At 46.8% G+C, this 72,089-nt stretch overlaps 2 protein-coding genes across 2 annotated transcripts in view; both read right to left on the bottom strand.

The window, feature by feature from the left end:
- Window positions 1-2,663, bottom strand: part of LOC109733884 (organic cation/carnitine transporter 4) — a 6,271-nt gene extending 3,608 nt beyond the window's left edge. Inside the window, exon 1 of the mRNA XM_020293097.4 lies at window positions 2,172-2,663. Coding sequence (XP_020148686.1) covers window positions 2,172-2,553 — 382 coding nt within the window. The 5' untranslated portion in view covers window positions 2,554-2,663. The remainder of the gene's footprint in view (window positions 1-2,171) is intronic.
- A 36,565-nt stretch (window positions 2,664-39,228) lies between these two features.
- Window positions 39,229-41,205, bottom strand: LOC109733882 (anthocyanidin reductase ((2S)-flavan-3-ol-forming)). The gene is made up of 6 exons (XM_020293095.4): window positions 40,974-41,205; window positions 40,696-40,862; window positions 40,377-40,577; window positions 40,131-40,290; window positions 39,816-40,029; window positions 39,229-39,716 (listed from the first exon to the last, which is right to left on the bottom strand). The coding sequence occupies exons 1-6, from the start codon at window positions 41,104-41,106 to the stop codon at window positions 39,569-39,571; spliced, it is 1,023 nt and encodes a 340-aa protein (XP_020148684.1). The 5' UTR covers window positions 41,107-41,205; the 3' UTR covers window positions 39,229-39,568.
- Between the last annotated feature and the right edge of the window lie 30,884 nt (window positions 41,206-72,089).

Genomic DNA, 72,089 nt, shown 5'->3' with positions numbered 1-72,089 from the left:
AATTACCCAATCCTACCCAACCTCATGCCACGACAAACTAAAAGGCATCGAGCCGATTAAGGAACCTTAGGTGTGTTTGGTTGCAGTCACCAACCGGAATGTCACGGGTCGGACCCGTTCCTAGCCCCCGTTCTAGCGTTTGGTAGACGGATGGAATGGTAACCGACTGGTTCCCAGGGACCGAATATACCTCCCAGATGCGGAACGCGCTCGTACCTCCAAATCGAGCGGACCGCGTGGAACCGGTCGTTCCTCTTTGGACACGACCGGCGGCAGATAGCAACAAGCGGCGCTAGATTGAGGGCACCTAGCGACGGCGACGGATGGAGGCGAGGGCGAGCGGCGCCGTAGATTCGTACCAAAGATGTACGAGCAGCTCCTGTGCGGCCTCGTGCGCCGCGAGATGCCGCGCTGGATGCCGGCGAGCGGCGAGGTCGATTTGTAGTACGCGCAGCTGTGCGGCCTCGTGCACCGCGCGGACGTGCTCCGCATCGACATGGTCTTCGCGGCCAGGTTTCTCCGTCTTGTGTCGGCGCCCAGCGAGTTTCCCATCCAGTGCGCCGGCCATTGGGGCTCAGGGCTCCTACGCATGAGCTTGTACTGGCAGCCATCGAGCTCCCATCCAATTCAGTCTTTGTTTGTCTTGTTGAGATTAGCCTTTTGATGACTGAAATCAGCGGTATTTGGTTGACTGAAATCCAATTCAGTGTGTGCACCGTTCTTATTTGTTTCAGCATCATCCCGGCCATATGTGTGTGCCAATGCATTCAGTGGTTTTTGATTGACTGGAATCCTGTTCAATGTTCAATATATTGTACATAATCATAAGCAAACAAGTGGAGAGATGAACAAATCCATCCCATTCCATCTCTGAAACCAAGCACAAAAATGTAACCATTCCGTTCCTTAGAATTGTCTATACCAAACACAAGGACGTTCGACCCATTCTAGTGGAATGGAACCATGACATTTCATTCCACTTCGTTTCCGAACCGAACACACCCTTAGCGACTTGACAGTGATTAGCGTAAGAGATGATACGTATTCAGTTGATCTTCGCACGTGCATTTTTTGAGGAGAAATATATCAATTTCAGTGTTGTTGCATTGCCGCAACTTAAACTCTAATAATTGAGTGGACGGGCCGGGGGACGCATCCTTGAATGTAAAGATGTCCACTAGTCACTGTTGGTTAGGCTTGCACAGTAGTACCATCCAAAGGATCTACTAGACCACAGTTGCCAGTTGCCAGCCACATGCACCGGATCAGAACCCAGGATGCTTAGAGATCCCAAGCATCATATCTGATTCCCAAATCACAAAAGACAAAAGGGCTTGGAAAAATACTACCTAGTAGAGGAATGCGACACCAACATGCGAGGGCGAGACTAATCTACACGGAGATCACATCACCGAGACTGACAGCCTGCTTTCCATTAGGCGATGTGAGATAAATTAGTACTAGTACTGCTGTCGTGTTTTGCTAGGCAAGCTGGGTCGTGTTTTGCTTCATTACTGGCTGATCAGTACTGCTGTCAGACCGGCGCTATGCATGCATGAGACCGAGCTTGCACCATTAATGAAAAGTAAAAAGCGCACTAGAATACAAATTAAGGCTAGCCACGATACAGGTGTAGATGCAGTTCAGTAGAAAAAGATGCAGCAGGAGTCAAAAAAAGGCTGAAGTAAACTACAACTCTCCTACTCAACCAGTGACGCTGGCTGCGTGCGTCCAGATGCGCAGCTACTACACCTCAACGTCCAGATTGCACAGCTATTCGGCAGGCAGGCATGTATACGGCGCTTGGGATGTAGCGGCTGGCGATGAAGACGGATCTGGGGAGGGAGGAGTTCGATTTGGCACCGTCGACACGGCGAAATTGTACAGCTCCACGGTGGGACGCATGCCATGCCACGGCAAGCTGCGCCCTCGGAGGCGCGGTCTGGGGCTGGGCATGCCATCCGTGTGACAGACAGAGCACGAGGCTCTGCACTTGATGCGTAAGAGAAGATACTATCAACGGGACATCAGAGAGCGCACGCGAAGCCAACCCACGGGATTAGTTAGGCTGACGACGAAGCACTCACATGGTAGCAAATGTTAGGCTCACGAAAGAAAGGCAGAATTACGATACCGATCGGCGGAAGCAGAGAGAGCAGCGGCGTACGTACCGATCATGCACCCGGCGAAGAAGACGGCCTGGACGAGCCCGACCTTGTACCGCTCGCCGCAGACCAGGCCCCACTCGGCCACCGTCGACGACGCGCTCCCCTGCGCCCACTCCCACCCGGCCGCCGCGCCGGCGCACCGGTCGCCGCACCGCCCCTCCCCCGCGGGGCACCGCATGGCCGGCTCCCGGTCCGCGAAGATGATGACCATGGTGTGCAGCGCCTCCAGCGCCCACGCCGCCGACACCAGCACGAAGTGCCGCAGCTGCCACCGCCCGAACTCCCCCGCGTGCTCCGCCAGCGCGTCGTCGATGCTCAGGCGCCGGCTCGCCACCCCATCGCCGCCGCCGCCGCCTTGGGCGGCCAGCAGCGCCTCGGTGGACATGGCCGGTTGTCGCACGCACGCACGTACGTCGCGGAGCCCGCGTGGTGATTGTCTCGTCTGGGTGGGGTTCCCTTGGCGCTCGTGGCGCGGGGTGTGTGCGCGCGCGCGTGTACTGGGGCAGTGCCTTCAACCGCGCGCTATTTGTAGTTGTGGGCAGAGCGGCCGAGGCATGTGCGCAAGCGTCCGCAGGTATTCACGGCTGAGGAAGCCATTTACAGTTGCTCAACAGAAAGGAAGCCATTTACGGCGTTATTTTCACCACCCTGCTGGTGACAAGTTGTGAAAGCCGCATTACTTGATGATCTAGACGCCAGTACTCAGGATTATTGCTCTGCATTTGTTAAGTGACTCGTGACGATCAAATAGCAAATATAAAAGCATCTACACCGGACTTGGATCGATCCCTCACACGCTCGCGGACGCGCCCGCACACGTTTGCGGGCACTGACTCTTCAAGCCTTAAATTTTCCTTCTCACAACTGGACGCCTCAATTAGCATACATCAAATCCGTACAAATTCATGCAACTACGTAAACGATGCATTACATCGTCTGGCTAATATAACATGTCATCGGACTACCAAAATTTGGCATGTTTGGAGAAGATCATCCTCGGCTGCCCTTACCCTTCCCGGCACCCTTGCCGTCCTTGTCGCGGAAGTATCGGTCGAAGACACAGTAGGAATCGAGCCGGATCTGCTCATCGTCGGAGCTGTCATCACCGTCGCTATCCTCCTCCTCGTCCTTTGATGGCAGTCCGGCCATGACACGGACCACCCGATTCTACTCTCGGGTGAGGGCGCACGTATTCCTCCACTGTCGCTTCTTCATAATGCGGGCGCGGATAGCTTCCTCATCTACGGCCGCCGGCGCCGCCGCATCAGCCTCCTCTGTCGCCACCATGTCAGCTGCGAGTCGGGCCTCGGCGACCTTTATCCTCTCCTTTCCATGGCGGGCACACTAGTTCCGGTGGGACTCATACTCCGCCCGACCAGTGATGGGGAAGGAGAGATTTGAAGGCTGTCGTGATGATCCAGCCCCCGAGGATCCGAGCGCCCATTGAGCCGACGCTATGGAGTCGAGCCGGACAGATCCTGTCGTCGGTCGGACTCTGTCCTTCCGGGAGCGGCGGAGTGCAATGCGGATGGCATTGCCTCCTCCAACCCGCACTAGATGACACCCAAGTCGACGGATCCGGACTGGTCGGAGTCAGATCCGTTGTCCGCCATGGCCGAGAAGGCTGGAGATGAGCGCATGAGGCGGAGAGGAGTGGAGGGGAGTGGAATGAAGTGGTTAGGGTTTGGTCTAGCGAGTGGATGGGGAGGAATATATGTGGGTCGGGTGGGCCAGCGTGGGCCGGGTCCGGCGTGGCGGACGCGCCCGGGCGACCCATATCTGCCCCATATTTGGATATGAGGGGTGCCGGTCGGTCCGGGCATTGGAGGCCTGTTTGAGGCGACCGTCTGGGTCGAATTTTCGTGACCAGTCAGTTACCGGACCGTCCGCATGGGCGTTTGAGGCGGGTTTGGTGCTCTAAGATGCGCAACATGAGGAGCTCTTTTGAACAAGATACTGTAGATAAATAAGCTAGGCATGGAAATTCAAGACACCACATGGGTATTTTAATTAAATATATTTATGTATGTTAAAGCAGTCCCTCCATAGTTTCTAAAAAATATTCATTTTTGTTTCTAAAAAGTACCCCTCTGTTTCTTTATACTCCGTGTATGTATTAGGTTTGTCTGATGCCAAACCCTTCAAAGTTTGACCAAGTATGTAAAAAAACTATTAACATTCACAATACAACATTAATATCATTGGGCCCATCATGGAATATATTTTCCTACTATATTTAATATCATTGGGCCCATCATGGAATATATTTTCCTACTATATTTACTAGATATTGTAGATGATGGTATTTTCTAATATAAATTTAGTCAAATTTTTAAACACCGACTTCATTTGGTTAAATTTTGAAACATTGACATCAAATAAATTTATTATGCAAAGTAAAAAAGAAATGGAGAGAGTACTTTATAATATATTGAAAAGTAAAAGATCATAATGGCCTTGTTAAAAATTGACGGCCATGGTTAAAATAAATTTGCTATTTACGGTGTTTTTGTCACCACCTGCTGAGAGATTCGAATCTTCAAGTACAATTTTAACTCTGGTGGTCATGATTTGCTTCCGAAGTGGTGTTTGTGTGTGTGTGGGTGGGGGTGTACTTTGCATTTACTTTTTCTCCTCTTAAGGTGAAAGAACCATCACAAAGGTAGCCGAAAGTAAAGGCATCTAAACCATCCAAGGGACTCTCCCCAATTTCCTGTAGTTAATATATTGTCCGGAATCTCCAAATCTAGTGTGAAATGAAGCGAGTAGTGGAATATCTGAACTGTCCGCCACATAGGCGCGGACACCCCACACCCACCTGAAGGAGGTGGCCTAGCTGACTTGGAGGAGGGGAACTCCTCCCTTGAGGCGTTTTTTAAGAAACAACTTTGTATTCCATTACAAAGTTAGAATGGCTAAATCGCGAGCTACATACTTTACAACAAACTCAGGGAAATGGCCTAGCCAAGTTTCATACTCGCCAACTCCTAGTCTTACACCATGTGATGTAACTCCTCCCTTGGGGCATTGGCCAAGTTGGAGGAGTCCTCCTCCAACTCCCACACCCTCCTTAGCTTGTCAAACAAGCCATAGGGGGCAGCCACCAGGGCCGGGGTGTTTCACCTATCTGGTATTACCCGGTATTTCAAAACCATTTCGTGGACCCCGAAACGTTTTCGGTTTCTATCAACACAAATTCTTTTATTCCCGAAACTTTTTCGGTAATAAATTTTCCCATATTTCTAACTCCAATAGAGCTAAGCATGTTGTAATCCCTTAAGCGTGTGACCCTGCAGGTTCGGTGAAATATAGACATGAACGGAAACACCTTTCGTTTAATAATCAGTATCGAAACAGTGGCCATCCACATTGACCTCTATACTCACACGAATGATATTTGAGCGAGCAATGCTAGATGATGCAATTGGCGTAGAACCTGTGGAGTGTATGCCATTCATTTCTGCGGGAGTCCCGTTGCTACTCCTCTCATAGTAGTCATGGATTCTTCTTTTCGGCAATGGCTGAAGGCTGGCTTGTTCGGCAGAGTGGGGTTCCCGTTGCTTATGTATATGTGGTGGGTGTTTCTTGTGTCGTTCGGCATGTTGTCGACAAGAGTGGTTTGAGACCGTGTGCTTTGGTGTTCAACAATGGATTTGCCTCTTGATGTATCGGTTTTCGCCCGGTTTTCCTCCACTTAGCGGGGCAATTCTCTTCTGCTTAATGACTCCCCCGATCCAATCGTACACTAATCATGCACGCAAACGTGTACGATCAAGATCAGGGACTCACGGGAAGATATCACAACACAACTCTAAAACATAAATAAGTCATACAAGCATCATAATACAAGCCAGGGGCCTCGAGGGCTCGAATACAAGTGCTCGATCATAGACGAGTCAGCGGAAGCAACAATATCTGAGTACAGACATAAGTTAAACAAGTTTGCCTTAAGAAGGCTAGCACAAACTGGGATACAGATCGAAAGAGGCGCAGGCCTCCTGCCTGGGATCCTCCTAACTACTCCTGGTCGTCGTCAGCGGGCTGCACGTAGTAGTAGGCACCTTCGGTGTAGCAGGAGTCGTCATCGACGGTGGCGTCTGGCTCCTGGGCTCCAGCATCTGGTTGCGACAACCAGGTAGAAAGGAAAGGGGAAAAGAGGGAGAAAAGCAAGCGTGAGTACTCATCCAAAGTACTCACAAGCAAGGAGCTACACTACATATGCATGGGTATATGTGTAAAGGGCCATATCGGTGGACTGAACTGCAGAATGCCCGAATAAGAAGGGGATAGCTAATCCTGTCGAAGACTACGCTTCTGGCCACCTCCATCTTGCAGCATGTAGGAGAGAGTAGATGGTAAGTTCACCAAGTAGCATCGCATAGCATAATCCTACCCGGCGATCCCCTCCTCGTCGCCCTGTTAGAGAGCGATCACCGGGTTGTATCTGGCACTTGGAAGGGTGTGTTTTATTAAGTATCCGGTTCTAATTGTCATAAGGTCAAGGTACAACTCCGGGTCGTCCTTTTACCGAGGGACACGGCTATTCGAATAGATAAACTTCCTTGCAGGGGTGCACCACATAACCCAACACGCTCGATCCCATTTGGCCGGACACACTTTTCTGGGTCATGCCCGGCCACGGAAGATCAACACGTCGCAGCCCTACCTAGGCACAACAGAGAGGTCAGCACGCCGGTCTAAATCCTATGGCGCAGGGGTCTGGACCCATCGCCCTTTGCACACCTGCACGTTGCGTGGGCGGCCGGAAGCAGAACTAACCCCCTTAATACAAGAGCAGGCTTACGTTCCAATCCGGCGCGCGCCGCTCAGTCGCTGACGTCACGAAGGCTTCGGATGATACCACGACGTCGAGTGCCCATAACTGTTCCCGTGTAGTTGGTTAGTGCGTATAGACCAAATGGCCAGACTCGGATCAAATACCAAGATCTCGTTAAGCGTGTTAATTGATGTAACCGCGGACACCGACCAGGGCCAGGCCCACCTCTCACCTAGGCGGTCTCAACCTGCCCTGTCGCTCCGCCACAAAGATCCACCCAGAGGGCCATCGGGACAAAGGTCCTTTCAGCCCCCAATCCGTGAATCACTCGCGGGTACTCCTCGAGCCGACCCGACTTTAGTCACCACATGTATCATGTATAAAGTATATAGTATATACCCGTGATCACCTCCCGAAGTGATCACGGCCCAGTAGTATAGCACAGCAGACGGACAAGAAGGTAGGGCCACAGATGGAATACTAGCATGCTATACTAAGCATGTAGGATTCCAGGTAAAGGTAACAACAGTAGTAGCAAAGACAGGCTATGCATCAGAATAGGATTAATCGGAAAGCAGTAACATGCTACACTACTCTAATGCAAGCAGTATAGAGAAGAATAGGCGATATCTGGTGATCAAGGGGGAGGGCTTGCCTGATTGCTCTGGCAAGAAGCAGGGGTCGTCAACAGCGTAGTCGGTCGGGGCACCAGCAGCGGCGTCGGTCTTGTAGTCTACCGGAGAGAAGAGGGGGAAGAAACAATGAATACAATGCAAACAGATGCATAACGATGCATGACATGACAAAGCGTGATGCTAGGTGTGCCCAAACGCGGTAGTAGGTGATACCGGCGAAGGGGGGGACATCCGGGAAAGTATTCCCGGTGTTTCGCGTTTTTGGACAGATGAACCGGAGGGGGGAAGTTGCGAGTTCGATATGTTAGGGATGTGTGGCGGATGAACGGGCTGCGTATCCGGATTCGTCTCGTCGTTCTGAGCAACTTTCATGTAGAAAGTATTTTCATCCGAGTTACGGATTATTTTATATGATTTTCTAAAGATTTAATCATTTTATGATTTTAATTATTTATTTAAATCCAACATTATCCAGAACAGTGAATGGTGACGCAGGCATGACATCAAAGTGATGTCAGCAGGTCAACTGGTCGGTTGACCAGTCAAACCAGACAGGTGGGTCCAGTGGGACCTACATGTCATTGTCTGGGGCAATAACAGGGGGTTTAGACTAACTAAATGGGTTAATTAGTGGGTGGGGCCCAGTAGTCAGTGACTATTTAGTTAATTAAATTAATTAATGAAATAATTAGCATTTTATTTATTGACAAAAATGTTTTAAATGACGCGGGCCCGCATGTCAGTGGCAGTAGCTGCCACATTAGCGCAGTTGACTTCGGTCAACGTGGCCAGTTGGGGCCCCTAGGCCCACAGGCAGTGACCCAGGGGGTGGGCCCGTGTGTGCCAGCTCAGCGGAGCCGCCGGAGTAGCTCCGGCGAGCTCGCGCGCAGCGGCCGAACGCCGACGAGCGTCGGGGTTTGCCTACGGGGCACCAAATCGGGCGCGGGCAGGCTCTCTGGAATGGCCTCTTCGTGCCGCGTCCGATGGAGGGGAGCACGACGGCGGGGGTGGCCGGAATGGTCGCCGGCAACGAGCGCGGCGGACGACAGTTCGGGCGCGGACGGGGATCGCGCTACGGGACGTTCGAACGATGCGTGTTTGGGACCGAACAGACGAGCGCGTCGAGGCGCGTCGAACGGTGGAGGGGGCTTGGCCGGAAACAGCCAGAGACAGCGGTGGCGAGCGGCGGAGCAGACGCCGGAGTTCGGGCGTCAGTGGATCCAGCGCTAGGGGGCACGGGAAGGCGTGTGCGCGTGCGCGTTGGGTTCCTGGAAGCACCAGGAACACGATGCCGTGCTCACGCGAGCACGACGGAGAGCATGGCCACGGCGGCGAGGCGATCCGCGGCGACGTGCTCACGGCAACGGCGACGAGGCAGCTACGGTGCGCGAGGGAGCTAACGGAGATGGGCGGGAGATGGGGGAGCTCACCGTGCGGCACGCAAGATGGCCCTTGGGAGTTTAGTAGCAGCAGAGTCGACGGCACTCGTCGGAGACGCGCCGGGGATTCGAGGAAGAAGACGAGGCCGGGGCAGCGTTCGTGGGCGCCCGGCGTACTGCGGCTCGTCGGGGAGGCGTAGTCGAGGGAGGTGGAGCAAGCGGACACGTCGGAGAGGTGCGGAGGTCGCGGTGGCCGCGAGTTCTACGGCGGCGAGGCCATGGCGGCGCTCGGATGCGGTGGGATGGATCTGAGGGGAGAGGGAGAGGCGCAGGGACCGAGGGGAGAGCGGGGGCGAGTGGGAGATGGGATCGAGGAGGCGAGGGCGTGGCGATCTTATCCCCTCCTCGACGCCGGCGAGGGGGTCCGGCGGGGACACGCCCCTGTTCCAACCCTGGTCGAGGGAACAGGGAAGGGGAGAGAGCGACCGGGGGAACGGGCCGGGTCGGCCGGATGGGCCAGGTGGGCCGGCCTGGTCCAAGGGGGTCCTTTTCTCTCTTTTTTTGTCTTTTGCTTTTGTATTTTCTTTTATTTTATTTCTTTTCCTTTTCTTTTTTATTTAATTTAGGGCATTTACGTATTTTATAAAATTGTGTCTTCTACACCATAATTACCTATGCCATTTTTGGCACTGCCCGAACATTTTTGTTTCAACTTTTGAAAACTTTTGTTGTTTGACATATTTTGAATTTGACTTTTGAACGGGTTTTGAACTAACGAGAGTTTAGCAACAGTAAACAGAGATGACATGGCATCATTAGGAGAGTTTTACTGTAGCCTAATTATCCGGGCGTCACAATTCTCCTCCACTACAAGAAATCTCATCCCGAGATTTAGGAGGGGAGTAAGGGGGAAGGGATTGGGTTAAGAAAAATTTAACGGATCTTCTCGGTCTTGGTTGCTTTTCCCGAACAGGTCGATCCATTACATTGACGTCTTCATTAGTCTGCTTCCAGCCATCATGATGAAGTCGGCATCTTTTCTTCGGGAACTCCATCGTACTTACGGAAGAATAAATGGGGTATTCCGGAAGAACGGACCGCTACAATGTTTGCTTATCTAGTAGATAACATCAGGGAAGGTGGCGGAAAGTAACTCTCGAATTGAAACTTAAGACATTATCGAGAGCAAAGTGAGGAGGCATTATGGGAAATTTCGAGCGGGCAGGCAACCGTTCGATGCCTGAAACAGGGCCTGAAAGGGGTTTCAAAGCAATGGGAATAATTATTGTGTCCGATACCAGAATTGATGATCTCTCGGGAGGTGGCTCGTGAATTACATCCAAGGCCAAGCGCAAGGAACAACCTTGGGAACGGGGGGTACAGGAGAGTCAGGTTTCGATCCTGTGGAACTGTAGTTTATGGGCCCACCATGTGGGTTCAAAGTAGAAAGAGCGGTGACCTCTTGCACGGTTATGATAGCAAGGCACGTCAGAGAACAACCTGTCAGTTATGTCGGCAACAACGTCGGTACCAAGGGCGAGTGACGAAGAGAACCATTTTCCTGCTCGTTGAACGAGGCGGACCAATAGGCAGAGTTCTCGTCCATCGGTGGTTACCGGAATGTCATCAACAATAGTATCAGGGTCTTACTGACAAAGTTGTACACCGAGGTGTTTACATGAGCAGCAGAATATTACTACTTAGATCATATAGATCCCAAGAAAGGTTAAACCAAACAATGGAAAGGAAAATATGAATATTAGATTAAACAGAACAATGGAAAGGAAAATGTGTTTAAACACATATTTCAGGGGTATACCTTCTCAAGGACAAACAGGGCATGATATCCATGCCAGGATACAAAGTAGAAAACCATTTAGGTAAGGGGAGAGGAAGTTCATGACATTACCCGAACAACAGTGTTTGAATAATAAAGAAAATTTGGCTTGGTGCTTCAAATGTTCTTATCGTGATCAGAGTACCACAGACATGCTTCGAGATAGCATTGACATGGTCTTCAAGCAAAGGTCAAAATTCAGATGCATGAAGGATCCATCAGGAACAACTTGTAGAATAAGTCTTATAATTTCCTCATGGAAGAATGGCTAACCTTGCTAAAATGGAAACTATAACAATAGGTCCTCTGGCCAGGTGTGCTAGGCATGACATCACCTTATCGGGTTAAAGACCAATGTTGTAACTCTTGGAAATATATTCCAACCATCATATCAGACCGAGGTTCAGATTCGATATGCGTCAGGATACCTCAGACTCAGGATGCCTGAGAAGAAAAGGGTGCGACACAAATTGACGAGAAGACATCATAAGATTCTCGGGAAATGAACTATGGAAGCGAGTTCCGAAAACAAGAGTTCATCAGTAAACCATGGAGAGGATGAGGAGATGGCTGATGAACTCAGCGACAATTCGTTGAGAATTCCCAAAAAGATGGATTTCCACAATTATGTGATCAAGGAGTTAACATTTGTCAGATCAAGGACATAATGATGTATGTTCGAGGAAAACATCCTCAGTTAAACATTTGATGAAAGGTGCACTCGAAATATGGGTTGGGTTGCACAGCCAATGTCGGAATGACGATTTAGCAACCAACACACTAAATTGGAATTATTGTCCATTAACTCCGAAGCAATATGGTTGCTAGAGATAATAAATTCTCACAACAGAGTTCACTTATTGGTATTCCGGTTGGAACACAGGGACCAAGAAAGAATGGTGATGGTGAGAAGTATCACTATTCCAAGAATTCTTAAGAGGTGGGGCATTCCCATGACATTCTCGACATAACATATGGTAATACTCCAAGGTAGAACACAGCATAAGCTGGATGGCAAGGAACCCAAGGTGTAATAAAAAAACACGAACAAGTTTGTGTTGGAGGGAAGGCAAGGATGTTGTCGATGGTAACTCAAATTACCAAGGAACAAGGGTGGTACTTATCATCATGAATTCGATTGGTATCTTGGAAGGATTCAAAATGTTGATGATGACCACGACACATTTGTCGAGAGATTACCTGAAGATGTAATCGATCAGCGATGACATCAAGTCAAAGGAATGATGAAGCGAAAGGTTATTGGAACCTCGGGTACGGCACAAACTCGAAACCAAGCTTGTGGTTCAAGGCAAAATGATATGATGAGGAAGATCGACGTAAGCTTAGCTCATCATCGAAAATCGTGCTCCGGGAAGAAGGACTAGGTAGCACAGTTAAAATTTAGCACGATAAGGATATAGCTAATCAGGCTAGGAATGACTTGAAGGAGTATTAAACTCATAAGCAACAAAAATTACTTAGAGTTATCATATCGGAGCGCGGAATCGATTCACTTATCGATGTTCTCGGTTGACGACAACCCAGAACCCGTGGAGTCACTATGACAGGGAAGGTGCCACTTCATCAGAAATTCATAAGATATATCCTCGAGATACCATGGAGGTAATACAAAGAAGGCAGATCAAAATGGAGGTTCGGCAGGCGTATTGATCTTCAGAAGGCAAGTACTCTAACTTGTCCGGGAAATGGAATCAAGAACATATGGTCGGAACCACAATCATAAATGATCGAACCACGGATACCAGATGAACGTATAACAAGGGGGTAATTATTTTTACGAGCAGCTTCCATGATAAGTTCTACATCGTGTCAATGGGCATGAACACAAGGTTCAAGGTCGACTCCCACTTCTCCAATGCATAATCTTTCATTCACAGCTCTAATAAAACGATTTCAGTGTGAAAACCTACCGGGTGAATTACTAGAGGAGTATGACCCGTGAAAAGTTTTCGGGTTCACACAGATTAAGGAAGGCATAAGGTTCAACCCATCGGGGTATCTTAGAAACATATACCACAAGTTTCAAGAGTAAATATCACCAGCTCGAAAGCAGAGCATGGTTGACAAAGCAGAGGATACAATTTACCAAAGGCATTATGTATCCGAGAAAAGACTCACAAAGTTATTGAATATGAAGGACGTTGCTGGTGGTCCACAAGAGATCTGACGTGAGCATCGGTACTCAACCAGCAGAAGAAAGAAAGCAAGGAGATTGGATTATCAAAACAACTGACTAATTCAAAGCTCAAATGCAAAGGAATTATGAGCTCCAAAATCAAGGGATCAGAAGCAAACACTCTGATCAAGGATGGATAAGTTGAGTAGGCTTAAGGGTACAATCGATGGCAATTTCATTGGTCGAGAACCAACTTATGTTTAATATGACAACTGAGCCGGAAGGATGAATTCTAGGATCTGATTGAGGATTGCGAGCATTCGCAACATATTGAATAAAGGGACTCGAAATGATAATGACAAAGGATACTAATGAATATTGCTAGTCATATGGAACGCAACCATAATGCAAGCAGACAAGTATTTGCCGAGTAATAGCGGGCAGAGGATTATCAAAAGATCAGATAGTATTTCAATGTGTCTTGTAAATCATATAAACAACGGGGGAAGAGCGGATACTCGGTAAGTGCGAGGAATTATCCGTAGAGGGTATTCATGTGGCAAGAACCGCAAGGTAGTAGGCACAAGGTATTCTCGGATCAATAGAGAGAATTTCAGGGTATCTTGTAATGAAAAGATCAACTGGGAACAAAAGTAAGAACGACAGATGTATGAATTTATCCATAGGGATATTTCGGTGGTAGGGAATTGCAAAAGCAACGGACACAAAGTCTCGAGTGAACATCGGAGATTATCTTCGGAATCCTTCGGTGCAGCAGGCGATCATTTGTGCTAAGGGCTCTCCGGGAGGAAGTAGTTACGAGAACTTAGAGTTATAGTTAATAAATTCATTTAAACCCAAATAGAAGAGAGGTCAGAGTCCGAGAGTATAGGTCGAGGAATAAAAGATCCTAATACCACCCAATGGCGACGTGGGCCCGTAAGGCGCACAGCCATGTTAGTAAAAGTTTTGTAATGTCTAAACTCGACTTCGGCCAAGGAGTGTGGAAGGGGGATTCCTACATGCAGTCGGCTCTGATACCAACTTGTGACGCCCCCGATCCAATCGTACACTAACCATGCACGCAAACGTGTATGATCAAGATCAGGGACTCACGGGAAGATATCACAACACAACTCTAAAACATAAATAAGTCATACAAGCATCATAATACAAGCCAGGGGCCTCGAGGGCTCGAATACAAGTGCTCGATCATAGACGAGTCAGCGGAAGCAACAATATCTGAGTACAGACATAAGTGAAACAAGTTTGCCTTAAGAAGGCTAGCACAAACTGGGATACAGATCGAAAGAAGCGCATGCCTCCTGCCTGGGATCCTCCTAACTACTCCTGGTCGTCGTCAGCGGGCTGCACATAGTAGTAGGCACCTCCGGTGTAGCAGGAGTCATCATCGACGGTGGCGTCTAGCTCCTGGGCTCCAGCATCTGGTTGCGACAACCAGGTAGAAAGGAAAGGGGGAAAAGAGGGAGAAAAGCAACCGTGAGTACTCATCCAAAGTACTCGCAAGCAAGGAGCTACACTACATATGCATGGGTATATGTGTAAAGGGCCATATCGGTGGACTGAACTGTAGAATGCCAGAATTAGAAGGGGATAGCTAATCCTGTCGAAGACTACGCTTCTGGCCACCTCCATCTTGCAGCATGTAGGAGAGAGTAGATGTTAAGTTCACCAAGTAGCATCGCATAGCATAATCCTACCCGGCGATCCCCTCCTCGTCGCCCTGTTAGAGAGCGATCACCGGGTTGTATCTGGCACTTGGAAGGGTGTGTTTTATTAAGTATCCAGTTCTACTTGTCATAAGGTCAAGGTACAACTCCGGGTCGTCTTTTTACCGAGGGACACGACTATTCGAATAGATATACTTCCCTGCAGGGGCGCACCACATAACCCAACACACTCGATCCCATTTGGCCGGACACACTTTTCTGGGTCATGCCCGGCCGTGGAAGATCAACACGTCGCAGCCCTACCTAGGCACAACAGAGAGGTCAACACGCCGGTCTAAATCCTATGGCGCAGGGGTCTGGGCCCATCGCCCTTTGCACACCTGCATGTTGCGTGGGTGGCCGGAAGCAAAACTAGCCCCCCTTAATACAAGAGCAGGCTTACTTTCCAATCCGGCGCGCGCCGCTCAGTCGCTGACGTCACGAAGGCTTCGGCTGATACCACGACATCGAGTGCCCATAACTGTTCGCGCATAGTTGGTTAGTGCGTATAGACCAAATGGCCAGACTCAGATCAAATACCAAGATCTCGTTAAGCGTGTTAATTGATGTAACCGCGGACACCGACCAGGGCCAGGCCCACCTCTCACCTAGGCGGTCTCAACCTGCCCTGTCGCTCCGCCACAAAGATCCACCCAGAGGGCCGTCGGGACAAAGGTCCTTTCAGCCCCCAATCCGTGAATCACTCAAGGGTACTCCTCGAGCCGACCCGACTTTAGTCACCACATGTATCATGTATAAAGTATATAGTATATACCCGTGATAACCTCCCGAAGTGCTCACGGCCCAGTAGTATAGCTCAGCAGACGGACAAGAAGGTAGGGCCACAGAGGGAATGCTAGCATCCTATACTAAGCATGTAGGATTGCAGGTAAAGGTAACAACGGTAGTAGCAAAGACATCCTATACAAGTGCTCGATCATAGACGAGTCAGCGGAAGCAACAATATCTGAGTACAGACATAAGTTAAACAAGTTTGCCTTAAGAAGGCTAGCACAAACTGGGATACAGATCGAAAGAGGCGCAGGCCTCCTGCCTGGGATCCTCCTAACTACTCCTGGTCGTCGTCAGCGGGCTGCACGTAGTAGTAGGCACCTTCGGTGTAGCAGGAGTCGTCATCGACGGTGGCGTCTGGCTCCTGGGCTCCAGCATCTGGTTGCGACAACCAGGTAGAAAGGAAAGGGGGAAAAGAGGGAGAAAAGCAATCGTGAGTACTCATCCAAAGTACTCACAAGCAAGGAGCTACACTACATATGCATGGGTATATGTGTAAAGGGTCATATCGGTGGACTGAACTGCAGAATGCCAGAATAAGACGGGGATAGCTAATCCTGTCGAAGACTACGCTTCTGGCCACCTCCATCTTGCAGCATGTAGGAGAGAGTAGATGGTAAGTTCACCAAGTAGCATCGCATAGCATAATCCTACCCGGCGATCCCCTCCTCGTCGCCCTGTTAGAGAGCGATCACCGGGTTGTATCGGGCACTTGGAAGGGTGTGTTTTATTAAGTATCCGGTTCTAGTTGTCATAAGGTCAAGGTACAACTCCGGGTCGTCCTTTTACCGAGGGACACGGCTATTCGAATAGATAATCTTCCCTGCAGGGATGCACCACATAACCCAACACGCTCGATCCCATTTGGCCGGACACACTTTTCTGGGTCATGCCCGGCCACGGAAGATCAACACGTCGCAGCCCTACCTAGGCACAACAGAGAGGTCAGCACGCCGGTCTAAATCCTATGGCGCAGGGGTCTGGACCCATCGCCCTTTGCACACCTGCACGTTGCCGTGGCGGCCGGAAGCAGAACTAGCCCCCTTAATACAAGAGCAGGCTTACGTTCCAATCCGGCGCGCGCCGCTTAGTCGCTGACGTCACGAAGGCTTCGGATGATACCACGACGTCGAGTGCCCATAACTGTTCCCGTGTAGTTGGCTAGTGCGTATAGACCAAATGGCCAGACTCGGATCAAATACCAAGATCTCGTTAAGCGTGTTAATTGATGTAACCGCGGACACCGACCAGGGCCAGGCCCACCTCTCACCTAGGCGGTCTCAACCTGCCCTGTCGCTCCGCCACAAAGATCCACCCAGAGGGCCATCGGGACAAAGGTCCTTTCAGCCCCCAATCCGTGAATCACTCGCGGGTACTCCTCGAGCCGACCCGACTTTAGTCACCACATGTATCATGTATAAAGTATATAGTATATACCCGTGATCACCTCCCGAAGTGATCACGGCCCAGTAGTATAGCACAGCAGACGGACAAGAAGGTAGGGCCACAGATGGAATACTAGCATGCTATACTAAGCATGTAGGATTCCAGGTAAAGGTAACAACAATAGTAGCAAAGACAGGCTATGCATCAGAATAGGATTAATCGGAAAGCAGTAACATGCTACACTACTCTAATGCAAGCAGTATAGAGAAGAATAGGCGATATCTGGTGATCAAGGGGGGGGGGGCTTTCCTGATTGCTCTAGCAAGAAGGAGGGGTCGTCAACAGGGTAGTCCGTTGGGGCACCAACAGCGGCGTCGGTCTCGTGGTCTACCGAAGAGAAGAGGGGGAAGAAACAATGAATACAATGCAAACAGATGCATAGCGATGCATGACATGACAAAGCGTGATGCTAGGTGTGCCCAAACGCGGTAGTAGGTGATACCGGCGAAGGGGGGAAACATCCGGGAAAGTATTCCCGGTGTTTCGTGTTTTCGGACAGATGAACCGGAGGGGGAAAGTTGCGAGTTCGATAAGTTAGGGATGTGTGGCGGACGAACGGGCTGCGTATCCGGATTTGTCTCGTCGTTCTGAGCAACTTTCATGTAGAAAGTATTTTCATCCGAGTTACGGATTATTTTATATGATTTTCTAAATATTTAATCATTTTCTGATTTTAATTATTTATTTAAATCCAACATTATCCAGAACAGTGAATGATGACGCAGGCATGACATCAGAGTGATGTCAGCAGGTCAACTGGTCGGTTGACCAGTCAAACCAGACAGGTGGGTCCAGTGGGACCTACATGTCATTGTCTGGGGCAATAACAGGGGGTTTAGACTAACTAAATGGGTTAATTAGTGGGTGGGGCCCAGTAGTGAGTGACTATTTAGTTAATTAAATTAATTAGTGAAATAATTAGCATTTTATTTATTTACAAAAATGTTTTAAATGACGCGGGCCCGCATGTTAGTGGCAGCAGCTGCCGCATCATCACAGTTGACTTCGGTCAACGTGGCCAGTTGGGGCCCCTAGGCCCACAGACAGTGACCCAGGGGGTGGGCCCCTGTGTGCCAGCTCAGCGGAGCCGCCGGAGTAGCTCCGGCGAGCTCGCGCGCAGCGGCCGAACGCCGGCGAGCGTCGGGGTTCGCCTATGGGGCACCAAATCGGGCGCGGGCAGGCTCTCTGGAACGGGCTCTTCGCGCCGCGTCCGATGGAGGGGAGCACGACGGCGGGGGTGGCCGGAATGGTCGCCGGCAACGAGCGCGGCGGACGGCAGTTCGGGCGCGGACGGGGATCGCGCTACGGGGAGTTCAAACGAGGCGTGTTTGGGACCGAACTGACGAGCGCGTCGAGGCGCGTCGAACGGTGGAGGGGGCTTGGCCGGAAACAACCGGAGACAGCGGTGGCGAGCGGCGGAGCGGACGCCGGAGTTCGGGCGTCAGTGGATCCAGCGCTAGGGGGCACGGGAAGGCGTGTGCGCGTGCGCGTTGGGGTTCCTGGAAGCACCAGGAACACGATGTCGTGCTCACGCGAGCACGACGGAGAGCATGGCCACGGCGGCGAGGTGATCCACGGCGACGTGCTCACGACAACGGCGACGAGGCAGCTACGGTGCGCGAGGGAGCTAACGGAGATGGCCGGGAGATAGGGGAGCTCACCGTGCGGCACGCAAGATGGCCCTTGGGAGTTTAGTAGCAGCAGAGTCGACGGCGCTCGTCAGAGACGCGCCGGGGATCCGAGGAAGAAGGCGAGGCCGGGGCAGCGTTCGTGGGCGCCCGGCGTACCGCGGCTCGTCGGGGAGGCGTAGTCGAGGGAGGTGGAGTGACGGACACGTCGGAGAGGTGCGGAGGTCGCGGTGGCTGCGAGTTCTACGGCGGCGAGGCCATGGCGGCGCTCGGATGCGATGGGATGGATCTGAGGGGAGAGGGAGAGGCGCAGGGACCGAGGGGAGAGCGGGGGCGAGTGGGAGATGGGATCGAGGAGGCGAGGGCGTGGCGATCTTATCCCCTCCTCGACGCCGGCGAGGGGGTCCGGCGGGGACACGCCCCTGTTCCGACCCTGGTCGAGGGAATAGGGAAGGGGAGAGAGCGACCGGGGGAATGGGCCGGGTCGGCCGGATGGGCCAGGTGGGCCGGCCTGGCTGCGAGCTGGGCCGTCTAGTCCAGGGGGTCCTTTTCTCTTTCTTTTTTGTCTTCTGCTTTTGTATTTTCTTTTCTTTTATTTCTTTTGCTTTTCTGTTTTATTTAATTTAGGGCATTTACGTATTTTATAAAATTGTGTCTTCTACACCATATTACCTATGCCATTTTTGGCACTGCCCGAACATTTTTGTTTCAACTTTTGAAAACTTTTATTGTTTGACATATTTTGAATATGACTTTTGAACGGGTTTTGAACTAACGAGAGTTTAGCAACAGTAAACAGAGATGACATGGCATCATTAGGAGAGTTTTACTGTAGCCTAATTATCCGGGCGTCACACTTAATTAATGGATGAGGCAAATCTTTTGCCTCCATTTTGACAAAAATATGTTATTCCTTTTGCTTGACAATATTTTACAAAACCCAAGGTGAGATTTATCAGTATCCCCATGAGCCAAACTCATGCTCACTATATCGGTCTCCTCATTACCGGTTTGGTTCTCTTTTCTCGTTCTCTTGTCCGGCATCCCCATGATCAATTCACAATGTGTCTGGCCAGCCAATTGCGGATGTTGTCACACCGAGAGGGCCCTAAAAATATCTCTCCACCGTCAAAAGAGAAAATCCCAGTCTCAAGCTATCTAGTCCCTCGTCGTACGTTTTCGATGAAACTGTAAGTTGCCGTTATGATCACTTTGTTATGGATGACGTTGGAACAACCCCAAAGCGCACCGTCCGGTATGGAGTGACTCGATACTCTCATGCTCTAAGGAATCATACATACGTTAACTCCCGTGTTACGTACTATAGACTTCAGACGATTTAATCTCTAAGTATAACGAAGAACTTGGATCAATTCAACACGAGTGTTCTTTTAACATCATGCTCTCAAATTTTGCCGGCATTATGGTCTTGCCCGTGATCAATAAAACAAAATCATCAACCATCACTTTGAACTAGTCCTAAAGGCAAGACTAGGAATCTTGTTTTACTGTTTCATAACTCTACACGTGCTTATGAGTTTTTCTCTGAATCGCATAATCGAGATATCAGTTACAACATAGAATATACATATTAATTATAATCCTGGAAATAAACAATACTCAAATATTATTGCCTCTAGGGCATATTTCCAACATGTGTCTGCTCTGGACTGGCATGAATACGGTGTGGGTACTCTGGAGCGGCGTTGAGCGACATGAATGTGCGGCAACCGGTCCGAGCGAGAGAGAGCGCGGGCACAGGAGAGGTCCTTATTGGGGAACGCAGTAATTTCAAAAAAATTCCTACGCACACGCAAGATTCATCTAGGTGATGCATAGCAACGAGAGGGTAGAGTGTTGTCCACGTACCCTCGTAGACCGAAAGCGGAAGCGTTATGACAACGCGGTTGATGTAGTCGTACGTCTTCATGATCCGACCGATCCTAGTACCGAAAGTACAGCACCTCCGCGATCTGCACACGTTCAGCTCGGTGACGTCCCACGAACTCTATATCCAGCTGAGTGTCGAGGGAGAGCTTCGTCAGCACGACGGCGTGATGACGGTGATGATGAAGTTACCGATGCAGGGCTTCGCCTAAGCACTACAACGATATGACCGAAGTGGAAATCTATGGAGGGGGGCACCGCACACGACTAAGACAACTGTCAACTTGTGTGTCCTAGGGGTGCCCCCTCCCCCGTATATAAAGGAGCAAGGGGAGGGGGCCGGCGGCCTCATAGGGTGCGCCCCAAGGGGGGGAATCCTACTAGGACTCCAAGTCCTAGTAGGTTTCCACCAAAAGGGAGAGAGGGGGAAGGAAGGAGAGGGAGAGGGGCAAAGGAAAAGGGGGGCGCCGCCCCCCTTCCTTGTCCTATTCGGACTCAAGGGAAGGGGACGCACGGCCTGCCCTAGCCGCCCCTCTCTCTCTCTCCACTAAGGCCCATCGAGGCCCATTAGTTCCCCGGGGGTTTCCGATAACCCTCCGGCACTCCGGTTTTATCCGAAACCTCCCGGAACCCTTTCGGTGTCCAAACATAGCCGTCCAATATATCAATCTTTATGTCTCGACCATTTCGAGACTCCTCGTCATGTGCGTGATCACATCCGGGACCCCGAACTACATTCGATACATCAAAACACATAAACTCATAATGCCGATCGTCACCGAACGTTAAGTGTGCGGACCCTACGGGTTCGAGAATTATGTAGACATGACCGAGACTCGTCTCTGGTAAATAACCAATAGCGGAACCTGGATGCTCATATTGGTTCCTACATATTCTACGAAGATCTTTATCGGTCAAACCGCATAACAACATAGGTTGTTCCCTTTGTCATCGATATGTTACTTGCCCGAGATTCGATCGCGGTATCTCAATACCTAATTCAATCTCGTTACCGGCAAGTCTCTTTACTCGTTCCGTAATGCATCATTCCGCAACTAACTCATTAGTCACATAGCTTTTAAGGCTTATAGTGATGTGCATTACCGAGAGGGCCCAGAGATACCTCTCCGATACACGGAGTGACAAATCCTAATCTCGATCTATGCCAACCCAACAAACACCTTCGGAGACACCTGTAGAGCATCTTTATAATCACCTAGTTACGTTGTGACGTTTGATAGCACACTAAGTGTTCCTCCGGTATTCGGGAGTTGCATAATTTCATAGTCATAGGAACATGTATAAGTCATGAAGAAAGCAATAGCAACAAACTAAACGATCATCGTGCTAAGCTAACGGATGGGTCAAGTCAATCACATCATTCTCTAATGATGTGATCCCGTTAATCAAATGACAACTCATGTCTATGGCTAGGAAACTTAACCATCTTTGATTCAACGAGTTAGTCAAGTAGAGGCATACTAGTGACACTGTTTGTCTATGTATTCACACATGTACTAAGTTTCCGGTTAATACAATTCTAGCATGAATAATAAACATTTATCATGATATAAAGAAATATAAATAACAACTTCATTATTGCCTCTAGGGCATATTTCCTTTAGTCCTTGGGTGGGTCGAGTGTCTTACGTGTGCATGGCAGCGGCCTGGACGCCCACAAAGCCCGGCCCGTGGTTTGCCTCCGGATTGTGGGAAAATAGATGTCCGGACCGGTCAGCGGACCGATGAGATATCACGTTTGATGGCAAATTGTGTTCGAAACTTCAAATCTCTTCGTCAGGACGGTTTAGGGGTCCATGTTAGAGATCCCCTAAGACGGGGAATGGGAGAGGCGAGATTTTTTTTTGGGGTTGCCAAACTTTTATTGATAGATTCGAAGGGATACAATTTGGGTTGTGAGGTAGGGTAAGCCACAAGTGGCAAGCCTCGGCAAGCGAAAAGAGAGAATTTAGCTAGGTTGTGTACTTCCTAGTTTGAAGCTCGACCTTATAACATAACACCACAGCGGGCAATTTAGGTGTCCGTCATGCATTTTTACAGAAAATCCCCTCCCTTTTCTGGTAATTAACCCGTCATCCACCTTTAATTGAGAGAAAAGGAGCTGCTTTTTACTGCTTTACAGAAACCCCATCCCTTTTCTGGTAAATAACCCGCATTTCATCATTAAGTGACAGAAAATGAGTCATTTCGTTTTAGCAGGAAAAAACTGTCATTTATGTAACTAACCCACAGTCCATCTAGAACAAAGAGTACTTTTTTAAAATATCGAACTCCTTTAAACATGCTATATATGAAATTTGATTAAAAAATGTGTAGAATATAAATATAATGTTATTTTACATGTAAAATATTTATAAAAAAAGCTATTTAGGGTGCAATCTCAATCTCAATCGTTAACCAGAGATCCTGCTAAAACTGTGGCGCGAGGATTGTCTGCATCGAGAGATACAAAGTGGCTGGCAGTGGCAGTGGCAGATAGGGGAGATCGTCGATTACGAACAGAGTAGTATCAGTAAACTCGCCTGGCAAGCCGATCGATCCGCTGTGTGTGTCCAGCCGTCAGATCCACCGAGTGTGCTGCTACTACAGTGCTGGAGGCAAATCTGGCAGAGCCGTCGCCGAACCGCCCATGAGAGGTGACGCTGGTTGAACGACCAGGCTTGATACTCTGCTTGATCGACTCGACCGGACGCTTGCGCCGCTCGCTCGGAGCTTGGAAGGGAGCCCATGACATTGGCTAGCGCACGGCGCCATGGAGGGGATTTCAGATTTGTATCCGCGCGCAGGCGTCGCTTGGTCCGATGGCGCACGTGTCGCGATTGGTTACGGATAGGGCCATGTGGGAGTGTGCGATTGGACTCCACGGGCGGCTCGGCTGGCGTCTTGTAGTACGCCGGTCTGGTGCGCGCTTGGGTTCGTCACCGGCCGAATCCCATCCGATTCCCGCGCCGCCCGCCGGGGACGGAAGCGGTTGGCGGGGAAGAGGCGATTAGCTGCACGCCGCGTGGCTCTACTAGCTACGTAGATGGCAGGCAGCTCACACAAGCGTAGCCCTATGTGGTTGTGGGCGTGACTGCCGCCGTTCCACCGATCGGCCGGAAGGGCCGGCCGCACTAGCACGAACTCTCTTATTTTTCAATCTCCTTTTCACTCTCCATTATACTTCGGAGCTGTTCGGCAGTCCTCCAGCTCCCTGAAATCTGAAAATCTGTGGAGCTACCTTTTCCCCACTCCATCATTTTTAGCTACAGCTCCACCAACTCCTGAAGCGGACTTGGGAGCGGGAGAGTCTTCGTACAGGCCCCTCACCATCTCTTAAATTTGTAATTGCCATCTCTTGGAGGTATCCCCTCACCACGGAAACGCTCAGTGGAGCTCGACCCCCAGCTTCTCCAGTGTAATAGTGCCCTCGACCCCTCGCATCGTCTGCCCTGAGGCGACGCAAGGGGGGCCCTGAACCTTACCCGCTAGACTCCCCTCGTGCCATCCCTAGCCGCCGGCAAGGGCCGCGGTGGCGGCGGGCCCAACGCCGATCCAGAGCGGGCGGGCGTCTAGGTATCCCCTATGAGGCGGATGAGGCGTTTCATGCGGGCAGGCCGGGGGCGGCAGTCAGGACGGCGCCCCTGCTGAGCGGTGGCGGTGATCGAAGGTGGTGGCGGCCATGGCCAGCGGTGACCTGAGATTGGGTGGTGGCGGTGCTCCATTCAATGAAGGTGGCGGCTGCTTGCAAATGGGTGGCATCAATGGTTGCAGATTTGGCGTCCTGACCAGATCCGTCCTAGTATGGCCTTGGCCGGCCGGTGGCGCGAGGATGACCGGTGAGGGGCGGCTAGAGGCTCCCTGCCGGCGTGTCGACGACGGCCCTCGTCTCCACGGCGAGGCTCCGTTTGGCTCCACCTAGTTGCGAGAGGCCGACGGCGGATCCCGGCGACATGGCGCTGCGGAGGTTTGGCGACGGGCGCGTGTGGACAGATACATGCAGGATGGTGGAGTTGTCTGGCGTCATGATGGCGTCGACGGTAGGCCAGGCAAGGTCGATGCGTCAGTTTCTGCTCTGGAGATGGACCGGTGAAAGATGACGGTGGCAGCCTCTGTGTGTGACCCACAGTTCCAATATGTGGCTGGGCTGGGGAATCCGGCTTTAGATGTTAAGATTTGGTGCGATGTCTGTTTGGTATCAGGCTTGGATAGTCGGGACACCAACATCAAGAGGATAAGAGTAGCAACAAATGTTGCTTAGATGGTGGCTTTAGATTTATTGATGTATTACTTTTTTGGTCTTTGTGAAATTAATAAAATAGCTGCAGAGGCCGGGGTATATCCTCTTTTTTAAGAAAAACTTAGAGACACAATGCGCACAAGTGCGTAAATTTCAGGACGAAATACCTTGTCTATTAATGAAACGCCTCACCCCCCTCACCACGCATATATAGTTATATACCATGTTTATTTTTTTAGGGATATATACCATGTCTATTAATGAAATCGAAGACTGTTGGTTCATTTGTCATCTCTGTCACTGCTCTGTCGTTCTCTTTTAACAAGGTGTTGGGCCAACTAATGATGATTGGCAAGGTGTGGCCATTGCATGATGCGTTGGCCATGAGCCGGTGTGTGTGCGAGCAGCGTCAGTATAAAACGCTGGCTTCCTCTGAATCAGACAACAAAGTTCAGAACTACAGAACCACTTCTTCCCCTGCTTCCTTCCCCGCAAATTCTCCGCTGTTTACCCAGATAACTACTTCCAATGCTTGAGAGTTTGTGAAAAGTTCTGGTCTTGTTATAGTTGATGGGTTCTGAATTTATTGTAGAGGGGCTGAGCAGAGTTTCCAATTAGTGTACTTCTCACTACCAGTGCCAGTATCTCGGTGAATTGATCTCGTCAAGGCACTGGAACTGATTAATCTACCCATGCTAGTGATAATTCGCAGGAGCATCTACTGTATTGTCGTGCAGGCCTTAAAACTGCAAACGCAAGAACAGAACTGCATCCTCATGGTAAACTGATCGATATAACACAGTGAATTACAAGAAATTCATCAGTGCTTAGCTTAGCACAGTCTGACATGGATCAAAGTAATAACATCGATGGATCACAGTTAATGTGAGGGAAGAGACGCATGGCTAAACTTAAAAGCAAGACGGCAGATTGTTCATGACAGATGATACGGATTCAGTACCATCTGGTCGTAAGAAGTCTCGTCAGATCATCGTCGTCGTCAGAGAAGTCGATCGTGTTGAGCATATCCTCCCGTGCTCTGTCGCTGTCTGCTCGGACCCTGGCCCTCTTTGCGAGGAAGTCGTCATCGACCTCGACGTAGCCGTTCTTGGCGTACTCGCTGCGTACCCATGCCTGGAATTTGAGGTAGTCCTCTCCGATTTTATAGTAGGCACGCACGCCGGCATAATATGCCACCATCTCCTCGTCCAGCTCCTCCTCCGGCGAAGGAATCAGGTCAGGGTTTTGGAGCTTGAGGGCCTTGAAGTCGGAAGGGGCGTCATTGACATCATCGATCACACGGCTGAGGATCCGAGCGACATCCTCCTGCGGCAGCCGCGTCACATAGCCAGCGTCCTGCGCCGTGGAACAAGAACCAATCGCCGGCGGTTTCCTCTTGGTGCTGCGCAGCTTCTCGTCGTCTGCCGCCGCCGCCTTCCTTTTGGTGGCGCACGGCTTCAGCGCGAGCTTCTCCGCCGAAGCATGTCGGCATTGCTTCAGCGGGCGCTCCTCGCCGGCGGCCCTCTCGCCCGTAGATATGCTTCCGGTGATGCGGGAACCTTCCTGACGGGCCATTGGCCGGTCCGGCTGATCGGATCTCCCGCGCGTCGTCTCTCTGACCACGCCGCGAGATTTGGCGGATGATTGCGGAACCCTGGCTCTCGAATTAGCCAGCGCCGTCTGGAGATTATATACAGGCAGAGGCTTCGTTAGCGCGTCTAATTGTTATAGGAGTGTGAGTGGAGTTGAACTCGGAGACGAAAGAAATCCTTTTTGAGTTGCTTCGACCAAGTCCACCTCGGAGTCGGAGTTCCTCCATAGTCTTCCGATAAAAACCTGTTCATGTATTTTAAAAATATATTCATATACAGATAAAGATTGTTAACATATTTTATAATATTGAAAACAGTTTTGCTAAAGCACTAGATGTGCGATAAGTATTGCACATCTAAGTCTTATATCATTGAACTTACATCGAGATTCGTGTGCATATTTCCTTTTTCTTTTTTTCTTTTCCTCTTTATGCTTGATTCACCCACTTAGATGTGCAATAAGTAGGGCACATCTAGATGTGCCCTAGACATACCCTATTAAAAAATGTTCATAGATCTTAAAAGAAATGGCCATATAATGAAGAAATAGTTTGTATTTCTTGAAACAATTATCTGAGTATGTCGTGAAAAATATAAATATGTTGCAATAAAATGAGCACACATATAAAAATAAATGTTTCTAGAATATTTATATGTTCTTATGAAAATTCTTGTGCATAAACATAAATGTTCTCACATCTTGCATAGACGATCATGTTCTATTAAAAAACATCCATAAGTTAAAATAAGTGTCCATGTATCTCGTGAAAAAAATCTTGTGTTTTACTCAAGAGAATAGTGGAAAAAAAATGAAAACAAAAATAGAAAAGTAAAGACAGAAAACAACATAAAGGGGGCAAACAAACATAAAATAAAATGAACAAATAAGACAAAGAAAGAAAAAAATAACAAAAATGAAGGAAGAAAGAAAAAGATGGGAAAAGGGACAAAAGAAGAAGAAAACCGACACCATTGGACCAGCCCACATGAAAACCCGAGCAATTGCTCCCGCCAATGACTATACTAGATCGGCGTCGCGCCTTGGCACGAGGGTGCCGGTCCCAACGATGTGGCGAAGCAAGTAATGGTCAAAGTTAGTAGAAAGCCAGGGTTTACCAGGATATAACAGAATAAAGGAAAGAAGAAATATTCACATGTAATAGGAGCAAGACATCATAGATGGATACCAAAACTGTAGTACAACACATCTCCATAGCCAACAGAACGACAACACAACACATTTGAGGATGCAATGTTCATATACATGGTAAACTAAAGGATACAATTGTTCATACACGGTAGATATCAAGTACAAAAGGATGGATAGATGTGACAAAAGGGACGCATTCACAAAAGAAGAGGGAGATCACATGGTAGTTTACACAGTGCATCACAGGAGCTAGTGGCATCGAATGAAAGTCTAGTCCCATGGTTCATGAATCCAAACAAACATAGGGACTTGTATAATCTAAGAGTTCCTGGAATCACAGTAATTGGTTGTCAACAAACAAAAGTAACCACCAGTTTCGGAAACCCCACTATGTATTAGTAAACATATGGTTGTCACATAAAAGTGTCTTCATCCAAGGAAATCAAAAACAATATTTATGGTTGCTTGTTACGACCACGTCACTAATACAACACATACATCAAGTACTCCAACCCTAATGGGGAAATGACACACTATCTTCCCATGAAAGGTTATGTGTAGGTCAAAAAGAAAACAAAAGAATTCATGGTTTCTTCAATGACAAATTCATTTGAAGCAAGTAGAAAACTGGTAAAGCTTTGGAGCCTTGCACAAGGTTGAAACTTTAAAGCCTCACATTCCCAAACAATCTTAAGGAGGGCCAACATAATTGAAACCAAGAAGAACTAAACAATATATCAGCTAGAGAGCAATACCTGCACTGGCCAATGATGACACAGTGGCATGTTTGGGAATAATTATGAAAGGTTCATATTCATCTTCACACGGTGCGTGTTTCAACAATAATTCTGCCCCTGATAGAAACAATTTTAGCGAGTGAGCACTTCCTGTCAATGTATCTCCCTGAAATGAAATAAGTTAATAATCAGATTTCATCCTCCCTAGAATGGAGCAAATTAATAATTTGATTACATTCTTATAAGCAACATATTGCCTAAATACTCCATAGAGGTTACTGACAAGTAAACAACATAAGCCACATGCATCAACAGATAAATATCACATGTCTTTCAAGAAAAAATATCACATGCCAGCAAAATAAAGGTTTTGGTAAGTATTTTCCTTCATGTACTCACTCTACAGGACAAACAAATTGGTACCAGGAATCAAAAGGACCAACTTTTTTTTACTGAATAGTAAGGATTAGCTAAATTGATGAACCAATTATCACAGTAACTTCAACTCCATCATGGACACTATCTATTTTCAAAAAACAACAAGGATGGACTAAATAGATAAAGCAATTATCTTATACACAAACAGAAAGACTACATCTACATATCTAAACAGAAAGACTTCATAATTGGCTTCTATAATTGACCCACAAATATAAAAGCCTAACCCGAACCAAAATGGAGGTCACAATCTATTACCTTAACATAAGAAGTACCAACATAAAAAATATATAGGCAAAACCATTTGGAACCTCGATAACAAGAGTGGTGGTTACATAAGAAGTGGTTTCACCATTTGAGAGAGTGTGGCCATGAGTTTACTGCTTAGGTTTCACCAAAGCATTCAAAACTAACATGTTGATTAGACAACGTGAAGAGCTACAAATATTTACTGGTGCAAGTTTGAAGAAAATGATTCAATAAATAGGCGCTTGTAGTGAAACAACTGGGAAAATGTTTCAATAAATAGGCGCTTGTAGTGACTCATGATATAACCACTAAATCTTCTCTAGCCTTCAATTGAAGGTACTATTTTAGAATTAAAAAATTGCACACAAGAGCATGTAAGAGGCTCAAGTACCTCTATCAAGACCAAAAGCAACACATAAAAGGCGTATCAACAAAGAGTTCACAGGTTTCCCAGTTCATGGATACATTCCTGCAACATATAGCAACACAAATGATCCAGCAATAGGTGCCTCTGTCAAGCAAATGCTTCACATTATACCTAATCGTATTTAAGTGCCAGGAGGTTAGCAGGGAATTTCTAAATAACTGGATATGAAAGAGAAGTAAAACAAAGCAACACATATGGCCTTTTGAAGGGGGCAAGTAGATCAATGCTACCTCTGCATATAAAATTAGGCATGTTTATGGGAGACGCAGCGTGCCGGCTGGATCCCCTCTGCTATGGCAAAAGCGGCAACCTGCATGACAGGAGATGGAAGGAGCATCAGTGTGTGTGTGTGTGAGAGAGAGAGAGAGAGAGAGAGAGGCTAAGACGAATCGGCACCACGAAGGGGAGCCGCACTGGCAGAAGGAGGCTCACCTCATCACGATGCCCTCATCAGCCCCTATATGGCGGCGGCCTCCGGTGCGGTCTGCCGGCAGATAAGCAAAATCCAGCAACCAACAGAGCACCGACGACCTGCTTGAATATATGCAATCCTCAATTGACATGAGCTATATATAAGTGAGCAATTCAAAAATCCATTATAGCAAGTTTTAACCTCCTGGCTTGTTTAAGTAGTGAACCACTAATTAATTTTATTATCCTGGTTTGTGTAATTAGCTCCATTGTAGAAAGATTCATCCTGGGTTGTTTAATTAGGGAGCCACAAATTCATTCTAGCATCCAGGTTTGTTCAATTAGTGAGCCACTAATTATTCAATCAACCGAGCAGTAGATACACACAATCAGTGATATATATGCAACACTAATGCAACCATTACTTGCGTTGCTCTCATCACGACACACATCATCTGCTTGTCATGGCAACACACTTACACTGATGTACATGGCATCAGGTTTCAGCATCCATGATGCAAAAATAGCAAGTAAAGATACATGTATGCTACCTTACTTGATTTAAACAAAATATATGACTTCACTAATCTTATTTTCTCAGAAAACCAATGTTCTTTTTAGTTCCATGTAAAAAATAGTATTGTCATCAAAAAATAATCAATTGATCATTTGCTAAGAAGTGTCCATTTATCCCATACAACAAATTAAAGCAAAAAGAGAGAAACTAAAAATGGGCATAAAGGAACAATAAAAATAGACAGATCAGAGGAGGAGGGGAAGTTAGTACGTGAAGAGAGCAGGGGGGAGGAAAAAGAGAGGATAAGGGCTCACCGGAGGACAAGTAGGGCGGCGGTGAGGGGTGCCTGGCGGCACGGGAACAGGAGAAGCCTTCTCTTGCTGGACGCCGCGTGCCCCCGTGCGGCATGAACCTCGCCCGTGCCCCTCCTCGACCTTGTATCGACCTCCTCCGCTCTTCTCTGGTGGCAGCAGGACCAGCCCCGTGTAGCTGTGCTCCTCGGGTGACCGTGACCGCGACCGCTGCCCCTATGCTAACCGATGCTGTCAATGACAAGGAGAAACCTACAGAAATATATATGTTGCTTTAGAAAAATCGACAACACATGCATGAAAGACCAAAATCTGGAAACTGTGCAAGAACATGGATGTACAAATTAAGGGCACAATCTCACATTCCTCAAGCAATCAATTTACATGGTCTATAAAATTGCAGCGTCTTACTAAAATACAATCAGATAGAGCAGCTCAGATCGAGCGGCCGCTATATTATTTTAGGCTCCACTAATTGTGAGGATACATGTGTAGAGTCACACTATTGAAACAAGGAAAATAATAGATCATTGCGTACTAAACGAAATTACATTTTCCAATTTGAAGGTATGTTAGTGCTCTCAGCTACCTAAACTGGCTCCCCGCTCAAACCAACGCATCCACTTGTACAATCCATAATATATCAAATCACACACTAACTCACAATTAACCCAACAGAGAAAGCCAAGGAATGATGGAGAGGGGATTTTGGTAGTGCAGGAGAGGGTGATTTTATACCTACTATGTTGACCCGAGTGCCGAAGAACACTGCCACGGTGGCGTCGACCTGAGAGGATGTAGGCAGGGAGCACATGTCAGGAAGTAGGCAGGGAGCACAGGCAGCAGGAAGAGGAGATATCTCACTATCTCCTGTTATCACTGATTTCCATAGTCCAATCAGATCATTTCTCTCTCAGCAAAATAGACACGATATTCTGTTGTCTGAAGATATTCTCAAAAGGAAATAGCATTTTCATCTTTAAAAGGGTCAAAGATGAACCTATAATGTGAATGTGTATACGTATGTTCCAGAAGCGATCACCAATTTTAACTGATTTGTGAAGTTCACCTTTGTAAGAAACCAAACCATACTAAATGAAGCTACTGCCATTAGCACTGCCAGAAAAATGCTAATACTTCTATCAGCGATAGGAGGATACCTTGGAAAACAACAAAGCATTACATATAACTAAAGCACATATATGTGAAATATTTGTACTAAAGCCAAACCGTAGTTACTTTTTCAAATGATTGTTTGACTGCAGATATATGTTGATTTTATATACAAGCAGTATGGTATGCAGAAGTAGATATAAACAGCAATATCCCAGATGTAGACTATTTGAATTCTAATAATCAGGTATTATACCCCAGAATTAAATTTCCAAAAACTATACCAAATTTGGTTTGGATTTGTGCATAAATCTTGGTGCCCTTGCTCCATGGAGCACCAATTCAGTGTCCAATATATACTGTATCAGTAGTGTTCTCCCTTACTGTTTCAAAACAACAGATTTATGTTATACAGGAGACGTAGTTGTGAAATGATCAGCAGCGAGAGTATCCAAGAATCAAATGGAGCATCTGAATTACCTGGGTGCTCACTGAAATAAATTGTGCAGAGACCACAAAGAAATGTTTCAAGGCATTGCTCTTCATCGTAGCTGATCAAGCGCTGAAAAACATCCTCTACAGACAGAATCTCTCCAACAACCAGAGCATCCACAGGAGCCATCGTACAATCAGACTTGAGTATGATTATCCTGCCATCAAAACCAAGATGAGAGAGCGTAGAGCCCTGCACCCACTTAAAACTAACTTCCTGTCCAGACTGCTATGCCCAAATCGATTCAAGCATGTGACAAAGGGCAGTCACCTGTCTTGGCTAGTGGGTTTCAGAGAAGTTGTGTAGTTTCCAGACCAACAGGCAACCGACCATGTCTCCGGTTGTGCTAGGTGAATCCGGACCTTGGGCAGGTTATCAAATTTTAGAAAGAATTAAACTGGAGAACCCCACAAAATTATGTAGCTGGTAAGGTTGGAGGATGTATATTACCTGGTCGACTGAGAAGTGCCAAAGACCAGTCCATCACTACATTCGCCAAGGGACACAACACCTTAAAGGGCAAGCGAAGGCAACTAAATTTAGCAGTAAGGGGTCTACTTATCCACGGAGATTAGGAGGGGAAACAACAATCAATTTGGTCAAGAAGGCAAATTGAAACAGGGTCAAACAGCCTGTGAGTGTATCTTGGGGCTGGATAAGCACAAGTAAGGAAGAAAGCAAGTAACTTTGACTCCCGGATACAACACCCCTGCGCAGCCCAAGAGAATCAACATACATGAGCCAAGCACATACCAAGCAGAATAAGGGATTTTGTCAATTAATAATAATAGTTTTGTATTTTTCTACTAAGTAGAGCTCCAGGCTAAACTTTCCACTATTGATTGACCTAACAAACCATAACCACGCTAATTTGTAGGGTTTAGAACTCTAGGATAAAATACCATGCTTTTTCAGTAAAATACCATGTTTATTTCACCAATGAAACCATAGCCATGGAGTAAAACTAATCTATGGCTATTTTTTTACGGAGGGAGTACATGATAACATACACAACCATCATTTCTACGAAAAATAAGCATGGGTATACAAATGGAGAAGCTTACCATTTTTCCTTATCTTGCAAGAAATTATCTTCTTGGTACTTGAAGCATGAGACAATTTGTCTTTCTTGATCAATCTACAGAGATTATAAGATTTGCATTCCGTTAGAAATCAAAATCCCAACCTTCGCTAACTTAACCAGACACATAAAGTAGAGTGCAAAGAAAATAAAAAATAAACCCAAATGATACAAGCTAGGATGGCGCATTAAGGATGCGATATATGATTAATAAGAGGAAGGGTTGGTTATATATATTTTAAAGCGGAGAGAGGGGGGGAGATCCTTTATTGCAATTGTTCTTCTAATTCTTGGACTGTTTGAGTAAACATAGCTGATAAAATATTAGAATAAAATTAGCATTTATACTCAGATTCTATCATGTTATTCCTCAGACATCTTGTGGGCTGTTAAAAGGATCACATATATGAAGTAACAAAGGCCTTTGTTATTTGGTAATCTCTCATGTGGCCATTAATCAATCATATACATATTAGCCGCGACAAAAGAGCTATGCACATTATCTACCCTACTTCTCTACCTAGACCAGTTGGTGTTATGTGTGGCTGTAGATAATAAAGTACATCATCACACCTTTGATCCATAGGTTAAGGTAGCCTTCCACCTCAATCATCACATCAAATCTCTTTCTATGAGATGAGAGGAGAAAACCATCAAACATGGGATAATAAAAATGGATTCACCATGAAAGAGTAAGGAGAGACTTGGTACCTCTGGTTCATTGCAGATCAAGATGAGGCAAGGATGCGTTGGGGATGGAGATGGAACTGCTGCTGTTCAGCAACCATCCACAAGAAGAGGTGATTCCGCAGTAAGGATCGGGTACCCGTATCGCGTCCGCTGGTTCCTCATGATGGATCCCCTCACAGAAGACAGGACGATGGCGCGTCAGCCTCGTCGCCCGCAGCACCCATCTTCTTCTGTCTAGATGGGCGGCGTGAGGTCGAGGATGACCCACTGCTTCTAACCCTGGCTGCAATTCACCGCAGTTAATCTACACAATAAGATCTTGTTCACCAGATCTGAAAACGAATGACAAAAAGGTTCAGTATCAAGACCTGAGCATACACCCATAGAAAAAGAAGGCATGGAAATTGTTTGTCAACATCCAACCATTATATATATAAAACCAGAAACACAAAATAGCTGCAAGACCAAATAAAAAGGGCATCAACAACACACTTATGTAAAATAGTGCAAAGTAAAAAATCAATCATATATTGTACACTGTAGTAGGAGAGATGTTTATTATCGAGTCCATGACTGTATTTGCAAGCTACTGTGAGAACAAAGGAATCTGACCAGGATTTTTTTTCATCTTCTCCAATAACAACAGAAAAAAGAGATACAACCAGCTCTCCTAGATGTATATATCTAGCAATTAAAATCACTGTAAGAAGGAACCTGGTAAAAGCAGCCATACAAATCTATGGTGTTCAGGTGTTCGGTAAAATTGAACAGACGATGCTTGAAACTATTTAAAATGGAGATTTGGAAAGAGGCAAGTAATTGCAGAGTAGGCTTGTACTGGATACCAATCATGGTACTCTCAAAAAGTAAACAAAAAATCAAATCATGTAAATAGACCTGACAATTGCCGTATCCATTGACCTTGAGCTCAACCAAGTCGTACAACACGAACCTAAGTAAGAGATCATATTGGGATAAAATGACATACATTTAGAAAACCTACCAAATAGCACAGAAAATTATGTGCAGGTTTATGGGGTAAATGATATTCATTGATGCTTAAACCAACTAATATATATTCACTCACATGATTAGCACTTCAGTACAGCATCATAATAGTTAGCATGATGCTCACTACAGTAGCATAAAAAGATATTGGTCACAGGTTCATAATAAAAATGCCAGAACACATGCAAGTGAATAAAAATTCATCAAAGAATGAGTTTCTTGATCATCGATGGAGAGTTAGAGATGCAGATTCTGAACTTCTTTTAACCAAGCATGATTCAATCAAACTGCCCTTTTACCCACATCATGGGAGCTGTTCACATGAACACCTTGACATATTGGCGTGACAACAGAAAAGCAAAGGAAAAAACAGGAAGTAAAATCATAGTAGGTCATCTATTTCATATCCACGCATGCATAATCAATATCTGTCAATAGTGTAGGTGGAGAAACCTCACCGGCTATCATCGCCAAGAGGAAACTCCCATGGCTATGGCCATTTCTTCATCATGAAAGAAGCAAATAATCCAGCCATACTCACACCAAAAGGGCCAGTACTCCAGTAGCGATGCATTGGCTGTACCGATCACTGCTCGCAACACATACACAGTGCAAATTTTTTTTTCATAAAAATCAAGCACTGCAAATAATTGGGATGGTCAGGTAGATCTGAGAATCATACAATTTGTCCTAACCTCCTGCAGTATTGGGATGGTCAGGTGGAGCAGCATTCTTATACGCCCTGCCAACCGTCAGGAAAAACGCGTAAAGCCACAAGACAGCAACAGACATTATGATGGCGAACCCCTCAAAGGCAGTGCCCAGCAAAGGCACCGGATGAGGTATGTACTGCAGAAAAAATGATCATAAGCTTCAGAAATTGTAAGTAAAGGTCACACAGCAGCTACGTAGGACTGATGATGCATGTACCTGGGAAAGAGCTACCAGCAGTATGATCTCTGGAAGACCGGTTTTGATACATTTCATGACCTACATAGCATATCCATACTGTTATGCTATTGTTATGCCCACTGCTGTCAACTACAGCCAGATTGAATTCAGAAGTGCAGATTTGTGTATGCACAACATAAAAAGTCTTACACTTGGGAATCGAAGCTTGTAGAGCCCGAATCCAACGAGCGCGATGAGCATCCCGGTGACTGCAACACGGCTAATGCAATCCGTCACACGGTCACACACGCGTTGAACTCGAGGGAGAGGGAAACATTACCTCGAGGCGGACGGCGGTGAGCTCACGCACCTAGGTCAGGGCCGAAGAGGGTGCCGCTGTAGACGACGCTGGGCGCCTTTTCGCCATGGTCGGAGACGATGCGGTCCGTGGCGAAGCCGTCGGTGGTGGCGCGGAGTCCGCATCAGCCCGACCGCTGCCGCTACTGATGGTGTCGGCACGGAGCAGGCAGTGGATGGAGGAAGCATCCCTCCGTTGAGGGAACCACGCCGGGGGGCCCCTGGTCGCGGGGATGCGTGGCGGCTGCCACGGCCCCCTCCTGTCGGCGGCAGAGGCGGCGCGCGACCCAGAGCAGCGGGAGAAGACCTTGGCCGGGCGACGCACAGTGATGCCGGCCGCCTCCTCGTCGTGCTTGTGGCCGGCGCTCCTCCTCCTCTGCCTGGCCCCGATGGGGAGGAGGAAGGACGGCGGCATCAGGGGTGAGGGATGGACGGAGGCTCCGCTAGATGGACGCCGCGTTCTCCATCCCCGCCCTCGTCCCGGCTGTTGCTGCTCTTCCTTCCTGCGTGCGGCGGCCCGGTTGGCCGTCGACGGCATGCTGGTAGTGGGGAGAGCAGCTAAGGCAGCGAACTCGGCGCTGGGAGATGTACGGGGAGGAGAGGAGGACGGGACCATGGCGGCGACGGCTGCGGTGGAGAAGGGGAGAATGGGCTAGGGTTCTCACCCAATCGGGGACCCTCCTCGCTCCTATGCCAAGCGCAACCACCCACACGACGCCACACACAACCACACACGCGAATTCCCGCAAATGCCCTCGGCGGGGTATGGAAATTACGGCGGTGGCATGAGATCTTTTCGGTGGAGAGCAGACTATTCATTGTAGCAGTAGCTTCATGTCGATCCAACGGCCCAGCTCCTCCCACCGCTCGATCCGACGCCCAGAAACACATCAAGCGACTCAATCCGACGGCCGACAGTGGCTGAGCTCTGAGAAGCCTCAGGTTCTCCCAACTATCATAGTAGTCTGATTAGCGAAATTAAAGGTAGACCTTGTAAAAGGTCACTCCCATCTTTCCAGATTGTAACAAATGGCGCACTGTCACAACTTAGGAGTTTTTTTCCGTATATTTGTTTATTTAACACACGTAATGTTTGGGAAACTGCATGACACCCAATACGGATGTGGCTATCTCATATATATATATATATATATATACATATATATATATATATACATATATATATATATACATATATATATATATATACATATATATATATATATGTATATAAAAGGGTACACAAAGTGTACAAATATAATATACAGAGTATACACAGAAGCTACATATAAACGTTATCTAACACACTTTGGGGTGTGACCGCGGCCACATATGTAATATAGAACTACGTGTATTTTCATGTTTTGGGCTGTTAGCGGCGCATGCAGTAGCCGGCTGGCGACTGCAATGCTTAGAACCATGGTTTGGTTTGGTCCTTGCTTTAGCACATGGATGCTTTATTTCGTTTTGTTCCATTAGGGCATATCCCCGCAAACCAGACACCGCATCCGATACGGGATTTGGCCATCCAAAGCTATCCGCATATATTTTAAACCGGGATTCATAAGGGTGGCCTTACCTCTCACAACTCTCGTACAGCTGAACTGTGTTTTCGGTTAGACTGCAGTCTGAGCTTAGCCTCGGGCCTCCGCCAACATGAGGTTCTACTGGAGCTTTAATTTCCTATGAAAAGTACAAGCTAGCATGACTTTCCGATGGAACACACCTCCTAGATTCCTTCGAACAGAACATACTATGGGCGAAAATTCCTACGGAAACTAATCCTCCAAATGTTCCTCCGAAATTCCCGTATACCGAACGGGCCCTAAGGTTGGGGTTTTGGAGCTTCAGGCCTTGAAGTCAGAAGGGGCATGATCGACATGGATCACATGATCAAGGATCAGAGCGACCTCCTCCTACAACAACCGCGTCAGCTTTCCCCCGGAACAGACCCCCCCCCCCCTCCCAAAGAATAGAGCTTCCGATGCCGAGGAACAACTGATCGCCGCCCGCGCCACCTTCCTTTTGGTGGTGCGCAACTTCTCATCGTCAGCCTCTGCCTTCCTTTTGTTGGTGTACCACTTCAACGTGCGCTTCTCCATCGAATCATGTTGTTATCTATCCAGTGGGCACTCCTCGCCGGTGGCTACCGCATGTTTGGTCGCCCTCTCGCCCGTCAAAATGATTCCGGTGGTGCGCAAATCCTCCTCACCGTGGTTGATCAGTCTCCTGCGGCTCGCGCCTCACTCACCACGCCGAGATTACAGAGGAGGAGTCTTTCCTTGGTGCTTTTGGTGAAGTTAGACCCGGAGACGGAAACATCTTATTTTGAGTTGCTGCCCAAATCCACTAGTGTTTTTTTAGATCAAACCCAATCCCACTATAGTAGGTAAATGAACTTTTCATTAAAAAGCGTTCTAAAAAGGATTTTCAAGTTCCTCTTCTTTGCCATCCAAGTAATGAATCGACAAGGTGGTTGCGGCAATGACGTGTTGGAATAAGGTATCTTCGGCCTCTTCCTATCAGTTTTGGTGGATCGGACGCGGGGGAGGTCGAGGAAGTACATTCACTGGGAAACTAATATCATGGAAGCCGACTAGGGTGGATGTCTTAGGGCATACGTTGGGCAAGAGTAATTATTGGGCGATGGGCCAAGCCAAGGTAGACTGAAGACTATGAAACCCCTAATGCAACACATTAGCATTTTCCTATGATAAATAGTGGGCTTGTCAATGTGTGTGTGGACATTCATCTTATTGGTTTGTTGCCATGTAGGATGAAAATTATGAGCTCTAATCATGTATAGAATGTACTGATAAGTTACAATTGTAGGCTATAAATTGTCCTACAAAAGATGACCGAGGAAAATCACTGAAATTTAAAATGAAGGCTCTTAAGAAAGAGAGAATAAATTTATCGTATGGCATCTTTTCTCTTGTTTGGACTATGGAATTGTCATGACACTTATATTATCCTTATGCAATGCTTTTATCTTGACTTGATTAGGAATGTTTTACATAGTTATAATCTATGATTTTATATCAGGAAAGAAAGTAACATAAGGCATGTTGTATCCGGAATTCAAAATACGGACCAAGACGAGCGTTGAGATAATGGCACATTAAGTCCAGGACAAGTGAGTTCATAGATCCATCCGAGTACAAAGGAGCTGAAGATAAATCCCTGGCTGAACAGATAACACAATCTGGAACCCCAAATCGAGATGACACAAACCCCACATCTCGATCATGTCGGACGCAAAGGCCACCATGTTGAGACAACTACGTACTACACAAACCAATGTCACAGTCATAACCGAGACAGTGAAGAACAACACAGCTAAAAGAACAGAGAAAAAATTAGCCTCGAGGACGCCGTAGAGGATTTATTGCAAGCACATCCATCGTTTTGTTCCAAGAAGATCACACAATGGAGAGGGACATCATGTCAATATGGAAGGACTCCCAAGGCCCTGCCGTACACGACGACGTCGTCGTATATCTCGTCCAGGTTATTGTACTTGTACTGGAACCCTTCCTTGACGAGCTTGTCCGACCAAATGCACACCCTGGGCTTTTCCGGAAGACCACCAATGCTGCAAGCAGACAGAAGCCCACGCGTCGTCAGTGGTCAGCAGTGCATCGCACAACCAGTAGCTTTGTACAGTACATAAAACGTCGTGTACACTACATACTGATCTGTGTTGATTTCGTACTGCGGGTACTTGGCCGCCAGGAAGTGGGCGAGCGCCACGCCGGAGGTGTTGAGGGTGCAGACGATGTACCGCCCCGACGTGGCCTCCTCGGCGGCGAATATCTCGGCGCGGCACACGTCCTCGATGTGGACCAGCGGGATCGACCCCGACGCCTGCTCGATGAGTTCCAGTCTGTCGACCATGTCGTCGTCGCCTGAAATTAACATTCCGTCACACACCACCGCGACGGATGCATCTCGACTGAAATCCGGATACTTCTTGTGCGTGCGTTTTAGTTTGAGAGGCCTCACGTACCGGATATCAAGGAGAGGATCTCGGGGACGCTGGTCGTCACCTTTGTCGCCGGGGCCCTGCCGACGACGACGACGGGGCACACGGTGACCAGGCTGAGGCCCTTCTCCTCCGCGAACGCCATCGTCGCCTTCTCCGCGAGCACCTTCGAGGCAGGGTACGCCTGCAACGCCAAGGCAACACGTACTCACGGCGTCCTTCCAAATTTTCTTATGCTACTTTCAACTTGACTGATAGATGTGTACGCACCCAAGTACCGATCTTGTTGGCCCTGAGGTACTCCACGTCGGACCAGGATTCCTCGTCCAGGACATGGCCGTCACCTTCCAGCGGCCGGCTGGAGATGGCGGCCGTCGACGACGTCAGGACCACGCGCTTCACCGTCCCCGCCTTCACGCACGACCTCATCACGTTCAGGGTTCCCTGAATCGCCGGCTGGATCACTTCTTCCTGACATCACAGGCAGCAACACACAAAAAAGCAAAGCAAAATCTGTCAATACTCAATAGTGGGTTAACCATAACCTCAGTGATGTTAAAACTGGAGTGTGGTGGTTGTTGCTTACTACCTCAGGGTTCTCCGGCAAGAGGGTCACCGGAGCGGCGACGAGGAAGGCATAGTCACAGCCGGCGACGGCGTCGTCGAAGCTGCCCTCCTCGTTCAGGTCGGCGCGGAAGACCTCCAAGGGGCCGAGCGCCGCCAAGGCCTTAAGATGCGCGGTCTTCTCCGCGTCATCTGAGAATCCAAAGCACCACGACACAAGTGACCAGTTTCATTCATAGGCTCCCGTTCGTAAGTTCTGATGAGTGAACCAGAGGTAAATGAAGATCTACATCAAGTAATTACCGGGGTTCCTGGCGGTGGTCTTCACGGCGTAGCCCTTCTCCAGCAGCATCTTGACGAGCGCCGACGCGATGTACCCACTGCCTCCGGTGACGCACGCCGTCTTCCTGCTCACGTTCCCTTCCGCCGGCGCCATATCGTCCCTGTCACTAGCTACTCACTACTTCAGTTCTCCTGGCAACTCAAGCCACCAGAGTAAATTCTGCTGGTCTGGTGGGTGGAGCACGCGGCTCCGAGATAACTGTATTTATGCTCGCACCTGCACGTGCATCACGCGCGTTCAACGCCAGCCACGCAAATCGATCGATATGTGTAGTACAGATATTTACCAGTGCGACTGTGAGCACGCACGACTCCACATTCGACAAGGAATGGTTGGGGCTGTGAGCCCTGCAACTAAAGGATGTCGAAGACTATGAGCACGAGGTTACTATGCAGTTATCTCACCAACGGATTTCCGGTTATCTCTTGTCCTTTTCTTTTCTTTGCGGGAAAGGTATGTAGTACTCCCTCCGTCCCAAAATAAGTGTCTTGAACTTAGTACAAATTTGCACTAGAGATAGTACAAAGTTGAGACACTTATTTTGAGACGGAGGGAGTATCATCTCCGAAGTCTAGCTGTAATAATGTATCAGCCTGAAGCGTTACTTGCTACCAACCAATAGACACTTCTCCCTTTTCTACTGCGGGGAACCAAAAGGAGTTTTAAAGTCAAATGTGTAATGAGTCCGAGAGTGACGACTGCTGCAAACTGACTAAAGTCTAGCTGTAATAATGTAATCCGGTAGTAGCTCTTTCATAGAAGAGTGATTAGTCTACCAAATCACTTGTCGCCATCAAGCATCATCCGGTTTCATTTCCCTTGCAAATTACTTTCGCATATTACTTTCGGTTAAGATTTCTAGCGGTGTTTGTTCTTTGAGACTGTGGTTACTATTCTCTCAAGCATATCTATCTGAGTTGTAATCATGATGTGTTGGGTATTTGCGTGTGATGTACTTAAGGTTGTAGGTCTGTTTGTTGATGGATTATAGATGGGCTTGGGCATATATAAGACAATAATCCCTAGTTAATCTCTAAGGCCCATTTAAATGCATAATAAGTCGTGGGAAGTTTAGTCCCATACTGTTACAGTAAGAAGAATGAGACCTCTTTATAAGGGCTGATTTACCACGTGCCATTGGGAGCTTGGGAAGAGTAGCTGTACACGCGCGCTCCTTCTCCGGCGCCCGCCTCGCCCCATCACGAGGTGCGCCGCGGGTTGCGGGAATGAGCCGAGCTGAAGCTTGCAGAAGTTGAGAACCAACTTGAGAAGAAAATAAAACGAGTCCGGTCTGATCAAGGTGGAGAGTACTTTTCTAATGAGTTCGATCTATACTGTGCGGAACATGGTATTATTCATGAGAGGACCCTGAAGGAAATATGCCCTAAAGGCAATAATAAAGTTGTTATTTTATATTTCCTTATCCATGATAAAGGTTTACTGTTCATGCTAGAATTGTATTGATCAGAAACTTAAATACATGTGTGAATACATAAACAAATACCGTGTCCCTAGTAAGTCTGTACTAGACTAGCTCGTTGATCAAAGATGGTTAAGGTTTCCTAACCATGTGTTGGAAATATGCCCTAGAGGCAATAATAAATTGGTTATTATTATATTTCCTTGTTCATGATAATCGTTTATTATCCATACTAGAATTGTATTGATAGGAAACTCAGATACATGTGTGGATACATAGACAACACCATGTCCCTAGTAAGCCTCTAGTTGACTAGCTCGTTGATCAATAGATGGTTACGGTTTTCTGACCATGGACATTGGATGTCGTTGATAACGGGATCACATCATTAGGAGAATGATGTGATGGACAAGACCCAATCCTAAGCCTAGCACAAGATCGTGTAGTTCGTATGCTAAAGCTTTTCTAATGTCAAGTGTCATTTCCTTAGACCATGAGATTGTGCAACTCCCGGATACCGTAGGAATGCTCTGGGTGTACCAAACGTCACAACGTAACTGGGTGGCTATAAAGGTGCACTACGGGTATCTCCGAAAGTGTCTGTTGGGTTGGCACGAATCGAGACTGGGATTTGTCACTCCGTATGACGGAGAGGTATCCCTGGGCCCACTCGGTAGGACATCATCATAATGTGCACAATGTGACCAAGGAGTTGATCACGGGATGATGTGTTACGGAACGAGTAATGAGACTTGCCGGTAACGAGATTGAACAAGGTATCGGGATACCGAGGATCGAATCTCGGGCAAGTACTATACCGGTTGACAAAGGGAACTGTATACGGGATTGATTGAATCCTCGACATCGTGGTTCATCCGATGAGATCATCGTGGAACATGTGGGAGCCAACATGGGTATCCAGATCCCGCTGTTGGTTATTGACCGGAGAGTCGTCTCGGTCATGTCTGCATGTCTCCCGAACCCGTAGGGTCTACACACTTAAGGTTCGGTGACGCTAGGGTTGTAGAGATATTAGTATGCGGTAACCCGACAGTTGTTCGGAGTCCCGGATGAGATCCCGGACGTCACGAGGAGTTCCGAAATGGTCCGGAGGTGAAGAATTATATATAGGAAGTCCAGTTTCGGCCACCGGGAAAGTTTCGGGGGTTATCAGTGTTGTACCGGGACCACCAGAAGGGTCCCGGGGGTCCACCGGGTGGGGCCACCTATCCCGGAGGGCCCCATGGGCTTAAGTGGGACGGGAACCAGCCCCTGGTGGGCTGGTGCGCCCCCCATGGGCCTCCCCCTGCGCCCAGGGTTGGAAACCCTGGGGGTGGGGGGCGCCCCACCTGGCTTGGGGGCAAGTTTCCCCCCTTGGCCTCCGCCACCCATGTAGATGGGATCGCAGGGCCGGCGCCCCCCCAGGGGGCCTATATATAGTGGGGGGAGGGAGGGCAGCAACACCCTAGCCCCTGGCGCCTCCCTCTCCCTCCCGTGACACCTCTCCCTCCCGTTTGTGCTTGGCGAAGCCCTGCCGGGATTCCCGCTACTTCCACCACCACGCCGTCGTGTTGCTGGATCTCCATCAACCTCTCCTCCCCCCTTGCTGGATCAAGAAGGAGGAGACGTCGCTGCTCCGTACGTGTGTTGAACGCGGAGGTGCCGTCCGTTCGGCGCTAGGATCATCGGTGATTTGGATCACGACGAGTACGACTCCATCAACCCCGTTCTCTTGAACGCTTCCGCTCGCGATCTACAAGGGTATGTAGATGCACTCCTCCCCTCTCGTTGCTAGCATCTCCTAGATTGATCTTGGTGACACGTAGGAAAATTTTGAATTTCTGCTACGTTCCCCAACAGTGGCATCATGAGCCTAGGTCTATGCGTAGATTCTATGCACGAGTAGAACACAAAGTAGTTGTGGGCGATGATTTGTTCAATTTGCTTACCGTTACTAGTATTATCTTGATTCGGCGGCATTGTGGGATGAAGCGGCCCGGACCGACCTTACACGTACTCTTACGTGAGACAGGTTCCACCGACTGACATGCACTTGTTGCATAAGGTGGCTAGCGGGTGCCAGTCTCTCCCACTTTAGTCGGATCGGATTCGATGAAAAGGGTCCTTATGAAGGGTAAATAGCAATTGGCATATCACGTTGTGGTTTTGCGTAGGTAAGAAACGTTCTTGCTAGAAACCCATAGCAGCCACGTAAAACATGCAAACAACAATTAGAGGACGTCTAACTTGTTTTTGCAGGGTATGTTATGTGATGTGATATGGCCAAAAGAATGTGATGAATGATATGTGATGTATGAGATTGATCATGTTCTTGTAATAGGAATCACGACTTGCATGTCGATGAGTATGACAACCGGCAGGAGCCATAGGATTTGTCTTAATTTATTGTATGACCCGCGTGTCATTAAACAACGCCATGTAATTACTTTACTTTATTGCTAAACCGTTAGCCATAGTAGTAGAAGTAATAGTTGGCGAGACAACTTCATGGAGACACGATGATGGAGATCATGGTGTCATGCCGGTGACGATGATGATCATGGAGCCCCGAAGATGGAGATCAAAAGGAGCAAAATGATATTGGCCATATCATGTCACTTTTGATTGCATGTGATGTTTATCATGTTTATGCATCTTATTTGCTTAGAACGACGGTAGCATAAATAAGATGATCCCTCACTAAAATTTCAAGAGACGTGTTCCCCCTAACTGTGCACCGTTGCGAAGGTTCGTTGTTTCGAAGCACCACGTGATGATCGGGTGTGATAGATTCTAACGTTCGAATACAACGGGTGTTGACGAGCCTAGCATGTACATACATGGCCTCAGAACACATGCGAAACACTTAGGTTGACTTGACGAGCCTAGCATGTACAGACATGGCCTCGGAACACAAGAGATCGAAAGGTCGAACATGAGTCGTATAGTAGATGCGATCAACATGGAGATGTTCACCGATGATGACTAGTCCGTCTCACGTGATGATCAGACACGGCCTAGTTTGACTCGGATCATGTATCACTTAGATGACTAGAGGGATGTCTATCTGAGTGGGAGTTCATAAGATGAACTTAATTATCCCGAACATAGTCAAGAGGTTTTTGCAAATTATGTCATAGCTTACGCTTTAGTTCTACTGTTTAAGATATGTTCCTAGAGAAAATTTAGTTGAAAGTTGATAGTAGCAATTATGCGGACTGGGTCCGTAAACTGAGGATTGTCCTCATTGCTGCACAGAAGGCTTATGTGCTTAATGCACCGCTCGGTGAGCTGAACCTCATCGTCGTCTGTAGATGTTGCGAAACATCTGACATACACGTTTTTGATGACTACGTGATAGTTCAGTGCGTAATGCTAACGGTTTAGAATTGTGGCACCAAAGACGTTTTGAAACGTCGCAGAACATATGAGATGTTCCGAAGACTGAAATTGGGATTTCAGACTAGTGCCCACGTCAAGAGGTATGAGACCTCTGACAAGTTTCTTAAGCCTACAGACTAAGGGAGAAAAGCTCAATCGTTGAGCATGTGCTCAGATTGTCTGAGTACCACAATCGCTTGAATCGAGTGGGAGTTAATCTTCCAGATGAGATAGTGATGGTTCTCCATAGTCACTGCCACCAAGCTATTAGAGCTTCGTGATGAACTATAACATATCAGGGATAGATATGATGATCCTTGAGCTATTCGCGATGTTTGACACCGTAAAAGTAGAAATCAAATAGGAGCATCAATTGTTGATGGTTAGTAAAACCACTAGTTTCAAGAAGGGCAAGGGAAAAAAGGGATACTTCATGAAACGGCAAATCATTTGCTGCTCTAGTGAAGAATCCCAAGGTTGAACCCAAACCCGAGACTAAGTGCTTCTGTAATGAGGGAAACAGTCACTGAAGCAGAACTTCCCTAGATACTTGGTAAATGAGAAGGCAGGCAAGGTCGACAGAAGTATATTGGATATACATTATATGAATGTGTACTTTACTAGTACTCCTAGTAGCACCAGGGTATTAGATACCGGTTCGGTTACTAAGTGTTAGTAACACGAAATAAAAGCTGCGGAATAAACGAAGACTAGCTAAAGGTGAGATGACGATATGTGTTGGAAGTGTTTCCAAGGTTGATGTGATCAAGCATCGCATGCTCCCTCTACCATCGAGATTGGTGTTAAACCTAAATAATTGTTATTTGGCGTTTGCGTTGAGCATAAACATGATTGGATTATGTTTATTGCAATACGGTTATTCATTTAAGAAGAATAATGGTTACTCTGTTTATTTGAATAATACCTTCAATGGTCTTGCACCTGAAATTAATCTCGATCGTAGTGATACACATGTTCGTGCCAAAAGATATAAAATAGTAATGATAGTACCACATACTTGTGGCACTGCCATTTGAGTCATATTGGTATAAACGCATGAAGAAGCTCCATGTAGATGGATCTTTGGACCCACTCGTTTTGAAAAGATTGAGACATGCGAACCATGTCTATTGGTATATATATGCATGAAGAAACTCCATGCAGATGGATCATTTGGACTCATTTGATTTTGAATCACTTGAGACATGCAAATCATACCACATGGGCAAGATGACTGAAAGGCCTTGTTTTCAGTAAGATGGAACAAGAAAGCAACTTGTTGGAAGTAATACACTTTGATGTGTGCAGTCCAATGAGTGCTGAGGCATGCAGTGGATATCGTTATGTTCTTACTTCACAGATGATTTGAGTAGATGCTGAGTATATTTACTTGATGAAACACAAGTCTGAATTATTGCAAGGTTCAAGTAATTTCAGAGTGAAGTTGAAGATCGTCGTAACAAGAGGATAAAATGTCTGTGATATGATCATAGAGATGAATATCTGAGTTACGAGTTTGGCACACAATTAAGACATTGTGGAAATTGTTTCACAACTAATACCGCCTGGAACACCATAGTGTGATTGTGTGTCCGAACATCATAACTGCACCCTATTGGATATGGTGCATACCATGATGTCTCTTATCGAATTACCACTATCGTTTATGGGTTAGGCATTAGAGACAACCGCATTCACTTTAAATAGGGCACCACGCAATTCCGTTGAGATGACACCGTATGAACTATGGTTTAGAGAAACCTAAGCTGTCGTTTCTTAAAAGTTTGGGGCTACGACGCTTATGTGAAAAAGTTTTAGCCTGATAAGCTCGAACCCAAAGCGGATAAATGCATCTTCATGGAATACCCAAAACAGTTGGGTATACCTCCTAATTCAGATCCGGAAGCAAGAGTGATTGTTTCTCGAAACGGGTCCTTTCTCGAGGAAATGTTTCTCTCGAAAGAATTGAGTGGGAGGATGGTGGAGACTTGATAAGGTTATTGAACCGTCACTTCAACTAGAGTGTAGCAGGGCACATGAAGTTGTTCCTGTGGCACCTACACCAATTGAAGTGGAAGCTTATGATAGTGATCATGAAACTTCGGATCAAGTCACTACCAAACCTCGTAGGTCGACAAGGATATGTACTACTCCTGAGTGGTACGGTAATCCTGTCTTAGATATCATGTTGTTAGACAATACTGAACCTATGAGCTATGGAGAAGCGATGGTGAGCCCATATTCCGACAAATGGTTAGAAGCCATGAAATCCGAGATAGGATCCATGTATCAGAACAAAGCATGAACTTTGGTGAACTTGCCCGATGATCGGCGAGGCATTGAGATAAATGGATCTTTAAGAAGAAGACGGACGTGGACGGTAATGTTATCGTTTATGAAGCTCGACTTGTGGCAAAGAGTATTTTTCACAAGTTCAAGGAGTTGACTACGATGAGATTTTCTCATCCGTAGCGATGCTTAAGTCCGTCGGAATCATGTTAGCATTAGCTGCATTTATGAAATCTGGCAGATGGATGTCAAAACAAGTTTCCTTACTAGTTTTCGTAAGGAAAGTTTGTATGTGATACAATCAGAAAGGTTTTGTCGATCCTAAGGATGTTAAAAGGTATGCTAGCTCCAGCAATCCTTCCATGGACTAGAGCAAGCATCTCGGAGTCAGAATATACGCTTTGATGGAGTGATCAAAGTTTTTGGGTTTATACAAAGTTTGTTAGAAACTTGTATTTACAATAAAGTGAGTGGGAGCGCTACAACATTTCTGATAAATATATGTGAATGACATATTGTTTATCCGAAATGATGTAAATTTTTTGGAATGCATAAAGGGTTGTTTGAAAGAGTTTTTCAAAGGAAGACCTGGATAAAGCTGCTTACATATTGGGCATCAAGATCTATAGAGATAGATCAAAACGCCTGATGATACTTTCAAAGAACGCACACCTTGACATGATTTTGAAAGAGTTCAAAATAGATCAGCAAGAAGGAGTTCTTGGCTGTGTTACAAGGTGTGAGTATTGAGTAAGACTCAAGACCTGACCACAACAGAAGAGAGAGAAAGGACGAAGGTCGTCCCCTATGCTTTAGACGTTGGCTCTACAGTATGCTATGCTGTGTACCGCACATGAAGTGTGCCTTGCCATGAGTTGGTCAAGGGGTACAATAGTGATCCGGGAATGGATCACATGACAGCGGTCGAACTTATCCTTAGTATCTAGTGGACTAAGGAATTTTCTCGATTATGGAGGTGAAAAGGGGTTCGTCGTAAAGGGTTACGTCGATGCGAACTTTGACACTAATCCGGATGACTCTGAGTAGTAAACCGGATTCGTATAGTAGAGCAGTTATTTGAAATGGCTCCAAGTAGCGCGTGGTAGCATCCACAAGATGACATAGATATTCGTAAAGCACACACGGATCTGAAAGGTTCAGACCCGTTGACTAATAACCTCTCTCACAAGCATAACATGATCAAACCAGAACTCAGTGAGTGTTAATCACATAGTGATGTGAACTAGATTGTTGACTCTAGTAAACTCTTTGGATGTTGGTCACATGGTGATGTGACCTGTGAGTGTTAATCACATGGTGATGTGAACTAGATTATTGACTCTAGTGCAAGTGGGAGACTGTTGGAAATATGCCCTAGAGGCAATAATAAATTGGTTATTATTATATTTCCTTGTTCATGATAATCGTTTATTATCCATGCTAGAATTGTATTGATAGGAAACTCAGATACATGTGTGGATACATAGACAACACCATGTCCCTAGTAAGCCTCTAGTTGACTAGCTCGTTGATCAATAGATGGTTACGGTTTCCTAACCATGGACATTGGATGTCGTTGATAACGGGATCACATCATTAGGAGAATGATGTGATGGACAAGACCCAATCCTAAGCCTAGCACAAGATCGTGTAGTTCGTATGCTAAAGCTTTTCTAATGTCAAGTGTCATTTCCTTAGCCCATGAGATTGTGCAACTCCCGGATACCGTAGGAATGCTTTGGGTGTACCAAACGTCACAACGTAACTGGGTGGCTATAAAGGTGCACTACGGGTATCTCCGAAAGTGTCTGTTGGGTTGGCACGAATCGAGACTGGGATTTGTCACTCCGTATGACGGAGAGGTATCTCTGGGCCCACTCAGTAGGACATCATCATAATGTGCACAATGTGACCAAGGAGTTGATCACGGGATGATGTGTTACGGAACGAGTAAAGAGACTTGCCGGTAACGAGATTGAACAAGGTATCGGGATACCGACGATCGAATCTTGGGCAAGTACTATACCGGTTGACAAAGGGAACTGTATACGGGATTGATTGAATCCTCGACATCGTGGTTCATCCGATGAGATCATCGTGGAACATGTGGGAGCCAACATGGGTATCCAGATCCCGCTGTTGGTTATTGACCGGAGAGTCGTCTCGGTCATGTCTGCATGTCTCCCGAACCCGTAGGGTCTACACACTTAAGGTTCGGTGACGCTAGGGTTGTAGAGATATTAGTATGCGGTAACCCGACAGTTGTTCGGAGTCCCGGATGAGATCCCGGACGTCACGAGGAGTTCTGGAATGGTCCGGAGGTGAAGAATTATATATAGGAAGTCCAGTTTCGGCCACCGGGAAAGTTTCGGGGGTTATCGGTGTTGTACCGGGACCACCGGAAGGGTCCCGGGGGTCCACCGGGTGGGGCCACCTATCCTGGAGGGCCCCATGGGCTGAAGTGGGAGGGGAACCAGCCCCTGGTGGGCTGGTGCGCCCCCCATGGGCCTCCCCCTGCGCCCAGGGTTGGAAACCCTGGGGGTGGGGGGCGCCCCACCTGGCTTGGGGGGCAAGTTTCCCCCCTTGGCCGCCGCCCCCCATGTAGATGGGATCCCAGGGCCGGCGCCCCCCCAGGGGGCCTATATATAGTGGGGGGAGGGAGGGCAGCAACACCCTAGCCCCTGGCGCCTCCCTCTCCCTCCCGTGACACCTCTCCCTCCCGTTTGTGCTTGGCGAAGCCCTGCCGGGATCCCCGCTACTTCCACCACCACGCCGTCGTGCTGCTGGATCTCCATCAACCTCTCCTCCCCCCTTGCTGGATCAAGAAGGAGGAGACGTCGCTGCTCCGTACGTGTGTTGAACGCGGAGGTGCCGTCCGTTCGGCGCTAGGATCATCGGTGATTTGGATCACGACGAGTACGACTCCATCAACCCCGTTCTCTTGAACGCTTCCGCTCGCGATCTACAAGGGTATGTAGATGCACTCCTCCCCTCTTGTTGCTAGCATCTCCTAGATTGATCTTGGTGACACGTAGGAAAATTTTGAATTTCTGCTACGTTCCCCAACACCATGGACATGTGTTGTCATTTGATAACGGGATCACATCATTAGGAGAATGATGTGATGGACAAGACCCACCCGTTAGCTTAGCATAATGATCGTTCAGTTTATTGCTATTGATTTCTTCAGGTCAAATACTTATTCCTTGACTATGAGATTATGCAACTCCCGGACACCGGAGGAATACCTTGTGTGCTATCAAACGTCACAACGTAACTGGGTGATCATAAAAATGCTTTACAGCTATCTCCGAAGGTGTTTATTGAGTTGGCACAGATCGAGATTAGGATTTGTCACTCCGAGTATCGGAGAGGTATCTCTGGGCCCTCTCGGTAATACACATCATAAGCTTGCAAGCAAATGACTAAGGAGTTAGTCACGAGGTGATGTATTACGAAACGTGTAAAGAGACTTGACAGTAACGAGATTGAACTAGGTATGAAGATATCGATGATCGAATCTCGGGCAAATAACATACCGATAGACAAAGAGAATTACGTATGTTGTCATTACGGTTCGACCGATAAAGATCTTCGTAGAATATGTAGGAGCTAATATGGGCATCCAGGATCCGCTATTGGTTATTGACCGGAGAGGTGTCTCGGTCATGTCTACATAGTTCTCGAACCCATAGGGTCCGCACGCTTAACGTTCGATGTCGATTTGGTATTATATGAGTTATGTGGTTTGGTGACCGAATGTTGTTCAGAGTCCCAGATGTGATCACGGACATGACAAGGTGCCTCGTCAAACGCCAAGACCCGCGCGGAGCGATGCCTGACCTCGTGAGGGATAACCGCTTCAGCTCCGTAGATGAGGAAGAATGGAGTTTCGCCCTTCGGCTTGGTCGCGGTGGTGCGGATGGACCATAGCACGGAATAGAGCTCGTCGAGCCAGCCCTTGCCGCAGGCCTCGAGCTTCTCACTACAAAAAAAAGACACTTCCGTGATGATACGTGTTTGTCACAGTAGGTCACGTTTTCTGTCATGCATGTACATCCATGACGATTTTATGACAGAATCAAGATAGTCATACATGTGCTGTCGTAGAAGTGTTCCATGACATTACCCAAATTATCATCACAGAAGTGTCCACTTCCATGACGATAAATCGCGCGTCATAGAAGTGCTTTCGTCAAGGGTGACCGACACGTGGCATCCACCGTAACGGGTCGCCATTAAGCTATCGGGTCCGGTTTTGGATCCGATAACCCGCTAACAGCCACGACCAATGCCGATTTTCCACGTGTAAAATTCTCATTGGCTGATGGAACCATGTGTCAGCTCCGCGCTGGCACAGGTGTCACTCATTCAATGAGCGAGATGCGCCTATGATATGTTGACACGTGGACCGGCCCAAAAGTGGCCCATAAGGATTAAATGGCCGGCCCAACTAAAGGCCCACAAGATTTAGCGGACCATAATGGGCCGGCCCAGCTAAAGGCCCACAAGAATTTGCAGACCATAATGGGCCGGCCCAGCTAAAGGCCCAACATTCTCAGTTAAGTCCCGTACGGCTAGTGTCAAATCGGACCGTCAATGGCCCGTCCTAAACTTGTCATCATCGCGGCCCATGGTCACTTCTGGCCCGTTAACAGTCCGCTATGTATTTGGGATGAATTACGGCCCGGTGTGTTTCTAGCCTGTTAAAGGTCCTACTTCATTTGGGCCCATTTATATGCCATTGAAACTTTCGGCCCAGAAATGACCGTGAAGGATATGGGTCATATTCGGCCATGTCTGACATTCAGCCTGTTAGAGGCCCATTATAGATTTGGCCACTTTCAGCCTGTTGTGACTTTCGGCTTGTTAACGTTGGACGAAATCCATGGGCCATATGTGGCCCAACGCCACATCGGGCCTACTAACGGCCCATATAAAAATGACACTAATCAAGCCCGACCGAACTTCCATCCTGTTAAAGGCCCGTGTAGTAGGTCGGCGCATTTACGACCCGTCCGAATTTCGGCCTGTGGACGATCCACATTGTACATGGGCCACCATTTCGGCCTGCTAAGACCAGTGGGTTATTTGGCACAATCAGGGCCCAATCTTACTTTCGGCCTATTAAAGGCCCATGTTTTTTATGGGCTCGAGATATTTACACCTGTAAACGGCCTATTTTACTGAGGGCCCAAATTATGTTTAGGCCTGTTAAAGGCCCACTATGGGCACAGGCCTACCAGAAAATATAAAAGCTTATGCTGATTTAGGCCTAGATATTTTTAGTGGGCTACATGCAAATTTCGGCCCAGAATCGTTTTTAGCCCAATTGGAATGGGCCCGACGAATGTTGGCACGTTAGGCTCCTACGAAGCTTTCAGCCAAATACATTACTAAGATAAACCTACACTATACAAAAATAGCGTCGTAATTACTGCAGCCTTTGGCAGCATCATAAATGATGTATCACAACAAAATAAATTCCAACCATACAACAAAAGGCCTTTTGGCATAAAGTTTACAGTCCTTGCAGATAAAAGCACCATCAGATGTATAGAAGCACAAATCATTTGACCTGAGTGCTAATGTTTCAGGCTGTAGAATCTGATGGCGCGGCATGATCATCCCCTTTTTTCCGCCATTGCTCTTGAACAACGAAGCAAATGTCTGATAGTCTGGTTTCAAAACCATTCATATCTTCACGACATTTGTCAACAACTATTCTTATTTCTGACACAACGTCCATTAGGGATTGGACTTGTGTCTGGAGCACAGATATATCACTCTATCTAGCCGGAAGATTTTGTTCAGTAGGTGATTTGGACGAGGTTACCTTGACAACCAACCCAGAATTATGCAGGAAGATGCTTTTTGCACTGTTAGTGGAGAGATACTGACGCACTTCAGCAAGAGGTGACATTGTGCCTGTGGTAGCCTCGTCACCTTCAGGTGGTTGTGGATGTTCAATCATTTGTTCCATAGCTTGCTGAAAGTTTGAACTTGTAGATTAATGTACCAGATAAGTTACTAATGAGACAAAAACAAACAAAGTAGGTTTCACGTTTATACATAACTTATTTTGGTGAACTACTGTAATACATTAGCATGTATTGTAGTGCCAACTACATAATAAAATCACTTTCGGAACATATGTCCATGTAGCATGCCTACTGTATTGTCTATTTCCTCACATTCGTTGACATATAAGGATAAAGAGACATGGTTTAAAGTAGGATGAACATAGTATGACATCATTCATATCATGGGCAAACAGATATAAAACAAACAGGCTATTGTATCATTGTGTGCGCACGTGAACATCACAACTAGATTACAGATCAAGACCAAAAGAATATCCTTCATCTCTTTTAAACTATGTAAGGTGAAATGATACGTCAAGACAACTGTGTATAAAAGTGAACAGAGTAACTGACATTGGCTGCAAACCAAGCAGTTAAATGAACACATCACAGTACCAATCAGTTCAAAGGCAGGAGGAGTAAGGACTTACAACATTGGCCTGAACTGGTATGCTCATGCCCTTCATCTTGCTGGTGTGGCAATCCTTGAAGATTTGCACTGCATTCGGTTCAGGTTCTTTTTGGTCCGCACGGGTTTTCCTCTGTATTTGGAACAAGTCAATATAGATACGATAATATGGCACAGAAAAAAGAAGGAACTAGCAGCTATTTACCAGAGCCTCGCAGTGTGCAATATAGCTACGAGATCCTGTTGTCTGTTGGAATTTCACTTTAGAACGGTTGGTCTTGTTCTTCAAACAGTTAGCCTAGAAGAAGATACATTTGTAAGGCACATACATAAATACAAGTTCAATATGTGGTCTGATCAAATACATATACCCGACCTCATACTTTGGATCAGACCAGTGTCTAACAAGGGCTGTCCAGTCTTCATCTGTAATATATTCCACTGGAGATGTTTGGGCGATTTCATTGTTAGCCTTGCCTTCAAAGTGAGATTTTCTAAGGTGGTACCGATACTGTCGCAGACCAGACTGAAAAACGTGAGTGCATGCTTGTTTAGTTGCATCATCTTTCGGATCCAACTTGAACCTCATATGTTGGAAAAAGAATGTGAGTCTTATTAGGAGGAAGCTAGAAAGTATGGCATAGAGCAAGACAATATCACAAATTGCGATGAATAACATTACTTATGGATAAATGGTCAAGGAAGGTGTTAAACTGGGTATTGTCTTTCTTATTCCTGTACTGGATCCACGTTGGGAGGATACGTGCGTGACACCTAACGGCAATGGCTGCCTCTGATACTAACTTGGCTGACTCTGTAGCATCACGTGGCCTTTTTAAACCTGCCTCAAAATGGATCTCCATTCTTCCTCCTTTAGATTTTGTTAATCTATCAAGCACTATCCCTGATGTCTGTTTCCGCTTGTGCCATGGTGCTCGTTCAACAACGAATATGGAAAGTGTTAGTGCACATCAAATTGTGAGAGTACATATAAAGGAGCATACAATTGCAACTTGACTCGGTCAGGTACCGTCTTGGTGTTGATGCTCATGAGGTTCATCTGATCTTGCCAAGTCCTATTGTGTTAGCAGTGTTTCGGAGTAGTGTTAGGTGTGAAGGCAGCTTGGGAACTAGCCAGTTCCGGAGCAACCGAATGAGTAACTCGTTGAGATGCTGGTACAGTTGAAGCGGATGCTGCAGCTGGTGGAGCGGGTGATACTGTGTTTGTAGATTTAGCCGGTGGACTTGGACCTTCTACTGCACTATAAGTGCCAACAGAATCTCGAGGGAAGATCCTTTTCCGTTTCACCCGACGAGTAACACCATTCCCTACTATATTCTTTTCCTTGCTCTTTTTTGACTTTGCCATGTCAAGCCGTACCCACAACACAAAAGAATAAAACCGCTCTTCAGAACTCATTGATGCATGATACAGACAAGCAATTATTTGATGTAATACAACCGTATGAGGATGGAATATGTAAGAAAAACAGGACGACATGACATATTCACAGCTACAATGTGTAAACTAAGCAGAAGGATTTTCAAGAAAATAGAAGTAATGCAAGCTAGACACCATATGAAAGATGCAACCGATATCACTCTGCCTAGTTAAAAGTGTCTTGTCATAAGTGGCATTTAAAAAAAATAGAAGCAGTACAACGTAGAAATCAATGCAAGATGCAACCACTATCAAACTGCCATGTTAAAAGCGTCCAATCATGAGGGACTGATGCGGGATACACAACAGCAGTACTTTGATGTAAGAACTTGGTATGATTGATAGATGCAGTGTATTCTAGACACAGAAAGGCATGTCATATGCACATGTATAACGTATAAACTCAGCAGGTGCAATTTAATCAAAATAGAAGAAATACAGGCTATACAACATATGCAACATGAAACCAATTATCACACTGTCAACTTAGAGCAAGCACCTACGATGGTGGAGTACGGGAGGTGGACTCATCATGTAGACTTGGGATTTCAACTTCATTAGCAGTAGTAGTGGCAAATCTAGAGAGTCTCTATTTGCGTCGGTTCGGAGGACCACCAACATCCCCTAACTTACTCTTTTCCTTCCTATTTTCTGATATTGCCTTACGAAGTCAAAACCAAAAGAAAATGAATAAAATTAGCTCTGCATAACTGGTTGATGCATGATACAGACGAACACTACTTTGATGTAAGGCAAGCGCATGATAGGAGGATGGAATATATACAAAAAAGACAACATTGCATATTCAGACGTACGATAGGAGGATGGAATATGTATGAAAAACAGTAAGTAGAAGGCATTTCAACAAAATTCGAAGAAATGAAAGCTAGGCACCATATGAACATGCAACCAATATCACTCTATCAGGTAAAAAGTGCCTCGTCGTAAGTGCCATTTCAAGAAATTAGAAGCAGTACAAGCTAGAAGACAATGCAAGATGCAACCTACATCACACTCCCAAGTTAAATCTGTCTTATGGGTAAGTGATCGTTGTAGGTATAAGTTGTAAGCTACGCAGATGCAATTCAACAAAATCAGAAGCAATACAAACTAGACATCATACGGAACACACAACCACATATAACAGTTCCAAGTTAGAGCAAGCACTTGTGATGGTGGAGTAGGGGAGATGTGCTCATCATCTACACAGCTACGTTGACTGTCTAGCCTTGCGTTGTCTTGCGAATCTTGTTGCGAGGATGGCGGACTAGAATCTGTAGAGACCCTCCGTTTCAGTTGCTCAGAAGGACCACCATCATCCAATGCCTTACCAATTTCCTTCCGCTTTATTGATTTTGCATTGTGAGGTCAAACCGACAAGAAAAAGGAATAAAATTCGCTCTTCAGAACTCATTCATGCATGATACTGACGAACACTACTCTGATGAAAGGCAAAGTCATGATACGAGGATGGAATATGTACGAAAAACTGGACGGCTTGACATATTCACACCTATGATGTGGTAACTAAGCAGAAGGCACTTCAACAAATTAGAAGCACTGCAAGCTAGACACCATATGGAAGGTGCAATCAATATCAGTCTGCCAAGTTAAAACTGTCTCGTCATAGGTGGCGTTCACCAAACTAGAAGCACTACATGCTAGAAATCATATTCAAGACGTAAACCAATATCACACTGCCAACTTAAAGGTGTCCCATCATATGTGACTGATGCAGGATACACAAGAAGAGTAGTTTCATGTAAGAACATGGTGTGATAGACAGATATAGACATATAGTATGTACCAAAAATAGGAAAGTGTGTCATATTCACACGTATCATGTGTAAGCTAAGCAGATGCAATTTACACTAATTAGGAGCAATACAAGCTAGACACCACATGCAACATGCAACCAGATATCACACTGCCAAGTTAGAGCAAGCACCTTGGATGGTGGAGTAGGGGAGCGGAGACTTGGAACTTGTAATACACTAGTAGTACAAGGAGAATCTGTACAGATGCTCCATTTACGTTGCTGCAGAGGACCACCATCATCGCCTTCCTTACTCTTTTCCTTCCTCTTTTTTGATTTTGCCTTGTCAAGTCAAACCCACAAGAAAAAGGAATAAAATTTAATCTTCAGAACTCATTGATGCATGATACTGATGAACACTACTTTCATGTACGACAGCCGCATGATAGGAGGATGGAATATGTATGAAAAACAGGACGGCATGACATATTGACATGTATGATGTATAAAGTGTAAACGAAGCACATGGTGTTTGAACTAGTTATAAGCAATGCAAGCTAGAAACCATATGAAAGATGAAACCAATATCACTCTGCCAAATTAAGGGTGGCCTAACAAATGTATTTGACCAAATTAGAAGCAATACATAGCAACAGGCTAGAAATAATATGCAATATGCAACGAATATAGGTGTCTCATCGTAAGTGATTGATGCAGGATACAGAAGAGAGGTAGTTTCATGTAAGAACATGGTTAACACATAGATGTAGTGTGTACCAAAAATAGGAAGGCATGTCATATTCACAGGTATAATGTGTAAACTAAGCAGATGCAATTTACCCTAACTAGAAGCATTACAAGCTAGACACCGTATGAACATGCAACCACATATCACACTGCAAAGTTAGAGCAAGCACCTGCAATGGTGGTGTAGGGGAAGTGCGGTCTTCAAGTACAGAGCTACGTTCAATATCTTCATTTAGGCTTGCTGTTTCTTGAGAATCATGTGGAGAGGATGAAACTGCACTCTTTATAAGAGTAGCGCGTCTCATACTAACCCACGAGCGTGACTGTGTCATCATAAGCGATAGATGCAGGATACACAAGAACAATAGTTTGATGTAAGAACATGGTGTGATAGGCAGATGTAGTATGTACCAAAAACAGGAAGGCGTGTCATATTCACATGTATAATGTGTAAGCTAAGGAGATGCAATTTAACAAATTAGGAGCAATACAAGCTAGGCACCATATGCAACATGCAACCAGACATCACACTGCCATGTTAGAGCAAGCACCTGGGGTTGTGGAGTAGGGGAGATGAGATTTGGAACTTGTACTGCAGTAGGAGTAGCAGGAGAATCTGCAGAGATCATCTGTTTCGGTTGCTCCAGAGGACCACCATCATTCCGTGCCTTCGTCCTTTTAGATTTTGCCTTGTCAAGTAAACACACAAGAAAAAGGAATGAAATTCACACTTCCAAATTCGTTGATGCATGATACTGACGAACACAACTTTTATGTATGGCAACCACATTGTAGGAGGATGGAATATGTACGAAAAACGCTAAGCAAAAGGCATTTCAACAAATTGGAAGCAATGCAATCTAGACACCATATGAAAGATCCAACCAAAACCACTCTACCAAGTTAGATGTGTCTCATTATAAGTGGCACTTCAACAAATTAGAGGCAATACATGTTTGAAATGATATGCAAGATGCAACCAATATTACACTGTCAACTTGAAGGTGTCTCGTCAGAAGTGATTGATGAGGGATACACAAGAAAAGTAGTTTGATGTAAGAACATGGTTAATAGAAAGACGTACTATGTACCAAAAACAGGAAGGCATGTCATATTCACAGGTATAATGTGTTAACTAAGCAGATGCAATTTACCCTAATTACAAGCATTACAAGGTAGACACCATATGCATCATGCAACCACATATGACAGTGCCAAGTAAGAGCAAGCACCTTCGATGGTGGTGTGGGGGAATTGCGGTCATCAACTAGAGAGCTATGTTGAATATCTTCATTTAGCCTTGTTGTTTCTTGAGAATCATGTGGGGAGGATGACACTGCATTCTTCAAACGAGTAGCGCGTCTCACAGTAACCCACTGGGGTGACTGTCTCATCATAAGTGATTAATGAGGGATACAAAAGAGCATTAGTTTGATGTACGAACATGGTTAATAGACATATGTAGTATGTATAAAAAACAGGAAGGCATGTCATTATCAAACGTATAATGTTTAAAGTAAGCTGATGCAATTTAACCAAATTGGAAGCAATACAAGCTAGACACCATATGCAACATGCAACCACATTTGATAGCGCGAAGTTAAAGCAAGCACCTGGGATGGTTGTGTGCGTGGAAATTGAGATCATCAACTACAGAGCTACGTTTACTGTCTCCATCTGCTGACACTGCATCCTTTAGAGCGCTGAGACGCTTAGTGCTTATCTTCGAATTACACTGGAGTGACTTCTGTCTTTTCTTTTTTGTATTCATCAACACTGCATCAGAGTTTGAAATACCCATGCATAAAAAAACAATAGTGTGAGTATGGGTGAAGTGTATGCACAAGTAGTGCAGTGTAAAGGTAGCAGATAGCAGGTCGGTGAGAAATAAATGACGGGAGACACATGATAGCTCTACAACATGCGTGCACACGAAATTACTAGATTCTAGGATTTTGAAATATGAGCACAGAGATGGCTGGGAAATGCAGATGCTCCTCCTGCACACCACAAGGCATGGTCCTATGAAAATAACAGTCAACTGAAAACAAATAGGCCAGTCCATTTTTTCTGCACCGTCCGATGTAGAAAGAACGGGCAAATCGCCTTCATCTACCTCCAGCCAGTCAGTGTTACGATCTTCCTCGAAACGCCAGCGACCACCGGCTCAGTCCCCTGCCTCTGCCCTCCCCTCGACCTCACCGCACCGCCGTGCTTGGCACCGCCCCCCGGCCATCCCTTCAAGCCCCGTCGACCTCCAGATCGGGCGCAAGCAGCTCCTGCGCCCCACACCCCTATGATTGACACCGATGCGCCGCTTCCCCGTCGAACAGGTGGACTAGGTGCTCCGCGCGCCTAAGCGTGTGCTGCTTCTTTTAATTGCGATTCGACTGACCCTGAATTGAAATCCAGGCGGGCTACTGACCTCTAGCAAAGATGAAATAGTAAATGGGAGGAAACCTTGTTCATTTAGTATCATGAAGAAGATGCAGTACGAAGCGCTCAACTAGTTTCTTTCGTGGGATGAATACGGTGTGAGCAGAGACGTAAGATTTGCACGAATAAGGGAAGAGGAGTACCTCTTTCTACTGGCAGTGCTGTGTCCTCCTTCTATTTTTCCAACGATCTTCTTGTGGTTCGCTGGAAATGAGAAGTTGTGGAGGACGGTGGAGCCTTGGACGAACCCATGGCCAAGTTGTTGAGTGTGGTGCGATGGCCGTCTGTCGACGGCGGGGAACCAGATCCGAGGCGGCGAACGACAGCGTAGCGGGAACAACTCCGGTGCGGTGGATTGCGACAGTGGAGCGGCAGCGGTGAGGCGCGGGACGGCGTGGTCGAAGTGGTTCTGGTACAGCGCACGTCGGTGTCGTGGAGGCAGCTCTGCCTCGGCTTCAGCTACTAAGTCCTTGAGGGCGTTGCGGTTGCGGTTGCGTTGGACGACAACGTCGGGGTACCGGCTCCGGCGTGATGGAGGAGGGCGACGATGGATTGGGCGCGATGGGGTGGAGGACGGAGGAGGCTTGGGTTTCGCAGCTGGTGGAGAGGGTGTTTTGGCGCCCACGGAGTATGAATGGGGAAACGAAGGGAGGGGGAACTAAGGGTGAACAATGTTTCGGTTTGGGACGCGCTTGCTTGAAATTTGGGGAAAGTTACAGACTTTGCCCCCATCTAAAATTTCGGACATATTGCGGGTTGGGGGTAGGACAGTAATCTCAGGTGTCGCAAATGGTGGGCGGGATATATTTCGGCCGAGCGCATGGGTGTTTAGGCGCCCACGGCGTATGAATGCTTCTCGGAGGCGGTTGAGACTGGCGTCTTGGTGAAGTTACAAACCTACCCCGGTTTAGACCTTTGGACATCGGGCCGATAGGCTACACGTGCCAGAGTCAGGACAGTAATTTCCTACCACCAAACATTAGTCTCGTGCAGTTTCGGGTGACCAGAGGCTTATTTGGCGCTTCGTTCAATATTTGGGAGCAGAAGCATTAACGTTTTTGGTTCTCTTGAATTGAACTTTCAGGATTTGTCAAACTTCACAAATCTTGACTCTTGAAAATCCTAAAACTACGATTATTTTGGAATGGAGGGGGTACATTTGAATATACATTGTACACGAGTACATATTAAAAAATATGCAACTTACCTCAGTTCATGCATGGTTCTAGATATAATCTCCTTGGTTGCAAAAAGAAAGTTAGACATGCGTATGAATATATAGCATGTTCAAACGCACAACAAAGATTGATGCCCCCTTTTAGATCTGATTTACAAATGCCATTATCTCGGGTTCAAACGTATAAGTGCACACACTTTATATACATCCGCATTTCTCTTTAACACATGCTCACAATCTCTCCCGGGGTGTCGGGGTGTCTCACGCACACATTCTCTCTCTATATCTCTCTCTCTCTCTTTCTGACTACTATGTACCACTCTTTCACTAATCTCAATTGGAAAATACTATTTCTCTCACATGCATATATACACACGCACGGTCTCTACTAGCCCTCTATACGCACATATATGTGCCTACGTGTCTCCCGCACATAGGGCTGGAATTCGAGCCGAGTCGAGCCAGCTTGGCTCGACTCGCTAAAACTCGTTTCGTTAACGAGCTAGCTCGACTCGACTCGTTACTATAACGAGCTCGAATCCAAGATTGTCTCGACTCGTATAACTCGCGAGCTGGCTCGTTTAGCTTGTTAAGATCGTTAATGATATGAACATAAAAGCTTATGAATATGATATAAATGATTACTTGGAAATGTAAAATGTACATATTAAACATGTACAATGTTCACAAACAATTGTAAGCATGTACGAGCTTAACTTGAAATTGTTAGTACTATCAAGTCAGTACCATGTACATGACCATTGACTAAAAACAATTGTACATGACCACAATGATCAACAAGTTAGTAAGATATACATGACCAAACAATTGTAATTTCCTTGAACGTCTAGGTGTTGTGTTGTGCGCCTGAGACGCAGGGTGCTTGGCTGATCTTTTGTACCGAGCCTAACGAGTTACACGAGTAGTCGTGAGATCGTTTCATTTAACTCGTTCTATAAACAATCTTAAACTAAAGCTTGGCTCGACTCGTTATTCTCTGAGTTCGAGTCGATTCGAGCCGAGTCATGAGCTACTCTTTTAGCTCGCGAGCTTTGAGCTTTTTTTCCAGCCCTACCCGCACGCACATTATCTTTAGGCCTCTGTCGCACACATTGCCCCCCCACAGACACACCTCTCTCTTAGTAGTTGGCAGATATGATTCCATCAGATCATTCGGTAGGATATCCCTGACTGTTAGGCTGGATGGTAATACGAGGCAAAGTTTTACCCAAGTTCAGACCCTTGCAGTTGAGGAAAAAACCTACTCCTGGTACTATATATTAGTGATAGGGGTGTGTACAAAGTACACGTGAATACCAGGCATTGTGCGTGTGTGTATACTATCGATGAACTAGCCCCCAGGCTTCTATAACATACTCGGGGCCTAGCGTTACAAATCATATATAGTAGGCTTATCACCAGTGGGGATAGAGTCCTCCACGACTCTGGTAGCTTCGTGTTGTACGCCGAGTCCTCCACATGGGTCTTCGTATAATGCGTCTCGGTCCAACCTATGTGGTGCAGGATGGAACCGACCCATGAGTCCTCATGTTGACCAACCAGAACTAGAAATGATGTGCCCACCCCAACTAGAAATGATGAGCCCACCACACCACACACGCAATCGGCCACTAAGAAAATAAGCATATACAATAGTACAATGTTATACATGAAAGTTAATTGCATGGTGCATCCAAAAATATTTGTTGTGCATTGTGAATGTTTACATTTTCTCCTAAAATATTAGTCACGGGAAAGAGAAATGAAGGGCATATCTCTCCTTGTCTCCACCGAACACCCCCTCTTTCTACACCACTTTCACGTATGCACACAAACTATCTCTCGGCCCTCTAGAAATATGCATGCCCATGACACATTCACGCGTGACGGTCACTGTATTTCAAGCGAAAGCACTAGACGGTCACTGGACTTCAGAATATGCTCATTACGGTCACCGTATACATTCTCGTGGTGATCATACGGTATCTAGCTCACGACACGTCTCCGTATTTTGTTGATGACACTAACATACATTGTATTTGATGCGTGCTTCGTATTTTGTTGATGACACTTATGGTCATTGTATTTGAAGCAAAAGCACGATATTGTCACTGGACTTCAGAATAAGCTCATCACGGTCACCACATACTTTTTGTGGTGCTAACCAACCTGTGGTTGGATGGTTAGGAGGACAGTGGTTTCTCGAGCCCACCAGGGTTAAAGTCCTGGTGCTCGCATTTATCCTGGGTTAATTTCAGTATTTTCCGGTGATGTGCGTTTAGTGGGAGGAGACGTTCCACTCAACTATGAGGCACCTATGGTGACTTCGTAAAATCTCAAGATCATATGCTGGCTCACTCTCTCGAAGGTGCTCATAGGGGTAGGGTCTGCGTGTGTGCGCTTATAGCGGTGAGTGCTTGCGCGTATATATGAGCGCTTGCGTCTGTACCGTGTTAAAAAATACATGTCATGATTATACGGTCACTGGCTCACCCGTACAACTCCGTATTTTGTTGATGACACAATAAATTGACCAGTCAAACGTTCCACGTGGCGCAACTAGTGTTGCACCATCGGGGCGCGTAACCGTGGGGCCCACCTGTCAGCGCGTATATGAAAGAAAGAAATGGTAGTTTGAGTCTGTACTGTATTAATAAAATACATTTTAGGGTGATCATACGGTCACTGGCTCACCATACAGCTCCGTAATTTGTTGATGACACGATCAATTGACCAGTCAAACGGTCCACATTCAGCAGCGCACATTATCATAGGGCCCACCCGTCAGCGCGTATATGAAGGACAGAAATCGTAATAAATTAGTGGTTAGTGGGGATTCGAAGTCATGAGACCTCTGGTTGGCAGTCGCCGGCGGTGGGGGCGCGGTGATTGGGCGGTGGCGTGGGGATCGCCGGAGAAAAAGGTCGGTGCGGGGGGGGGGGGGGGGGGCTAGAGGGATGGCCGGGGTGGAGGCGGACCGGCGGTGGGGAATGGTTTCGGGGCGGGCGGGGCGGCGTGGCAAAGCGGGCCGGCCGCGGGCGGTGGTGGCCGGCGGTTCGGCCGGTGGTGGCAGGCGGCTCAGGGGGTGGAGGTTGAAGATAAACTGCAAGCCCTTGATTTCATATCCAACGGCTGGAAAATCTACTGAACAGAGATGAAAAAGTCAGTCGACTGACGTGTAGCCTCACCCCGCACGTACACATGCACGCACGCAACACTCGCACGGACACACGCACGCATGCAGGCGTGCAACACTAACACGTACACATAATGAACACACGCATGCATGCAAGCATGCAACACTGACACGTACACATGCACTCACGAACACACGCATGTATGCACACATGCATGCAACACTCAAACGTGCACATGCACGCACGCAACACTCGCACGCCTGCATGCACACAGCACACGACGCAAGACACACGCTCAACCTATACGTGCATGCTCCCTTTGTTAAGGACATGGATTGTTACTGGTATTAATCAATCTTTATCTGTGATAAGAAGAACATTGATGTTTGCAGCGGTCTTTATGAATCACAACGTATCGAACGGGCTATCAACGTATATATGAAAATTTAAAATTCCCTTACATTATATAGTAGGCTTATTTAGATGAAATAGATGACGTCACACTCAATGACCAATCATCGATTTATGAAATGCCCGCTTCTGACCGCCCTGGCCCACCAAAAGTTCCTCTACTGTGCGCTGCCTGCGTTGGGTCACTGACATGCAAGACATGTACCCAAAGAGCCCACACGTGAGTGGAATAACGGCGCGGTGTCGTACGTCAGAGTCGATGGCGCCACTCGATGCACGCTCGGCTGAACACGCCTCCTTGCCGCATTCAAACGCCTCCATGAAACCCATTTGAAGCTGAGAAACCCACTCTGGACACACGTCCGTTCCTGACCAGGCCAACATTAAACGCAACGCCGGCCGAGCTCCTCCCGTCCGCCGTCTATTTAATCTCCTATTTAAACGAGGCCAAACGCCGGCCAAGAATCGCACACCTCCGCCGCTCCCCTATATCCTCCCTCACCATTTTGTCCACTCTTACAATGGCTTACGAAGAGTAGTTATCCCGCATCCAAGCCGGATGGGCGGCCCGCCGAGCCCGCCGGAGCCAGTTGCTGTCCCAAGCCGGCGCGTGGTTCAGCAACTCGCCGCTCCAGGCCACCTCGACGAGGAGCGGCGCACGGGCGTCGTCGCTGCCGTCCACGCCGCCGCCTCGTACCGTGCCTCCCGTGTCTGCGACCGCGTCTCCCGTTTCTATGGTCGAGACTCCCATGCCGGCGGCCGCGCCATGCAAGCAGAGACAGAAGCCGGGTGCACGGAGAGGAACGAGTCGGTGGCCAGCGCCTCCGCGTCCGCCGCCATCATCGAGGAGAATTAGAACACGGGAGGCCGCCACCGCTTGGGTCCCATGAAGGCCACCGCGGAGGCGACGTCGGCGAACACAGCAGGTGTCTTGCTGGATCCTTTTGTTGCGAGGACCTTCGTCGACCCCGCATGGGCACCACGGAAGCGGAGAAGCCCCCCTCCACCATCATCTTCGGCTTCGGCAGTGGGGAAGCCAGCCGTCCTTTGCACTGAAGCATATACCTCGGGGGCTCCCGTCAGTCCGGTGATCGTGTTGCCGGACATGAGAAACACAAATGGATCGGCGGGCGACCAGTTAGGCCAGGTATTATATACCTGTGCTGTCCAGAACTAGCACCGCTTAGTTGATTTGAATGTAATGAAATCCGTCATGTTTGTGTGAAAATCCGGTATTTTATATGAATTTCGTCATTGTTTATATGAAATATCGCTGTGTTTGCATGAATTTCATCCGGTTGGTTGAGTTGCTGTCACAATGTGTGTGGCTACGGTTGGATGGCGTAATATGCGGGTCATCGGTCGGTCTGCGGCTGGCTCGGGCGGCGTGGTGGACAAAAAAAGCATAGCTCGTGCGAGCTCGTCTCCGACGTGCGCGCTGGAGGATGCATGAGCACCCGAGCCATTCCTCATTCATCAGTGGCAAAGGCACCGGTGGACAAAAGGGTCGCTAATATTTTGGCTACCCCGGGCAAGATCCAAACAGCCCCTCCCAGCAGATTCAAATCCCTCGTTCGCCATGAAATTTTGCCATGTGTTGTTTTCATGGACTAGCAAGATGCCCGCGCATTGCACGTAACATCAAGATGCGTTTTTTTACAAAACACCTGTTGTGATTGACCCATGCAGGAGTAATCCCATGTGTAAAAACTAATGATATCTTGAGAATTTTATCGGAAAAATGGTATCTCGAGATTTCATCGAAAAAATGATATCTCGAGAAAGATGAGAGATAAGGTGAGGATGAGTGGGGCGTGGTGGTGACTGGTGGTCGGACTGGGCGGAGGCATGGGGATGGACGGCACATTATGTCTACGTTTGTATCTCTCTCACACCCACCCACATAGGTGGGGGACGTGCATGAAGAGAAGAGGTGCACGCACGGCGCACGTACCCCCGTCTCTTTCCCAACCACACCCGCGCGGGTACACGATGGAGCTCATTTCTGTACGAAAAGGCAGCCCACGTGGTAATTTGACACGTGTACTGGTTGTCCACTTGATGGAGGATCGTCTACCACGGGTGAACAAACAAATTGCGACTTGACGCATTATGTTAAAGAAGAGGCAAACCATGTGGGGCCTACCTTAGAGGTAAGGCTCTATACATCGAGATGCTCTGTACATATTACTTTTGATGTGTCCCGTCAACTCGCAGAACGAGGAGAAGCTTGCTTACCACGCCGTCTCCCCCGCCCACGGGCGCGGTGGCTCGCTGGACGAGGTGAAGCTTGCGCCTGCCCCCTCGCCCATGCGCGCGGTGGCTCACAGGACAAGGAGAAAATTTTACTATTCCCTCCGTTTACTCCTCGTCCCTACCTTGGTTAGAGAGATTATCATATTGTTTGGAATATACAGTGGTATATAGGAGTAGTACTACTACAGCAATTTCCTTGGAGTCCGTGGTGCAGCAAGCTACCCTAGTCTATGTTACTACTCCCTCCTTTCCAGTTTATGGCTCAATTTCAAAATCTCTCCAACCAAGGTAGATGGTGAGTGGTGGATTAATTTCGTAGTTTGCACAAGTAATGTTTACCGAGGCATTAATTAGAACGAATGCATGCATGACCACTAAATTTCCATGGACTTCTACATGCACTGGTGAGTTTTCTCTTGACAATGCTTGCATCGGGTGATTTAACGCACCTTGAAATCCAACATGTGATGGTACTACTACTACTACTAGTATAATTGAGACTTACAAAACGGAAAAATGAATTTTTCTTAGACGAGCCCTATAAACCGGAAAGGAGGGAGTAGTAAGTAGTATACTACCTCAATAGTGGGTACGTACTCCGTAAAATCAGATTTTCCCAAAACTAAGTCTCTCAACCTTTATTTGCTTGTTTCCCTTCATGCCTCGTTGCCTCAAACAGACTATGCCAAACTCCCCTACCTGCCGCGCGGGAAAAGACCTGCCCTCGCCTTTTTTAGTCCGGGTTTGTATCGATGGATCGCGCGAAGCAGCAAAAACCAAGCCGTGTCTTGTACTCCTCCGTCGATGCTCGCTTTCATGAATTCCGTACTTCCTCTCGCTGACATGTGGGACATATAGCAACCGAGTCGACGTGTCATGCACCAAATAACAGTGCAGAACAGCAGGGGGATGCACCCCAGTCATACCACCGCAGTAGTAGTAATGAGCAATGAGACGTCAAATCACAATGTCACACCTTCCCAGACGGATGAAGCAACCATTATTTCACAATTTGCTTCGCCATCATCTCCTTCAAGGAAACCACGTAGTATTACTTCTGCCATTGTTCTGCCTCAAGAGGGACACGCGCATCGCCTTGGTACATCATGACACGTGGGACCGCTCGACAGGCCATGCTCCCCCGCCCATCGCTCGGTAAAATAACCTCATTTTTACTACTTCCCCCGTATCGGTTTACAGGGCATGCACGTCGTTCTAGGTTGAGAATTTAACTGGCTATATATGTGATGAACAATATATGTTTAGAAACTACATCCGCTTAAGAATCCAATGATATACTTTTTGTGACATAGTAACTCATATTTAGTTAGTCAAATGGATGACCGAGAACTACGTGTGCGCCCTATAAGCCGAGACGGAGAGGGTAGTACAGTACATATCTTTTTAGATCAATATAGTCGGGATTCACCAAGGAGCAAAACCAAGTGGTAGGCTGCTCCTATCGTGTTGGCGTAGAAAATCAAGCAGGGTCAGTCCGCACACGAAATGGTGACACACTTAACAGGACCCCTTTGGCCGACATGTGGCTGATCCACCATCTTGTTCCACGTGCGATGCACCAAATTACAGTTCGGAGAAGCGGTTGGACTTGGAGGCACCCCGGTCGTAGCGCCGCAGTAGTAGTAAATGAGCGATGAGGGGTCAAATCACAAAGCCCCACCTTTCCCGCATTAAGCTGGACGGACGAAGCAACCATCATTTCACTCTAGGGCGCAAGAGCATAAAGAAAAGAGAAAACCAATGATGCGTGCGACAGCTACCTAGGGCACCCTAGGGTAGGGGCCTCCACTACAAATCCGCTTCTCCCTCGTCCTCTTGAAGAAAACCGATGATGCGTGCGGCGGTAGGGTTTGTAGGAGTACTACGGCGTGCGGGGCCACGTCGTAGTAAACGGGAGAGGGATTGAGTTCGAGTCGACGCCTTAATATGTGTGGGCCCCTTGGTTTTACGGGAACGAGGCAGCATTTTGGGTTCGTGGACCAGTGGAGATATACGTACAAAAAATTGTGGACGTAGGTTCGACCGAAAGGCAATGATGCATGGGCCCTGCATTTTGATATACTCGCGGCTGCGTGAAATTTTCTACTCTACTCAAAACTACTAGTAAGGTACACATGCATTGAACGCATGAGATTTGGAAACCAAATTATGAATAAATACACACTATAGCATGTAAAGCTTTGAGTCATATATGCATGATGTAGATGTTCGTTTAGTTCTTATAGTTCATATCATTCAAAATCAATTAGTTTTATAAAAAGGTTAAGATTCATGGGGATTGTGCATTGTAAAGCATAAAGTAAAAAACAAATAATGGCAATTCATTTAGAAAAAAAGGTTTCGGCAATTATGATACGGAAGATTTTATTACATAGGAGAAGTGCCTGTGTTTTGAGGTTTGTGTATTATGCTTAAGTTCAACCATGGCGTCTTCTAGATTGTACATGTGGCAGAATCTGGTAGAATGTTGATGATATCCAACGACCAGTAGTGCTTGGATTTGCCATCTCTGCATTGTCGGATTACCTTCATCCAATGACCATCTTTCAAAGTTATTCGCACACTATAGGGGTATAGGTATAGATAATGCATAAAAGTTCCTCCAAAAACATCTACTATAACTAATGGGAAGTGAATGTATGCTTAAAATGAGAAAAAAATGTAATACTCCCTCCGTCTAGGTGTATAAGTCATCTTAGGTTTTTTTGCTAGTTAATAGCATTCCATGCAATGAATTAAGCACTGCATGTCATGTTTGAAAGTCTCAAGCCATTGAAAGCATGCACGGCCCACATCTCTTATTGGTTGATATGTCATGAAACAAGAAACGAGGAGGGAGTTAATGTACTGTGCCAAAGTGTTTTGGGATTATTTGGTTTTCGGAAGATGACTTACACACCTAGACGGAGGGAGTACAAAGAGAAAAAATGAATTGTAGTTAAAAGAATGACATTTCTAACAAAAATGTGAATGTGAACTAGATATGTGTGCACGTGACCAGCACATACATTGTCAATAAAATATTTAATGCAAGAAATAACTTATGAGTAACATGCACGAATTGATGATGTGGTGCTTGCATGCATATAGTAGAAAAACAATGTGATTTATGACTTGCATGCATGACGTGTTCTTGTGCCATAGTTGCATGTCTACGAAAAAAGCTACTAGTGGGTTATACTAGTTATTTAGGAATAGAAGATGTATACATGGAAGTTGTAGGGAAAGAGATGACATGTATCTCAATTCCTATGAGTAGGGATTGGAAAAGAGATGTCATTTGGTTCACATCATAGGAACTTTTGTATTGAATCTAGAGATGACATGTATCTCAATTCCTATGAGGAGGGATTAGAAAAGAGATGTCATTTGGTTCACATCATAGGAACTTTTCTATTGAATATATGCTAATGTTTATTTTCCTTTGAAATTATGGGAGTAGAGGAATCCATTCATATTAACCCAAGTGGCTCTAAAGCTATAAAAATGATATCATGTTTATTTCCTTTGAAATGTGGAGTATATGAATCTATTCCTATGAACCAATTGGCTCTAAAGGAAAAAATCCTATAAAAATCATATCATATAGAGTTCCTATGATATTCCTCCACACCAAAGGATGGTTGAAATTGCTGCAGGTGATACGACGGTCTTTCTTTGTAGACTCCTCCCCCATCATTATAGTTACCTCTCGAAGATGAATGAAATGATATATACTGGGTATTCTATATGTGCATTTTGGTACATGAAAACTCGGTAAAAGTGTGCGAGGTTCAAATTTTCAATAAAGCTATACGCACTGTGCATTTTGGAACGGAGGGAGGAGCATACGACAGTTGCTAACACTCACGTGGAAGATTTGTGTGTAGGAGGAGTGGCTGCTCTGTTAAATGACATGGCAAAACTGACATTGTCGGATGCCGATCTAACGGTTCTTATGGCGTTCGTCAGGAAACCGGCTTGTGGCGAACGTTTGCCGGATAATGATTTACGGACACATGCATTGCATTGATACGTGCCCCCTCTCTCTCACGCACACACGCACCCTCACGAGTCATGACTCTCCCGAATCCTCTCGCACCTACCGTCTATCTGCAGGTAGATGTCACACA

The sequence above is a fragment of the Aegilops tauschii genome, chromosome 2 (assembly GCF_002575655.3).
Source record: "Aegilops tauschii subsp. strangulata cultivar AL8/78 chromosome 2, Aet v6.0, whole genome shotgun sequence".
NCBI lineage: Eukaryota > Viridiplantae > Streptophyta > Magnoliopsida > Poales > Poaceae > Aegilops > Aegilops tauschii.
Note: the sequence above shows the minus strand (reverse complement) of the source record. Positions and strands in the feature narration are given on the sequence as shown.

Bases quoted from the DNA above. Each gene is read 5' to 3' on its own strand.
- LOC109733882 (XM_020293095.4), bottom strand. From the start codon at position 41,106: ATGGCGCCGGCGGAAGGGAACGTGAGCAGGAAGACGGCGTGCGTCACC. The intron at 40,030-40,130 runs GTACGTGAGGCC...TGTTAATTTCAG, and splicing joins GATCCTCTCCTTGATATCCG to GCGACGACGACATGGTCGAC. The intron at 39,717-39,815 runs GTATGTAGTGTA...GTCTGCTTGCAG, and splicing joins TACGAAATCAACACAGATCA to CATTGGTGGTCTTCCGGAAA.